Consider the following 72,089-nt stretch of genomic DNA (forward strand, 5'->3'; position numbering starts at 1 on the left):
ATATTCCAGGTAGGTGGCTTAAGGGTGGTTGTCCTCTTGCTACCTTGCAAATCTTTGAGTCCCTCCAGGACTAAGGACCCAGGCTGTGCTGCAGGCTGTGCTGAGGTCCAGGTGTGTGACAGGGGAAGCAGGAATAAGGCAGAGAAACATCACTTCCTCAGGTGGTTGCTAATAAATATATTTTTTTAAATACATAGTCTTTGTTTCCTCTAAGGCCTCATGGTTCTGCCTTCCCACTTCCTTCCAATGGCTCTTCATCATGGTCTTAGCACCCTTCATGTTGATATAAAAGGCAATGCTTTTCAAAAATGTACCAGGGGGTGAGTAACCATTTCTCTGGCACTACCACTCAGAGCTAAGCTCCTGGTCTGCAGAACTTGCGGCCTGGTTGTCATGATTTATTATTATTCTGGTGGCATTCCTGGATAGCCTGCCTGCTTTCCTGCTTTAGTTTTTCATCAACATTTTGGGGCCCGTTTGCTCAGCCTTCACTGTTGCGATTGCATTTGGGTTTTGAAGCTGACCTCCTGGCGAGCTGTAGGGCTTGGCTGAAGAAGCTGCCAGAAGCTGAGCCAGCTGGGGGCGGAGTGGAGGGGGCAGGGAGGATGCCCAGAGCTCATGAGGAAGGGGAGGAGGCTGGGCAGGGATTCTGAGATATGCTGTACTTTCTAAGCTGGAAATGGAATTCATGAAACACTCAGCTTAGGTGCGCTCTGGAAGCATTCCCCAGGGACAGTTTTGCCATTGTGCTATGGCTCTCTCTTAGTCCCTCCTTAATTCCCACTGCCACTCAGACTTTCATGCTTTTGTCACCTCCCAACATGACTGTAATTCTCTCCACATTGTGCCTCAGTTGAAGTGAATCCCAAAGCAACCCTGAAGGCAGGGCACCACCGACTGCCTCTATTTAGGAGCCAGGACCTTAGGGGTCAGAAAGCCCACCCCACTTTCTGAGTGCTTCTTCCACCTCGACCCCTACCTCCAGTCTGAGACTGCAGAGAGATCAAGAAGAAGGAGGGGTTTGGACCTGGACACCTGGAAACCTAGGAGTCCTGGATTGTCTCTATGCTGTTGACCTTCTCCTGAGTTGCCTACTTTTTAAGAACAAAGCCACCAGCTTCCATCCTTGCCTAGGAAGAATGGATTTATCACGATGGACTGTTTTGTGTATTAAGCTACTTACATATACTGTTAATCCTCAGGACAGTCCTTTAGAAATAAGTTATAGTCTCCCTAATTTCCAGTTGCTCAATGAGAGTAAGAACCCAAGGTTTCACAGCTTGTAAGTGCTGAAGCTGGAACTGAGGTCTTCCTAACTTCAAGCCCAGGATTTCCCTCCTTTACCACACCATCTTTGAGAAAGAATAGGGTCACCATGCACTGTTCTTCTGCAGTATGGTTGGACATATATATTAGAAGGATGTTGTCGACATCAAAAGTTTTATTTATTGAGTCCCTTGTAAGGCAAGAAAATACTTCTAGCTTCTTAGAGGGAAAATGCCCTAGAAAACTCAAATTGGGCACATAATGGTTCCTACCCACTTCTCTTCAGGGCCATGATGACCATTCTTTGAGGTCACTGTTGGGATCAGGCTTCAGGAGATTCAGAGGGGCCAAGATAGGTCAGCACTGCTCAGTGGAAAGGCAGTCTTGAATGCAGAGAGCCTACCTTCTGATCTGGCTGTCTCACTGTGTGTGTGGGGGGGAACTTGTCATGTAGTCTGTCTGACATTCAGTTCCTCCACCTAAAGAGAAACTGGAACCACATGTCCTACTGAGCTATGCTCTGAAGACAGGTGCCAGCATTTCAGCTTTACACAAAAGTCCAAATAAAAAGCTATACTCGGGGTATAGTTGGGTGTCACTTAACAACAGGGATACATTCTGAGAAATGCATTAGGATGTTTTTGTCATTGTGTGAACATCATAGAGTGTTTTTCCACAAACTAAGATGGCTATGATGTTCTTAGGTGGTAAAATATTATGAGACCACCATCGTGTATGCTGTCATTGACTGGAAAGTTGTTATGTGGTGCATGACCATAACTTTCTATCGTCTGCTCCTGGGAAGACAGAAGGGAAATGTCCTCCTGTAAACCAACTTTCCTGAAACTCAGCAGGGCCCTTCACCCCTGAAACAAGGCTTCCTGCCTTCCCAACACAGGGGCAGGTATAGTTTGTACTATCGAAATGTATTACACCAGTATTTTCTGTATGGGTAGAGGATCTTGGGGTCCAAGCAACTTACAGCTGAGACAAGTCTCCTGGGCAGACCCATTTACTCAGCAACTGGGTGAGGAATTAATGCTACTTTCTTCCTCTTCCAGTTAACTGGCTACTCCTCCAGACTCAGGCTTTGGATAACCGGCTTTATTAGGTCATCTGACTTCTAGGCTCTGGCTACCTAAGTTCCTTTGGGCTCTTGAAAAATGGGACCTTTTCTTGACTGGGCCCCAGATCCAGACCTAGGATCATTTCTTGAGTTAGCTGCTCTGCCCATAACCCTCAACACGCAGATCTCAGCCAGTCCAGTGTGCTCCTCCGAGATCCCCTTCTCATTTTTTTTAATATTTATTTTTCAGTTATAGGTGGACACAATATATTTTTATTTTGTTTTTATGTGGTGCTGAGGATGGAACCCAATCTCACGCATGCTGGGCAAGCGCTCTACCTCTGAGCCACAACCCCAGCCCCCCTTCTCATCTTTCTTAGATGATTTTAGACTCTTTCACAGACCTGTCATTCTTATACTCTAACTCATTGGTGGCTAATAAGTTAAATTCTATGTATCAACACCCACCACACAGTGACAACCATAAGGAACATAAGGTTGACAAGGAGTCTAAAGTTATGCCTGGGTTTAGCGGGAAAGAGTAGCCTACCTTAATTAGCAGTGTCCTCCAGGGGCCCGGAAGGGAGAGTCAACATGCATGTCCAGCGTTTGCCATCTCTGCACCTGCATTAAAAGCTTGCTTCTGTGGCCTTACATTAAGTCTTCTGTGGTTTTTAAAAATCTTTATTCAGCTCACACATTTTCCCCTGATAAGAGTAGCATATTTTAAAATACACAATACATTTCATTAGAATTGCCCTCCTTAATACAGTGAGTTGGAGAAGGGGTACTCTTTTTGCCACTGAGTTCTGTGGAAAATCTTAGAATTAGGCACTAGAAATTTATTCACTTAGGAAATAAGGCTTTATTGAATGGCTATTTGTGCCAGACACTTCTCAGTACTAGGGATCCAAAAATGAAAACAATGTGGACTTTTCTTGTAAGAAGTTCACATTCTGGCCCAGAAAAATCATGTTAGTGATTGCTATAGACACATCAGGATGTCTTCCCTCTAAAGGAGTCCCCATGATGTTCTTGGAACTGAAGCATTTTTCTATCAACTTTTATTTTCTAAACAGGCTAATTTGTTGAAGGAAGAAGTACCTCCTCCAAGTTGTTATCTACCAATGTGTCTCAGTTCTTGGTGTCAAAGATCCCATGAAGCTTTACCTCCCAGGCTAAAGCTTCTCATCTGGACTACTATTTCTGACTGAGTGGGCAGCAGTTCTCAGAACCATACTGTTCACCTGTGCAGCTTCCATGGGTTCCCGGATGCCCACCCTGGCTTCTGAACCAGCTCATGTCTGCCCTTGAGACCTTTGGACTTTTTCTACTCCCAGTACAACTTCACTTGCTAAAGCTTCAAATTTGGGGCTTCATCCTAAAACAGCACTTAGCAAATTCCCTCAATACTGCCTTCTCAGGCCAAGCCTGACCTCCTATGACTGACCTGGCATGCCCAGATTTGGTTCTGCTAAGAGTCATTGCACCAGAAATGGTTGCCCATGCAGTTGCTAAATGGTGCTGGAGCTTGGGGTAATGCCTGAATTACTTTGGCCATGTCCAGGTATTTCACATTTGCTTTCATTGTGATTCTGGGCTGAATTTCAGTGCTCATCAACATGTTTGGCAATTCAGAGACATAGCCTTGGCCTGGAGAAGGCTTAAGCCATCTGTTCTTTTAAGTGATAGAAAGGACGAGACTGGATTAGCTAGAACCAGGAAAACATAGGAATGCTTTCTGAAGAGCATGACCCTGGTAGAAATTTTGCTTTGTGTGCTTGTATAGAAATCTATAAAACTGTGAATGCAGTGGTCAGAAAGCAGGTTAGCAGTAGCTAGGGACAAGAGAGAAAGGAGAATGATTACAGAGTATTTATTAAGGGGGTGATGAAAATGTTCTAAAATTAGCAGTGTAAATTGCACAACTCTGTGACTATTGAAAACCACTGAATTGTATACTTTACTCTTTTTTTTTTCAGTGCTAGAGATCAATACCAGGGCCTTGAGCATGCTAGGCAAATGCTCTACCACTGAGCTACATCCTGAATTGTATAGTTCAAAAGGGTGAGCTGGGTACATGTCTATAATCCCAGCAACTTGGGAACATGAGATGAGAGGATTGCAGATTCCAGGACAGCCTGGGCAACCTTGGGAGACCCTAGCTCAAAATTTAAAAATTTAAAATAAAAGAGGGGGCTGGGGTTGTGGCTTAGCAGTAGAGCGCTCGCCTAGCATGTGCGAGGCCCTGGGTTCGATCCTCAGCACCATATAAAAATACATAAGTAAAATAAAGGTATTATGTCTAACTACAACTAAAAAATACATTTTTTTATAAAAAAAAGAGGACTTGGGGGGTGTAGCTCAGTAGTAGAGCACCCCTGGGTTCAATCCACAGTACTACAAAAAGAAAAAATAAAAGTAAATTTTATGGCAACACCTATATCTCAATAAATCTTTTTAAAAAGTTTTTTTAAAAAAAGAAATTCTATGATCTGTAGCAAGAAAAAAAAACCTATTCACAATTAATAAACACTTGTTTAGCATTACTATGTGCTGGCTTTTTCTGAGGCACAAGAGGCATTTAGAAATAAGACATACGAGGAGTTTGTAGCTCCAAATAACTCTGAAATGCATTAAAACACTTCCTTTCCATATCTAGGGCTTACTTGGAATTTTGTAAGCCTAAAGCCAGATGTAGACACTGGGCTACAGTGGTCACCTTTGGACTGCCTGGCCAGGAGACACTGCCTATCTTGGCAACCAGGAAACCCTTTCATCTCCAGGGAGTCTCCCTGATGAGCTGGCTTATCTCAGTTGTTGGTTAGTAACTGCAGGAACAGAACAGGCTGCGCAGCGGTGGATCTCTGGCTACCCCATGCTTGTGTGCGTCATCAGGCTGCGGAGGTTGGGCCTCAGGAGCTCTAAAACAAGTGCTACCCCAGGTGGGAGCACACCTGAGATGTGCAATCGCCTGGCAGCTTCAAGCTTCTTGGTAGGTTATCCGACCTAATTTTCATCTTCACCTTGAGGGGTTAAGCTCCCTGGAGTAGCATTTGTGAACTGCACACAGTGAGGCCCTACCTCAACTTCCTCTCTGGGAGACTGAATGTGCCTTTGCAGAAGCTGCATGTTGTCTATGTGAAATTGTTCTCAGCCCTTGACCACATCTCCATCTATGACAAATTTTTTTTTAAAAACTTGGAAGTAATCCTCCTACTCCCTACAGGTTACATTTTGTAGCTTCCAAAAACGTCTAACATCTGGTCTTCAAAATACCCTTCAACCCAGAATAAGGCCAGGCCTGACTGACCTCACTAAATACAACCCCACTGTCCAACACCCACCTCCCTCCTGTAGAACAAAATCAATTACAACCAGATGAGAATTTCCATATGCACCAAATATGCACCAAGTAGAACAAAGGGACAGTGTTGGAAAAATGTCGCCCAGTAGGGAGACCGACAGGAGTCCACATTCTGGGACCCACTGGCTATAAACTGCTCTGAAATTCATGCATATGTCCCCCAGGGAAGGGAAAGCTGTCCAGGCAAGCACAGCCCTCATGGTGTATTTAGAAACTCTGGGAGGAGGGGACTGATGGGAAGACAGGAGGATTCAGGATATCTAGAAACCAGACACTTCCAATTTGAAAGCTGTCTGGGGAGTTGGGTGGGAGCTCGTGATGCCTTCTTTAAAGACTTGGGCTGGGTGGGAAGCTTGTTTGGCAGAGGCAATAGAAACAAGACAGTTCATTTTTATTTTTGATGAAGTGAAACTTCAACTTAAAAAAAAATAAAAGAGAGAGAAAAGAAAAGAACTGTTGCAACCAGAGCCTATCTCACAGATACACACAGATGAGCACTGTTGGCTATAGTCATCTACCCGCAGGAATTGTGCCTTGAAAATCACAGTAAGTGGCAGTTTGAAGGTCATGAACAGGTTCTGTCCAGCTGTCTAACAGGAGGGGAAAACAGGCAAGCAGAAGGGGAAGAGTTTAAAATAACAAGGGGGCTCTTTAAATAGAGCTATAAAGCTGGGTAGCAAACCTAGTCCAAGGGTTAAAAACAAGCTTTCCTCCAAAGTTTCTATGGTAACTAGATAAAATCTACAGCAAGAGTGTAGTTAATGAAACATTTCTTCTAGACCAACATGTAGCAGTAAGTAATGCGGGCTGACTTTGTGCAGGCTCCAATAAGGGGAACATTTTTAGCTGCTTCTTCATTTATTTTTTTCTTCCTGGCAAGAATTGGGCATAGAGTTTGGTGAGACTCCATTTACTATAAGCTCTGATTTCTCTTTTGCATAGCACGGAGTTTTGAAAGCTGGGGCATCAATGCTGGTGTTGATCCAAATCATTTGGAATGGAGAGGAACTTTCTCCTTCCCTGCCCCCCAGCAACAGTTTGGATTCATTTGACACACACTTACAGTGTTAATTTGGACATTAAGAATAAATGCTCTTGACTAACTAATTTTATCTGTACACAAAGAATAAACACAGTCTGGTAAGGTTAGTTAGGAGCTATTCATATTGCACATGACTAAGAAGCAGTGGAAATGGTTGCACTTGGAGGCCTGGAAATGATATTTTAACTCAACCAATTATTACCGATGGGACTTAAAGCAAATTATTTAACCTTTCTGTATCTCAGTTTCCAATAAAAATGAGCCCAAGGAGAGAGCTCACAACACAAGTTGATTTAAGGATTAAAGGAGATTAAAACATATAAATGTGTCTAGCTGTGACTGGTGTTCAGCAGTATCAAATAAATGTTATTGAATCAAATTAACTTTTTAAAAATTTACCCAAATTACTTTAAGGTTCTGGAGAAAATCTACTATATCCTGCAGAAGATTGAACCCAATTCCTTTCTAATAGAGTAGCTTATCAGAGAACAATTTAAAAATATGAGAACATATAATTAGATTATAAAATTAACTAACACTTATTGACACATATTTTATGTCAGGCAATGATCTAAGCACTGTATATGCTTTTGCTTATAATTCTCATAAAGTCCTATAAGGTAAGAAATATTATCACTGTTTAACAGATGAGGAAATAGAGGCATCGAGAGGTTGCCAACACTAAGATTTCATGAGCTGATGCAGAGTTAAACACATATGTGTGCTATTTCATTCCAAGCACATAATTTGCTATCACCATTTATAGTTAAGGGCAGTAAGCTTGTTATATGAGATATTAGCTCCAAACCATAAAGTTATTAAATAGAATTATGATTCAACATAAGCAATCTTACCATATATAAATACAGTTTTACTCTAGCTTTTTTTTTTTTTTTTTTGGTACTTGGGATTGAACCTAGGGGTGCTTGACCACAAAGATATATCCCCAGCCCTTTTTATTTTTTTATTTTCAGATAGAGTCTTGCTAAATTGCCAGAGCTAGCCTTGAATTTGTGATCCTCCTGCCTCAACTTTCCTAGTTGCTGGGATTACACCACCACACCTAGCATTTCTTTCAGATTTTTATGCTATTTATTTATTTTGCTTTATTGCACTGGATATAACCTCTGTGCTCAAGGAAATAATAAGGGTGAGCATCCTTGCCTTGTTCCCATCCTTACAAGCAAAGCAGCCAATATTTTGGTACTAGGTATGATGTTTACTATGGGGTTTTTGTTTGGGTACTGGAGATTGAATTCAGGTTGCTTTCCCACTGAGCTAAGCTACATTCCCAGTCCTTTAAAAAAAAAAAAATTTATCTTGAGATAGGATCTCACTAAGTCTCTTAGGGCCTTGCTAAATTGCCCAGGCTGCCACTAAACTTGTGATCCTCCCGCCTCGGCCTCCCAAGTTGCTGGGATTACAGTGTGTGCCTTTGGCTACCATAGGTTTTTATAGATGTTCTTTATCATACCCAGTAAAGTCTCCTTTCAGTTCTTATTTACTGAGAATTCTTACCACATACGGATGTAGAATTTGTCAAATACTCTGCTTTTCCATTGAGATGATATGAATTTTTCTCTTTTATTTTGTTAACATGATGAATTTCAGTGATCAGTTTTCAAATATTTCACCAAATTTCATTGTGGAATAAAACCCACTGGGTCATGATATATTATTCTTTTTACATTGCTATATTTGATTTGCTAAAATTTTATTATAAATTTTTGTGTTTATAGACATGAAGGATGTGGGTCTGTAAATTTCATTCCTTCTGTGTTTTATCAAGTGTTGGTTTAGGGGTTTCTGATCTTATAAAAGAGTTAAGGGGTGTGTGTGTGTGTTTAGATAGATAAATAGGTAGATTGCAAAGAACTGGCTTATACAATCATGGGGACTGGCTAGACAAACCCAAATTTTGTAGGGAAGGCCACCAGGAAGGGCAGGCAGAAACTATTGGACAGAAGCTGAAGCTTTAGACCACAGGTAGAATTTTTTCTTCCTCAGATAAGTCTGTTTACTCTTTCTTTTTAATTATTTTTTAGTTGTTGATGGATCTTTATTTTATTTATTCATATGTGGAGCTGAGAATCAAACCCAGTGCCCCACACATGTCAGGCAAGCACACTTCCACTGAGCCACAACCTAGCCCTGTTTGCTCTTAATATCTTTCATCTCGTTGGGTCAGGCCCATCCACATTATGGAGGATAATCTGTTTAGAGTCAACTGATTGTACATGTTGCTAATATCTATAAAATACCTTTAGAATAACACATAGGTAAGTGTTTGATGGGATAGAGTTGACCCATAAAACTGACCATTCCAGTCTACTCCTTGTCAACTTGTACCCATATCTATCTCCTTAAACTATACTTAATCTCCAAAATAAAAACAATAACAAAACTACACTTCTGTCCAACATGATACAAGTATCCTGTTTATTACCAAAAATATGTAGATTTTTTTCTCCAGAAGAGGATGCAAGACCTTGGGTGACATTCACTCTTCTCCTTGGTATCTTATAACAAATATTTTGATATAAAGTTAACTATTATTAATACATCCTGTATTAGATGATTTGGAGATAAGATAGGGAAGAAAACAAAAATATTTTATTTTTATCAAGTTACATTATGTGTGTATATGTAATATTTAACATTTATTATATATATAACATGTTTATAACAAAATAAGAAAGAACTACATATAACACTTGACAGATCTTATTTCTACAACTTGTCATGTAGTTACCAATGGTATTTATAACTACCTCCTTCCACTAAAATTTCCATATTCCCTTTGCCTGCAGAAAGCATGTCAGCTGGTCATGGCCTTTGCCTGTGAGCTGACCCAGACTTATTCCTGAAGGAATGAGGATATTAGCAGCACTGCTTGGATTGAATTGTAGTTTTCCACTGACTTCAATCTCGGTAGTTATCTTAGATGGTAGTTATCTTAGCTCAGGCTGCTAAAACAAAATACCATAAACTGGGTGGCCTAAACAATAGAAATTTATTTTTCACAGTCTGGAGTCTAGGAAGTCCAGGATCAAGGTGCCAGACAATCTGGTTACTATGGAGGGACTTTCTTCCTCAGTGGGATGCTTTCTGCCTGTATCTTCACATGGTTCAGCATGAGCTTGTCTCTCTTGTGTCTTTCTTAATAAGGGCACCAATAGCATAAGGGCTCCACTCTGATAAACTAATTACCTTCAAAAGGCCCCATCTCCAAATGCCATCACATTAAAGAGTAAGGCCTCATTATATGAACGTTAGAGGGATACAAACACTTTTTTTTTTTTAAATCAGGGATTGAACCCAGGGGTGTTTTACCACCAAGCTATATCCCTATCCCTTTTTGAGTTTTTTATTCTGAGACAGGGTCTCATTGAGTTTCGGAGACTGACCTTAAATTTTCAATCCTTGTACTACAGCCTTCTGAATCGCTGGGACTACCACACTCAGCACCAATCATTTGATTTTTAGTGATAGTTCTAAGAGACACCCTGTATTTCATATATACTCTACCTTACCTACATGGTGGTACCAGTCCAATTTTCCCTTGATAATCAGATCCAACAACCCCAACCAGCATCCTCATTTTCTTCTTTGCCTATTGACTCAGATCAATGAGGAACACAAATTGACAAGATGCCAGTCATATTTCGAGTTAAATGGAATCATTTTTTTCATCTCTTGTTAGAAGTATTTCGGCCTTCAGAACCAAGATCTCTAGACCATCAGAGTGTAAAGTCACAGGAATGGGTAGTAAATGTTTTACTCATGGCTCTCTAGAGGTAATAGTGAGTTGGGCTATTCTCATTTCCACCCATTGATTTTTGAGCCCATGAGTCCTTACTGTGGGAGAAGGTGAACATGCCAGGTAAAAGCATATATAGTCTCATGGAGGACCCTGCCCCAATCTGTAAGATAATGCCACCTAGCTTGTGCTGTAACAGAATTTTCATAAGATCATTCCACCATTCTTCAGGATGATAGGAAACATATTTAGACCAATGAATTACATGACCACAGCCTAACTGTGACACTTCACCTGCTGTGAAGTGAGTTTCTTGGTCAGAAGCAATACTATTGGAAATATCATGAGAGTGAATAAGGCATTTGGTAAGTCTCCTTGGATGGTAGTTTTGGCAGAACACAATGTAAGCAAACCTATAACTAGACTAAGGATTTATTCAAGTAAGAACAAAACATTGCTCCTTCTGTGGTATAAGTGGTTTGGTTTAAGTAATCAACTAGCCACCAAGAAGCTGGCTGATCACCCCAAATAATTGTGTTATTAAATGGAAGGAGGTACACACGAGACTGGGATTTAGCAGGTTCTGAATGCACAATGAAGTTACATGAAGAATTGGCCCAAATACCTGTAACCTTGATTCCTGTGACTCTGCTTTCTCTCTGCTAACCCACTTTATGACCTCATGGGGAGTTCCCTACAATTAGTTGTCTGAAGAAGAAAAAAAATGCACGTTTACAGATTGTCCTGCACCATATGCAGGTACCACCTGAGTGTGGGCAGCTGCATCAAAATAGCCCCTCTCTGAGACAACCCTGAAGAACAGTGGTGAAGGGAATTCCTCTCCGTGTTTATTTTGCTTGGAAGGAGAAATAATAAGAGGTATGAGTTCATACTGATTCAGGGCTATGCCAGTGGTTTGGCCTGATGGGCGGGAATGGGAAATAGCATGAATGGAAAATTGGTGACAAGGAAGTCTGGGAAAGAGGAATATGGATAGTCTTTTCTGAACAGGCAAAGAAAGTGTTATTTGTGTCCCATATGAATGCTCCCCAAAGGGTGATTTCAGCAGAGGATCTTAACAAATGAACAGGATGACCCTTTCTGTGGATACAGGTCAATCTTTTTCCCCAGCCACTCCTACCACTGCCCCAAAAGCCCATGGACAAAGTGGCCATGGCAGCAGGGAAGGAGGTTATGCATGGAATCAGCAGCATGGACTTCCACTCACCAGGGCCAATCTGGATGCAGTTACTGCTGAGTGTAAAAACTTACTTATCCTTCATCTCAGAAACAATATTTCAAAACTCCCCACCCCTAGAAATTTCACTGAGGTGCCTAAATTTTTGCCAGATCTATTTCCCACCTTCTGGCACAAAAATTTCTTACCATTAAGTCTAGAGTAGTTGCTACTTACTGCTCACTAGGCCCACTCAGCACAGTGACATCAATCAATGAAATGGACAGGTGTGACGTTTTCTAGAAGGGAAAAGCAATCAAATTATCTGTGGACTAAATTATGATATAGGGCTAGAAAATGGATATACCTTTGAGGTAAGATGGTGAAGGTGTATTGCAGGCCTTACCAACTAGAAGCAAACTGCTTTGGTGGTTCTCATTGACAGGGAGGGAGAAAAAGAAACGCACCTGCCAGCTCAGTAGTTGCTATTGGATTTGCTAATTTGCTCAAGCAATGAAACTACATCTGGAATAGTTGCTGCAAGTGGAGTTACATCTGGTTAAGTTTATAATAATCGAGTGTCCATCCGATTTCTGCACAAGCAAGTAGAAAAGCTGAGTAGTGATGTGGTGGGAATCACCACCTCTGCATCTTCAAAGTCCATGATGGTGGTAATATTTCTTCCATAAGTGTTTAAAAAATTTACTGTAAAAATGAAAAAACAAAATAAAACTGGGCATAGAGTTTCTGTTGTAGAAAGGATTTTTTAAAAAAATTATAAATGAAATTTCCTTAAAAGACATAAAGTCAGTCAGATTTTCTTTCTCCTTTTTGTTTTGGTACTTTGAATTTTTCCAAGGAACTTTTCCAAGACTTCTAAATTGCCAAATTTATTAGTGAAAATTTCAGAATACTGCCTTTCATTTTTAATGTGATTACTTAAATTTTCTCTTTTTTATGGTCTTTATTGTTGCTTTGTTTTCAGTTTTTTGATTTTTGTTCCTTTCTTTTTTCTTTGTTTCAACTTATATGGGATTTAATTTTTCATTTTTTTACCTATATAAGATGAAAACAGATCTTTGAATTTACATCATTTTTATTTTCTAAGAATAAGCTAACTTTAAGGTTATAAATTTCCTTCTAAGCATTGCTTTAGCTTCATCACATAAATTCTGCTGTATTATATATTCATCATTCAGTTTAGAATATTTTCTAATTTTCCTTGTAATGTCTTTGACCTATGAATTGTTTAAAAGTATATAGTTTCAGGCTGGGGTTGTGGCTCAGTGGTAGAGTGCTCACCTAACATGCATGAGGCACTGAGTTTGACCCTCAGCACCACATAAAAATAAAAAAATAAATAAATATATTACGTACACCTAAAAGTAAAAAATAAATATAAAAAAGTATGTAGTTTCACTTAAAAATATTTGAGTATATTATATATAAGTTTTATAAGTTTCCAATTTCATTTCATTGTAGTTCCAGAATATGCTCTGTAAGATTTCAATCTTTTGAATTTATTGGTACTTATTTTATGGTATCTCTTGGTGAACATCTCTTGTGCTCCTTAAGGAAAATATTTATCTTCAGTTCTTGGTGTACTGTTTTATCAATGGCAGTTGGGTCAAGTTAATTAATACTCCTCTTATTTTCTTTATCCTTTTTTGATTTCTTTGTCTAACTGTTGTATCAATTACTGAGAGAAAGGTGTTGAAACCTCCCACTGATTATTTCTCCCTGTAGTTCTTTTTGCTTGTTGTTGTTGTTGCATTTTTCATTTGTTCTTCTTAGATATACATGACAGTGTGTTTTAACACATTATACATAGACAGAGTACAACTTATTCTAATTAGAAATCCATTTTGTGGTTGTACATGATGTGGAGTAACACTGGTTGTGAATTCATATACGAACATAAGAAAGTTATGTCCAATTCATTCTATTCCCATTCCTTCTTCCTTTCCTTCATTCCCCTTTGTCTAATCCAATGAACTTCTATTCGTCCCCCCCCCCATTAATGAGTATTAACATCCGAATCAGAGAGAGCATTTGGCCTTTGATTTTTTGGGATTGGCTTATTTCACTTTGCATGATATTCTCCAGTCCTGCAAATGCCATAATTTCATTCTTCTTTATGGCTGAGTAATATTCTGTTGTGCATATCTACTACATTTTCTTAATCCATTCACCTGTTGAAGGGCACCTAGGCTGGTTCCATAACTTAGCTATGCGAATTGAGCTGCTATAAACATTGATGTGGTTGTATCACTATAGTATGCTGATTTTAAGTCCTTTGGAGTGGAATAACTGGGTCAAATGGTGTTTCCATTCCAGGTTTTCTGAGGAATCTCCATACTGCTTTCCAAAGTGGTTATTGTCACACCAGCAATATATGAGTGTACTTTTTCTACCACATCCTCCCCAATATTCATTGTTACTTGTATTCTTGATAATTGCCATTCTGATTGGAGTGAGATGGAATCTCAGTGTAGTTTTAATTTGTATTACTCTAATTGCTAGTGATGTTGAACATTTTTTCATATATTTGTTGACTAATTATATTTCTTTTGTGAAGTGTCTGTTCAGGTCCTTTGGGTTATTTGTGGTTTTGGCATTAAGTTTTTTTGTGTTCTTTATGTATCCTGGAGGTTAATGCTCCAACTGAGATGCAGGTGGTAGATTTTCTCCCATTCTGCAGGCTTCGTGTTATTGTTTTCTTTGCTGTGAAGAAGCTTTTTAGTTTGATACAATCCCATTTATTGATGCTTGATTTTACTTCTTGTGCTTTTAGGAGTCTTGTTAAGGAATTAGTTTCCTAAGCCAATATGATGGAGAGTTGGGCCTACATTTTTAGGCACAGGGTCTCTGGTCTAATGCCTAGGTCCTTGATCCACTTTGAGTTGAGTTTTGTCCAGGGTGAGAAAAAGGGATTCAATTTATTGTGCTATATATGGATTTCCAGTTTTCCCAGCACCATTTGTTGGAGAGACTATCTTTCCTCTATTGTATGTTTATGGAGCCTTCATCTAGTGTGAGATATCTGTATTAATTTGGGTTTGTCTCTATGTCTTCCATTCTGTTCCATTTTGGTCTCCATGTCTCTTTTGGTGCCAATACCATGCCATGTCCATTACTATTGCTTTATAGTGTAATCTAAGTTCTGATATTGTGATGCCTCCTACTTCACTTTTCTTGCTAAGGATTGCTCTGGCTATTCTGGGCCTCTTATTTTTCCAGTGAATTTCATGACTACTTTTTCTATTTTTTTGAAGAATGTCACTGTAATTTTAATATGAATTGCATCAACTCTGTATAATGCTTTTGGTAGTATAGCCATTTTGACAACATTAATTCTGTCTATCCAAGAATATGGTAGATCCTTCCATCTTCTAAGGTCTTCTTCAATTTCTTTCTTTAGTGTTCTGTAGTTTTCATTGTAGAGGTCTTTCACCTCATTTTTTAGATTGATTTCTAGTGAATGAGATAGTTTTTTTCTAATTTCTCTTTCAGTGGATTCATCACTGATGCATAGGAACACATGTGATTTATGGGTATTAATTTTATATCCTGCTACTTTGCTGAATTCAGGTACTAGTTCTAGAACATTCTGGTGGAATTTTCTTCTAAATATACACTCACATGGTTGGCAAATAGGGATTGTTTGAGTTCTTCTTTTCCTATTCATATCCCTTTAATTTCTTTATTCTAATTGCTCTGGCTAGAACTTCAAGGACAATGTTGAATAAAAGTGGTAAAAGAGGGCATCCTTGTTTTGTTCCAGTTCTCAGAGGGAATGCTTTCAATTTTCTCCATTTAGAATGATGTTGGCCTTGGGCTTAGCATAGATAGCTTTTAAAATGTTGAGGTAGGTTCCTATTAACCCTGGTTTTTCTAGTGTTTTGAACAGGAAGGGGTGATGTATTTTGTCAAGTGCTTTTTCTGTATCTATGGAGATAATTATATGATTCTTGTCTTTAAATTTATTGCTGTGATGGATGACATTTATTGATTTCTGTATGTTGAATCAACCTTGCATCCCTGAAATGAAACCCACTTGATCACTGTGCATTATCTTTTTAATATGATTTTGTATGCGATTTGCCAATATTTTATTAAGAATTTTTGCATCCAAGTTCATCAGGGATATTGGTCTGAAGTTTTTTTCTTTGATGTGTCTTTGTCTGAATCCAGGTGATACTAATTTCATAGAATGAGTTTGGAAGGACGCCCTCCTTTTCTATTTCATGGAATAATGTGAGGAGGATTGATGTTAGTTCTTTTTTTTTTTAATGTGTTCTTTTTAGATAAAAATGCCAGAATGTATTTTGACATATTATACATTAAATATAATTTATTCTAATTATGATCCTATTCTTGTGGTTGAACATGATATGGAGTTATACTGGTTGTTTATTCATAGAAGAGATATGTCCATTTCATTCTGGTGTTAGTTCTTGTTTGAAGGTCTGATAGAACACAGCTGAAAATCTGTTTGGTGCTGGGCTTTTCTGTGTTGGTAGGCTTTTGATGGAATCTTCAATTTCATTGCTTGAAGTTGAACAATTTAAATTTTCTGTGTCCTCCTGATTCAAGTTGTGTAGCTCATATGTCTCTAGAAATGTATTAATGTCTTCAAGATTTTCTATTTTGAGTATAAATTTTCAAAGTAGTTTCTGATTATCTTCTGTATTTCAGTAGTGTCTGTGGCAATGTTTCATTTTTCATCATGAATTTTAGTAATTTGAGTTTTCTCTCTTTCTCTTCATTCACTTCAAAAAAGGTTTATCAATTTTATTTATTTTTTCAAAGAACCAACTTTTTGTTTTGTTTATTTTTTTGGATTTTGTTTTGTTTCAATTTCATTGATTTTGGCTCTGATTTTAATTATTTCCTGTCTTCTACTACTTTTGGTATTGATTTATTCTGCTAGGCTTTGAGATGTAAAGTTAGGTTAGTTATTTGGTGACTCTCTATCCTTTTAATGAATAAGCTCAATGCAATGAACTTAGAACTGCCTTCATAGTGTCCCAGGATTTTGATATGTTGTGTCACTATTCTCATTTACCTCTGAGTATTTTTTATTTCATCTGATTTTTTTCTGATATCCATTGGTCATTCAATAATGTATTATGTAGTCTCTAGGTGTTAGAATAGCTTCTGTTTTTTATTTTTTCATTGATTCCTAATTTCATTCCATTATGATCTGATAGAATGCAATGTATTATCTCTATTTTTTATTGTATTTGCTAAGTTGCTTATGGGCTAAGAAATGATCTATTTTAGAGAAGGATCCATGTGCTGCTGAGAAGAAAGTGTGTTTGGTCATTGATGGATGAAATATTCTACATATGCCTTTGAAGTCTAAATTGTTAGTTGTAATTTTTTTTAGTTCTATTACTTCTTTATTTAGTTTTTGTTTGGAAGATCTACCCAGTAATGAGAAAGACATGTTAAAGTTACCTAGTATTATTGTGTTATGGTCTATTTGATTCTTGAAATTGAGAAGGGTACGTAGATGGTCCATTGTTTGGGTATAAATATTTACAATTGTTATGTCTTATTGATGTGTAATTCCCTTAAGCAGTATGAAATGACCTTCTTTGTTCTTTCTGATTAACTTTGAGTTGAAGTCTACTTTGTCTGATATGAAGATAGAAACTCCTGTTTGTTTACAAGATCCATGTGAATGATAATGTTTCCTATCTTTTTACCTTCTGTCTTGGATGTCTTTGTGTAGGAGGTGAGTGCCTTGTCTTCATTGGGTCTTATTTTTTTAATACAATCTGTCCGTCTATGTTTTTTGATTGTTGAGTTTTGGTCATTTACTTTAATGTTATTATTGAGAAATGATTTTTATTCTCTGTTATTTTAATTCATTTCTGGTTTTTAATTTGATTTAGTTTTTCCTTTGATTGACTATTCTTTTAGTGTAGTTCTTCCCTTTGCTGGATTTCATTTTTTTTTTTTTGGTTTTCATTTTGTAGTGCAGGTTTTCTAGTTGTAAGTTCTTCTAATTTTTGTTTATCATGGAAGGTTTTATTTCATCATCAATTCTGAAGCTTAATTTTGCAGGGTATAGTATTCTTGGCTTGCATCCATTTTTTTTCAGAGCTTCATATATATATTATTCCAAGACCACCTAGGTTTGAGTGTCTGGGTTGAGAAATTAGCTAAGGTCTGGATTGGTTTGACTTATTGTTTTCTCCAGTAGCCTTTAAAATTCTATCCTTATTCTGTAGGTTAGATATTTGTGTAATAATGTGCCTTGGTGTGAGTCTGTTGTAATTTTGTATATTTTGTAATTTTGTATATCCTGTAAGCCTCCTGTATTTGATTTTCCATTTCATTATTTAGGTTTGGGGAATTTTCTGATATTATTTCATTAAAAAGATTATACATTCCTTTTGTTTGTAGCTCTGGGCTTTCATTTATCCCAATAAATCTTATATTTCATATTTTCATGTTATCCCATATTTCTTGAAAGTTCTTTTAACATGTTTTCTATATGGTCAACTTTATTTTCAAGATTACGTATTTTGTCTTCATTGCCTGAAACTCTGTCTTTCAAGTGGTCCAGTTTGTTGGTGATGCTTTCCATTGAATTCTTAATTTGGTTTATTGATTCCTTCATTTCAAGGATTTCTGCTTGATTTTTTTTTCAGAATCTCTCTCTTTATTGATGTAATCTTTAACTTCCTGAATTTTCTCTCTGATTTTATGCCTTACCTCATCCTTTGTCTCTCAGATCAGTTTAACTGTGTACATTCTAAGCTACTTCTCTGATATTTCTGAAGTACCTTGGTTTGTTTGGGACAATTTTTCTCTTGCTTTTTCATGTTGTTTGTGTGTGTACCCATCTAACAGTATGGATATGAGGCAGTAGAATTTCTATCCTGTGGACTTTTGGTGTCTCTGAAGGTTTCCAGTAACTAATTATTTAGGGGGGCAAAAATAACCACAACAACCAATGCAGACAATATAGAGCATTAACCCAATAGTTCCTGCTATGACATCTACAATGTTAATTGACACAATAAGCAGAAATGATGTGATCAGTTATAGCCCACAGTAGAAATAGTAACTTTGAAAAAGGGTTTACAATTTCAAATGGTGGACAGGGAGAGAACAGAAGTGATGTAAGATGTGATGATTATGAGGGAGGAAGAGAGAAAATAGAACTAAAAAATTAAAGGAATAATGAAAGAAATAACAATAGAGATTTGCTGATAACAGAAGAAAAGATTGAAAGAGAATCAAGGGAAACAGATAAGTGAGAGAGAAAATATAAAAACCAAAATTTTTAAAATTAAAATAAGAGAGTATAAACAAAATGGAAATATACTAATCAAACATCCTAGTCCTCAAAATACTGGTCCATGTAAAACAACTGGCTTTAAAAATACTAGGGAAAAATATGAATGTGTATAAGTGTCCACGAACAATTTAGGACACAATTAAATAGAGAAAAGAAAAAAATTTTAAAAAGATCTTAAGGAAAAGTTAAAGAAGTGTTTCCATTGGTGTTTAAAAGTTTCTCAGCTTCCCTCCTCCAGCAGTGTTATGTGGGGTGCTCTCGAGTAGATGCCTACTCTACCTTCAGATTGGGGTTATTGAAGGGTGAGGGGAAATCCTATAGGCAGAACTCCTGGAAGTGGGGTTTAGACTTAGGTAGGCTCCAGATCCTTTGTTGAATGGCAATTCATCTGAATATTTTAAATCAGCACACCTCCAGGGCCCATCAGTTGCCAGCACACACTGGAAAATTACACCCAGGTATCTCCCCTGGGCTCATGCAGTGAAGGATCCAATTCCATCACCTGTGGACCCCATATTTCCTTATCTCTTGGGTTCAGTCTCCAAACTCAATCTATCCTGCCCCCACCCTTTCAAATTCCTGGTCAGGTGCACCTTGCCCAGTCAGTCATGCAAGTAGCCAGATTGGTGAGTGAGGGAGCCATGTGGGTTTCCATGACCATTCCTCTGTGGAAACCCCTCTCCACATTGGATTTTCTTCTGGTAATTTAGGCATACTTTACACCATTCAGTATGGGTTACTAGATCTGTATTTTGAGCCAAACTCGAGTTTGCCAGAAAATGACTCCCTCACCTGCTGGTCCCCATGCCATGGCTGCAAAATGGTTCTTTTCCTCTATCCTCCATAAGCAGCTGGGAGAGATGTGGCTTCTTTCCCATACAAAGAAATACCTTTCAGTTTTGTCAGGCAGTGTCTTTGAACTCTGATCTCTCCATACCCAGACATGCCTCAGGCCTCCTAAAAATGTGGGTTCCTTTAATTCCTTTATTCCTCCACTTTTCTCACAGAGGGACCACCATGGTTGATTACTCTGGCAGTGGCAGCAATGTTGATACTGGGGATTTCTTCCTTATTTTATTATATCCAACCTCCTGAGTCCCACATCTGCTTTGAATGTCCAGCATTAAATTCTAGTTAAGTCCTCAACCCCCCCCACACACTTTTTTCACCTACCTTACTGAGAAGCTTCCTACCTGACTTCCACAGAGAAGCCATGAAAACGACTTTCTCTTTTCCACCATCTTGAAACTCCTCCTCCCTTTAGTTCTGCTAGTTAGGGCTTCATGTATCTGGAAGCTCTGTAATTAGATAAATACAAATTTATGACTCTTATGTCTTCCTGATCAAATTGGCACTTTTCTCTTTAAGAAATGTCCTTCTCTGATTTCCTTACCTTCTCTGATTTTAGTGTACCACAGTGGCTTCCTTATGCTTTCTGTTTACATGGTATATCTTTCTCCATCCTTTCACTTTGTGCCTATCTCTGTCATTATATTTCAAGTGGATCTCTTATGAATAGTATTTATTTGAATCTCACTTTTTAATCTCTCCCCTTTTATTGGAATATTTAGTCTAATCATATGTAACATAATTATTAGTCTTAAGTCAACCATCTCATTGGTTTTATTTCCTAATTGTTACATTTGTTTTTGTTCCTCTGTTTCTCTTTTCCTAAAGTGTGAGGGGGAAATCCTATAGGCAGATTTAAGTTAATCCTATTAACTTAAACTTCTTTTAAGTTAATAGGATACCTTTTAATTCTGTTGACAGTTTAGCTATATATATATATGTGTTGTTTATGTTTGATTAGCAGTTATTCCAGGAAGAACAATAGGAATCCTTAATTCATCACAATCTCTTTGGAAAAATTTGTGTCACTTCATATGAAATATGAAAATCTTACCACAATAAAGTTCCACTTTTCATCCCTCATCCTTCATGCCATACTTTCCATATCATTTTGTATCTACCTATGATATAAACTTTTTGACAAAATTACATATTTTTTGCTTTAAACATTCTTTAGCCTTTCAAATAAACTAAGGGGAGAAGCCAAAGATGGTATTTCAAAATTTACCCACATATTTATAATTACCAGTATTCTTCATCCCCTTCCTGCATAGAGTTGAATTTCCATCCAGTATCATTTCTCTCTATCCTAATGTACTTGGTTTAGTCTTTCTTATTAGTGCAAGTCTGCCGGTATCTGGTTCTCTCAATTTTTACTTATAAAATACATTAAAGATATTCTTGCTTAAAATATATGATTCCTTTGGCGGGTAGAGGATTGGGCATTAAACACACAGTCTCATATATGCTGGGCAACCTTTCTACCACTGAGTTATATCCCTGGTCATTGATATAGAATTCTGAGTTGATGGTGTTTTCTTTATCCAGTTTTTTTTTTAAATGTCATTCCATTGTCTACCAGCATCTGATATCTCTGATAAGAAGTTAGCAATCATATGTATAATTATTTCCCTACACGTAATTATCTTATCCAGTATGGGCTGTTATAACCAATTACCATAGACAGGTGGCTTACACAATAGTTTTGGAGACTGGGAAATCCATGATCAAAAGACCTGACAGACCTGGTATCTGGTGAGGGCCTGCTTCTGAGTTGCAAGTGGTGCTTCTCATATCCTCACCTGGTGAGAAGAAAGAGAGCTAGCTCTGTTGCTTCTTATACAGGCGTTAATCTCATTCATTAAGGTTCCATCTTCATGACCCAATTACTTCCTAAAGACCCCACCTACAAACACCATCCTATAGGGGATCAGATTTAAACACATAAATTTTGCAGGGGACACAAACATTCAGTCCATAACAATGATGTATCTTTGAGTGTATTCTTTCATTGTCTCCTTATCTTTGATTTTTAGAGTTTGACTTTGATGTTCTAAGATTTAGTTCTCTTTGTATTCATCCTACCTGGACTTTACTGAGTTTCTTGGATCTATAGTTTGATGCTATTCACCAAATTTGGGGGAATTAGGGCTGCTATTTCTTCAAATATTTTCTTCTGTTTCGATATTTCTCTCCATTCCATGTAGAACACCAAATACATGTATCTTAGAACTCATGATTGTCCCATAGATCCCTGAGGTTTGTTCATTTTTTCAAAAATCTATTTTACTTTTAGATTGTATAATTTATTTATTTTTCTTCAAGTGTATTTATCATGTAATCTGAAGTCTCTAACTTATTGCAAAACTCATCCAGTAAAATTTTCATTTTAAATATTGTACTTATACTTCTAGAGTTTCCATTTAATTCTTTTTTCTATATTTCCTATTTTTCTGTTGAGATTCCACATTTCAAAGACATTCTGACTGTCTTTTAATTAAGTCTTTGAATATATTTGTAGTAGCTACTCAAAAATCCTTGCCTAATAATTCCAACATCTAGGTCATCTTGGGTTCTGTTTCTATTTTTTTTCTCTATTTCCTTATTGTACATCAGAATTTTCTGTTTCTTTGCATGTCTAGTAAAATTTTGTTGTAACCTAGATATTATGCATGATTTATGACAAGAATTCTGGGTTATGAGCATAGAATTTAAAGAGTGCTGAGTTTTGTTGTCAGCGGTTAAATCCTTTCTGATTCTGTCAGGTTCAGTTTTGTTTTGTTTTGTTAAGGAAGGTCTATTTTGGTTTTGGTTTTGAATTTAGATAAGCTTTACCTTATGGTGTGGTCCTTACTCTTAAGGTTCTTATTTCTAAACTAGGAACCTATTCCTGAGGCACAGTTTTTCTGGATTCTAGACCACAACATCAATACCTTCCAGCACTGTATAACCTCTGGTATCAGTGCTATACTTCACAGCCCAGCAGCAATGAATTTTTTGCTAAGCTTCAAAGAGACTTGCCCTGGGAAAGTACATCTCAGCCCTTGCCAAGGACCCATAGTAAATCCTCACTGAGTGACTTCCCCTCTACATAGATACTCCTCTATCTCCTGTCACAAATTCCAGCTGTTTCAGCAGCATGGAACTGTAATCTCTGCCTCATCCGTTCACTCTGCTTTGGCTCCATCTCCCCATGCTATGGCAGGAGCACGTCTACAGCAGAAAGCTGGGGCAATTGTGGGCTTACCTCATCCTTCCTTTTTCTCCACAATGATAGTCCCATGCTGCCTGTTCCTTTCCTAAAAACAGTTGCCTCATATATTTTGCTCATTGTTTCAGATTATTTCAGTGCCAAGGTAAGTCAGGTTTCAGTTATGGTGGGAAGCAAAGTCTCTAAACATATCATCTGAAAACTATTTTGAAAAATAACAAAGAACAAAGGCTTGTTTGTGATGCTTGGCAATAAGAAAACCAAACTTCTTTAATAAAAACCATGGTTATTTCTTTAATGAATGTTTTTTAAAATATCACAACTGGAAATGTGACACCATTAGTTCATTCATCAATAGCTAACAAGTAGATACATTTTGCACTTGGTGTGTACAAAAGGATAAAATCGATTCAAAAAATATTCTCAATAACCCATGTACTAGGCTCTAAAAGAGGCATAAAGAAAATAAGAGCCCTAATGTCAAGGTACTTTTTTAAAAATGCTTTTATTTGTGCATTATACTTATGCATGATAATTGGGTTCATTTTGACATAGACGTACATTCACAGAGTTTAATTTGCTCCATTTGATTTGCCTCCTCTTTCCCTCCCCTTCTCCCTCCCCCACCCCCGTTCCCTTTCTTCTACTCTACTGGTCTGCCTTCTATTTATTTACTTTAAATTAGTCGTTTATAGATATATGTAAAGGTGGAAGTCACTGTGATGTATTTATACGTGTACATAGTGTAATTTTGTTAAATTCATTCCACATTTCTCCCCTTTCCAGTCTTTCCTCCTTCCGCCTTGATCCCCTTCTTCTTTTCTACTGATTTTCCTCTCTCCTCATGAGACCCGACCCTTCCCCCTTTCATTCCCTTACTTTGCTCTAGCTTCCACATATGAAAGAAAACACTTGACCCTTGTCAAGGTACTTTTGCTATACTAGGAAGGATAGATCACATATACAAAACAAATTAAAAATGAAGGCAAAGCAGAATGTGATTATATGCTAAAACTGAGTGGAACAAGTAGCTGAGACAAACCTAGCTTAAGTTCCCCTTCTATTTGCATCATATAGGATCCCTTCCCCACACCCAAGTCACAGGAGCTGGACCAAGATTGGACACCTAACCCAAAACCAATCCGTGCATAGGGCTTAGCCAGTGAAATTCCCCTCCAAGAATCTGAATTCGGAAGCTCAGAGATTATAGTCAGATGGTAATAGATGTTTAACTAGTAAAATCAAGTAGAGTGAGGAATAGAATGGGCATGGGAACAAGCCAAAGTCATGACCAAGTTGTGGGCTACGAAGGAGCAGCAATTATGGGTGAATATTCTATAGAGAGTTCAAAGTAGATACATACAGAAAAATAGAGATATTGCAGAGGCATTGGGAAAAAATATAGAATCCTACCTGACAATTTTCCCATTGAATCTTCTTTGTGCTTTTAATATTAATCCCTATAATAATCTATAACATCATTTCAATAATTCCCTTTTTAACTGATATGGTTTTAGGAGCTGTTCCTCACCTCAGCCCCCACCATGCCCTGTATAGCAAAATTCGCTCTAACTAGAGCCATGGTTTAGCTGCAGGTGCTGTCAGAGTCCAACCAAGATAAAACTTACTCCAGGGTAAAGCAAGCAAAGAAGGCTTCAGGGAAGAAATAAACCTTAAGGTTCATATCAAAGGAAAAAGTGTTTGAATGAGTGTGTGGGTGGCTTTCACATACCTCAAAAGCTCACTAAACTGTTAATATTATACAATTTTTAAACCACTAGCTTAAACTTTGCATTATGATTCCATTAGTCATTGACAGTTTTTCCTCTATTTACTTTCTTTGCAAACAGGTCAACTATTTTGTTCTTTGAGCAGTCTCAAAGTTCCAGTCTGCTGTGTCTAACTCTCTTTTGACTGTCTATGTCTTACTTCAGGCAGTGAACAACAGTGAAAACTTAAAGAGACGGTATTAAAACTCCATGGAATTATTTTTGTTTTCATGTCATCCTGGCTGGTCCTCAGAGGTTCCTTTTGTGCCATTGAGATGTAGACTCATTTAGGGTCACAACAGCACTCAATGAGAAAACACTAGGTTTTAGTTCCAGCTTGGCTAAATCCTCTGTGGTTTCCCAGTACCTTGTCTCACTTCCCCCATCCGTAAAGAGTCAGTATTAAAGATCTCAGTCCTTACTTAATCTCAGAGTATTATTATGGGAACTAATGAGCTCATATTCATAAGAGGATTTGATTTCTTCATTGTGGTAAAAATATCAGAGAATAAAAAATCCATCCAGCCATAGTTGCTATAATAAGAAATCTAAAGAGAGAAGTGATTTTAAACCGCTTTTTCTCTAACTGTAAAGAAGATTGAGAAGCGAGAGGGAGGGGTGAAGAAATGAAAGCCAGCCTTGCTATGATTTAGATGGCATCCGACTTTCCTTTGGAGGTAGATGGAGATAAGATGGATCTCAGAAGGAATAATTCTCTAATCTTTTATTCTGTATCACCACAACCTTCTCACTGTCCCCTTTGAGAGAGCACCAGTGAAAACAGCTCTGTCCTTAACGAATGCTTTCCAATTTGGGGGGATAAATGGTGACATTTGGTGTAATGGTAGTCCAGGTCAGTTTGAACAATTGCTTTGCTGTGAAGGAATCCTGGAGTAGAAGGCAGAGGCCGTAAGCAACACCAGACAGGAAGAGTATTAAGTTTGCAATGCCCAATGAAATAAGGGCCTCATTTTGCAGGTTTTGGATGGTTTGTGTTGATATGCAGAAAGCCTTCTGACATGGGTTGTCCAAAATATCAGGGGAGACTGCATGAATGATATCATGTTCCCCACAAAAAGAAAAACTAGGGGCCAGAAGGCAACCAACTATCATAAAAAACATAATTAATTGTTTTACTCCTTAATGGTCTGGCAAGACTGCCTTTTAAAAAAATGAATCACATAAATGGGACCATGATGTCAGACAGACTGTCCATTGAGACGTAAGGGACTAGTTCCTGCCATAAATTATGATAATGAGTTTAGTTTTAAAAATGTTTTATGAGGTTGAGAAGTACGGTGTCAATTATTTTTCTTAAATCTCTCATTGCTTTGAATGCCTTTCAGAATTCAGAGGGTAACATTTCCTTTCAAAAATTCCTTCCAAGTTTAGTGGCTGTTGTTTTACCAATCAGGTCTCTCTCCAAGGATGGTTTTAGTGCACGATTTTCATGACTCAGCTCAAAATGAACAAGACCCCATTGTTGGCTTTCTTGTTTTCGTACCAGCATTATTGACAAGATCTGCATAACTCTTGGAAAAAGGTCTGTTGTCTAACCAAGCTACTATGGAAACCTGATCCAGGCCTTTTAGAAGCCCTAATGCCTTTCCTCTTGAATTTGTGAAGAATTTCAGAGCTGGTCAAACTTCACTCAGAAAATATTCATCAGGGCAGAGGGGTACAGCTCGTTCAGTCTATTTCACTTTCATCATGTTAAATCAGCTTTGTAAATAGACTCCTTGGCCCAGGGTGAAGGCGGCACTCCCTGTGGGGTCATGGTAAACCACGAAGATTTCATTTCTTTAATTTTGTACATTCTGACTGTAGGCACAAGGAGGAACTAGAGTTTGGCTTCCTTTTTTTTTTTAAAGGACCTTCAGAAAATCGATAGGTGGGAAAAAAATACTAGTGCCTGCTGGACATGAGTGTATAGTTCCATATTCATGAGAAGAGTTGAAGCTTTACCTCAAAACTGCAGGCTCTAGAAAAGAGCTCACAGTGGAGAGTGGAGGCTGGACCTAGCTCTCCCTTGAGAATTTTCTTGCCCTCCATTCCTTTCCTTTAGATCCCAACACGAGAAGTAATAAAGGAGCCCACACATCACTTAGGAAAGAAGCACAAGGGATACTCTGAGCTGTGTCTGATCAAGGACTTTCCTCAATAAATTCTTCACACCATTTCCTTTCCTTGTTTATTGCTAAGTATTCTGAGGCCTTAAAGGGTAGAGGGAGGCTTTATTGCCTGTATCTTGAGGTGTAAATCTCATCTCAGTAAAACAAGCCTTGTAAAATTTATAATGTGGTTATTCACCATTATTTATGACTCATGTACTTATACTTTATGATGACTCTGACCACAGCCATCTGTCAGGGAACATAGGCCAGAGGGGTAGAGCCTCAGGGACATTTTCTGTTAACATTGATAAGATTCCTCACTCCCTGACAACTGGAACTGGATACTAGTGAGTAAGTGACAGCCTCCTTCTTGGGATGAATGCACAGCTATGCCCTGGAGTGCTTAGAGAACAGAACCTGAGGACATTGCCTTAGCCTTCTCTCATTTCCCTTTGTTCCTCCCTAGAGGTGATAATACAACCTCACCTTATCAAGGGAACTGAGATAACTCAAGACAGACTCTGCCCCTGACTCATGTCAACAATTCCTACTCCCTTTCCTGCTAGATTCTTATGTCTGTCCCCACTCCTTTGCTCAAGTTATCCAGATGGTGTCAACGATACTAGGGTAAAAGAAAAAGAGTTGGAACAGTCCAGCGCTGGTCATCCACCCTAAGTGGGCAGGAACTGCAGCCACTCCTGGATCAGAAGGTACAGTGGGAGTTAGATGCAGTTTGGGCTTTCTCAGATTTTTCTGAGATTAAGTACAGTTTTTCCCAGAGAGTTCTTTATAGCACCTAAGATACTAGCACAGAGGCTTCCAGGAGGTGGTCAGTTTCCTGGAAGACTCAATAAAGAGGCAAAATCTAGAACTGGAGGATACTATTGGATTATAAAATATTAGATTATTAACTGAGTCAGTCAACAAACTTTTATTGGGTATCAACCAGGCACCGTTCTAGATGCCTGGGATTTATCACTGAATAAAAAAATGACAAAAATTTCTGCAGTTGTTATTTTAAACAGTATTAATTAACCAGGTGACCAAGCTAGATGTCATTGAGCAGTAAATTTAAGGAGAGTTGAAAGAGGTGAGGGAGTTAGCCACAGGGATATGTGGAGGAAGAAAATCCAGATGGGAAGGACAGACTGGACAAAGGCCCTTAGACAGGAGCCTCCTGGTGCGTTTAAGGACAGCAGAGGGTCTGTAGCCAGAGCAGAGTGAGTAAAGAGGAGAGTAACAGGAGAGGGAGTCAAAAGTGATGGGCAGGCCACTGTAAGGACTTAGGCTTTGACTTTGCATGCGATGGGCAGCCACTAGACAGCTGGAGCAGAGTTGTGACATGGTCTGATCCTTTAAAAGGTTAATTCTAGTTGCTATACTAAGAATAGACTATGGTAGCAGAGCAGAAGCAAGAGAGCTCAGTTAGGATGCTGTTATAGTTAAAAAAAAAAAAAGGGTAAGAGAAGACACAGTACCTCAGAGAAGTAAGAATGACAGAGGGTAAGAAGAGAGAAGGGGTGGGGTCTTTTTTTTTTTTTTTTGGTACTGAGGATCGAACCCAGGGTGCTCTACCACTGAGCTATAGCCCCAGCCCTTTTTATTTTTAATTTTGAGAGATGGCCTTGCTATGTTGCTTAGGGCCTCACTAAATTGCTGAGGCTGCCCTCAAACCTACAATCCTCCTGCCTCAACCTCTCAAGTCACTAGGATTACAGTCTGCCATCCTACACAGCTCCCTGAATATATTTTAAAGGTAAAACCAAAATGGTTTTTTTTTTTTTTTTGATGAGTGGATGAGTGAGTGAATGAATGACTTCATAAGGAAGTGATAAACCTAAGCAGGAAAAAATATCTCAGTGTCCAGTGACAGCTGCCTTGTGTCTTCATTGGCCCTGTAGAGCTGGGACAGCTAAGTAGGAACAGAATCACTCTATGGCTGGTTGACTTTGCCTGGTCCTGCCTCACCCTGGTGCTCAGGCTTGTCCTTCCCATTTCTCTTGCTGACCTCTCAGTCTCAGGCATCTTCAGGGTGATATATCAAATGAAAGTACATTTGTACTTCACAGTTTAGTCATTTATCCTGCCAACATATATGGAGCACTTATTTTTCACCATCATGGAGCCAGATGCTGAGGATGAGAGTCTTGGAATCATGCTTTGATTGATGCACTGTGCCAGGATCTCTGCGTGGTGCTTCTTGACGATCTGGTTCAGTTCCTCCCAACAGTCTGAGATAAAGACTGTTTTTAACTCCATTTTACAGATGATGAAACTGGGGCTTAGAAAAATTCAGTAGCTTTCCCAGATGACACACTTAGTAAGAGGTGGACTATGATTTGAACCAAGGTTTGTCTGACTCACTCTCTATGCTCTAAAACAGGAATTGACAACAGTTGTCTGTAAAGGGCAAGAAAAAAAATTGTTTTTGGCTCTGTGGACCGTATAGTGTCTGTCACAATTACTCGGTAGTGCTAAAGCAGTCACAGACAATACACAAATAAATGAGCATGGCTGTGTTCCAATAAAACTTTATTACAGGCACAAATTTGAATTTCATATAATTTTCAAAAGTACAAACACTATAGAACATTTAAAACAGTCAGAGATCTAGGTTTAGCCCATGGACCATAGGTGAAGACCCCTTTTCTAAAAAATAAAATCTCTTTCCTGATGAGCTTAAAAACCCAGGAATTTTCTATACATGGTGTGTCAATTAGATTTTGATTCTATAACTCTGAGATTTAGAGAAGAGGAAACTGAGGCCCACAGGAACTATCACTTGCCACTTGCTGGGAGCCACAGCGACTGGCCTGGGTCTGCAGAATGTATTCGTGGGCCTCCAGGTGGGTCATTCCCCCCTCTCTCCTTTCTGCTTGCTGTCTTTTAGATGATTGAGGGCAACAGCTTCCTAGAACATGACCAACGTCCATGCTGGCCCTCAGTGTGCTCAGTTCAGGGTCCTCTACTGTAAAATCTCTCAAGACCAGAAAGAAAAACAAATCCTTGGCTTGAGAAGAGACTTAAAGAGGATGTAGAAAGGATTAATTACACATCTTTCAAGAGCTTTAGCTTCCAGCATCTGGGCTGGACCAAATAATTGTCTCCTGCTGGTCTCTTTGCTTTGAATGTAGCTGTCTCAGTGTATGCCCTGTGCCAAGTCCAGGCAATCCTCGAAACTGATCAGAGGAGCAAGGCCCCTGCATACAGCATTTCTGGTCAGTTGGGTTTGTGAGGACCTCTCAGCCAGGAATGTGCAGGACCTGCCATACCAGCTGAACTTGTCAGACTCCTTCCAGAATCTGCGATGATGCCCAAGACAAAAAGAGTGCTCATGTGATTTTTTGGTTCCACATTAACTATAAATCTTCAACCCACATAATTTTGAAGGCACTTTTGGGTAAAACTGATTATTAAAAACATCAAACAAGTGAAAATGTGCAATGAACCTCCTACTGCCTTTGAGCGGGTATGCAGGAGATAAAAGAGCATCCTTGGCGAAGGAAGAGGGTACTATATGGGAGGTCAATGGCCTGAGCCTTCTAGAAGTTGCCCCTTGAGTGAGTAACTTTTATTAAAGGTGAGCTGACAGCATGAAGCCTTCTCCACATCACAGGTGGGTGGACCCAGGGAGGGCATCAGCTCATCAGTGGAGCAGTCGGAGATGGACGTATTGGCTAGGCTTGTAAAGATGATCTGAGATTGCTGGATTCCTCTCTTGGTTGAGATGGAGAGAGCGGATCAGATGGTGAAGCATTAAGCTCGGAGCTGGAGCTGTTGTATGACATGATACAGCAAGGTTATGGGGAAACAATGTCATGCTTATTGTGTCTGCGAATCAGTCAGGAGACCCATGTTGCTGAGCTGGGTGAGTGAGACTTGAAGTGGTAGAAGACACATCAGAGAGGTTGTAAGAGATTTCAGATTATCATTGTAATTCATTGAATAATCTTTATTGAACTCTACTATGTGCCAAGTATCCCAAAGCTCCTAGAATCAGAAATTAGAATGTAATAGCTGTCTATCTTCAAAGGCTCCAAATTTCACTCCAGCCATACAAAATTAAAATAATCTGCAGCTTGTGCTTTCTGGGCTCAGAAAATGAAACAAGTGCATTAGAAGAGATAAAGTGATGAAGTGATTGGCTTACTGCCTGGGGCCAGTAAATCAGATGGGAAAAGATATAGAATTGCAGGCTTGAAAGGAGACTTCAAAGTTGTCATCATTACCTCCACCCCTGCCTAGATGAGGAAGTTCCCAAGTTGCCCTAGAAGTGTGGCCCTCTCCTCTGGGCTTTGAAGAGATTCAAATGAGGAATCTCTGTAGCTTTCTTTGGAAATACCTGTACAAACCCAACACATCGAACTAGTGCAACTCTTCATGAAAATATAAAGGCCTTTCCCCCTAATTTTCTGCTACTACCTAAAATGTCACCAGGTGACCCAATTCCTTCATTCAAATGTTATTTTTAGTGAATGTTGGATAAAGGAAGGGTATCATTATGAAGCTGAGAACACATTCCCTGCATATGGCTCCTCTTTTCATCTGCGCCACCCATGGAGGAAAAGAGTGACACTTGACCAGTCTCGTAGGAGATGATCTCTGACTGGAACCCAAAATAGTTATGTTTGAGCCAAAAGATGTGTCTGTCTTTTCTCTTCCAAAGAAAAATAAAAACTGTCCCCAAATTAAGTTCCTAAATGCATAATAATTCTGCTAAGTAATGGACTCAAATATAATTTATCATTTCCCCAGAGACAGAAATAACGTTAATAACTATAATTTGGATACAACTGCTCCTCTGATTTACAATCAATCTAACAGATTGTATTTGTGTCTTTGTCTTCTATGAGAAGTCTTGGCATTGACCTGTGATCCCTTAAAGTAAATGCATGAAAATGAAATTTTATTAGATCTCCCACTGTGTTTTTATGATACGCAAATCACTGGTCACTCTTGTCTCTGCTGTTCTGTTACTAGTTGCTGTGTGTGTGTGTGTGTGTGTGTGTGTGTGTGTGTGTGTATGTGTGTGTGTGTGTTTTGAAAAATATAAATTAGAAATCTGCCTTCCAGGGTGGGGATGTAGCTCAGTGGTAAGAGCACTTGCCTCATGCCCAAGGCTCTGGGTTTGACCCTCAGCACCACAAGAAAAAAGAAAAAGAAAAAAAAATCCTAGTGAACTTCTATTGTCTATCCCTTTGTTTTTGTGAGTCAAAGACAAAAAGAAAGTTTTCTTAATTAGAAATCCAGATTTTTGCCATCTATCTGCCACCGTTCAAAAAATGAAATTTCTCCAGATACTACATAGGATATCAAAAAGATGATTGCTTTCTTTGGATAAAGTACAGTGCTAAGTTGACCAGAGCACAGGTTCAATCCTAATGTCACAATGATGAAACCAGTTTCTTAATCAGTATTTCTAACACCTGAACCTTGACCAGCTGTCCTCTCCATATTTGCTGTTGGCCACATATAGGAAGCCATGTGATGTGAATTTGGCTCCATGAAAATGATTACAGAGGAAATAACTCAAAGGGGCTGGCCCCATTGACGGGAAATACTATCTATGTGACATAATGACTAAATGATGGTAAAGTGCCAACAGTTGATGCTTATATAAATATAAGGAACCCAATATCTGCACAGATGTCTATTTTTTCAGTATGATTCGTTTATTTTCGTACTCAGTGAAGCCTAGTGGTTAATATGTAGAGTTCAAGAGTCAGAAATTTTAATTCAAAATCCTCCTTTACTACTTCCTAGCTGTATGACCTTAGAAAAAGTAAGCCTCAACTTCCTGTATCTGTTAAACATAGATTTAACATTTCCCAGATCATTATTATGAGGCTTCTATAAAATGATGCATGTAAAGGGCTTGGCATAGTATCCTCCAAGATAAGTGTATATGTCCATTTTCTGTTGCTCTGACTCTCTGAGTCCAGATAATTTATAAAGAAAAGAGGTTTATCTTGACTCATGGTTGTAAAAACTTAAAAGCTCAAGATTGGGCACCACTTCTGATGAGAGCCTCATCTAGGGTTATTACACAGTGGTGAAAAAGCAGAAGAGTAAGCACATGTGCAGATGGGGGTCAGGGAGTGTTCAAGGCTCACTTTATAGCAATATACTCTCAAAGTAACCCACTCAGTCATGCAAGAGTGAGAACTCAGTCCCTGACACCATGAAGGTCCCACTTCCACACACCACTGATGATTGGCTCACAGCGGCCCCAGCAACATCTAGCTGATTGGCTCCTCTTCGGTGATGCTCATTGGAGATGCTCATTGAGCTGTTTCCCCGCCCTTTCAGACTGCCAGCTGATGATTGGCAGCTGGAAGTTTGCTGGGGCCCCTTCGGCTGTGGCTCTCAACACACCACTCTATTGGCAGCCAAATTTCAACATGAGTTTTGATGGGGACAAACCACATCCAAACTAGCAATAAGCACTTAATAAATGCAAGTTGTTGTTATCTGGTATTATTTTCTTCTATGGATATAATAGTGCCTATCAAATCTGGTTATTATAAGCATTAAATGAAATTATCTAGTACCTAAAATAGAAAGGACTCAAGAAATCCTGGCCATGATGATTCTGATGATAACAGCAGAGAGGTGAAGTAACTACCCCAAATGCATACAGCTGGCTAGTGGGTAAGTAGGAAACAGAATATGAGGATAATATCACTTTAACTATACTATGCCTCTGTATTAAAGTAAGCTAGGAACTGGGAGTAAAAATGATTCCTTCTGAATCTTCATTTTTTTTCACTCAGCACCAACAACTTCTTGATATTTGAAAAGCTTGCTTCTCCTTATTTTTGGGTATCCATTTTTCTAGAACCATGTTTCCAATAAAAGTCTATTTCTTGTGCCTTTCTGCATACCATGAATTAACCATCTTTTTTTAAAAAAAAATCAATAAATTCATTGGTCCTTCTTTATAGAGAAAGAGAGTTCATTTCTTCTGGAAAGTTATTGAATCCCAGGGCAGTAAAGAACAACAGAGCCATGTTGAGATGAAGTTCAGAATGACAAATTCCTCTCCTTCATTGAACTCCAAGGTCACTCACAAATGGCAGAAATTGCAGATTGTAAATATGCCAGTGTTAAATTCTCAAATGCCAAGGGTCTGCTCTCCCCATTTTTTACCCCAGGATATTGTACTGGGAAAAATCTTTGAAGAATTTGGAGAAAAGCCTGAAATAATTTCAAAGAACATTAACCTCAAACTGTCCCTTGGTAGCCAAGTTTCCTACAAGTTTAAATTTAATTGAATTCATTTTTTAAAGTTTAAATAAAGAGATATGATAAAGGACACCTATTATCACAGTCAGTGATGGAGAAGAAGTTATTGTTTTAATTGCAGTAATTCATCATGGTGGTTTGAGATGGTTGGAGATGGGAAAAGCAAATTTCCTTAGTGACCTGAAAGATTTTGTTCTTCAACAAAACTCATTTGGAGTTTCAGATTTTATCATGATTTCTTATCAAGTTTATTTATGCCAATTAATTATTATTTTGGATTCAAGATAACAAGCACTTTTCATAAGCCATTCTAACTACACCAACTGGGTCTTAAAGACAATAAGACCCAAATGTCTCTGAGAGGTTATGGGAATAATTAAAATATTTCTCATTTTGTGGCTTTTCTCAGCAGAACCTTTCTCTCATTTTTCATGATAGTAAAGATTATGCAAGACATCATAAAGAATGGAATAGAAGGTGAATGGTGGGATGAAAGAAAAAAAACAAGTCTTAAACAATATCAGACACCGGTGAAGTAGGTTGTCTCTCTCCATGATTAGATGTCAGAGGAGATCAGATGAAGCCCATGTGCAGGGTATAAGCCCCGCTTAACTGAACTTTCCTGGAACTGGGAGTAGGGGGAAGGGAGGGTGGCACCTCTGGTTCTTGGTTCCTGCTTCAAGTGAAGTAGTTTATGGATAATCTCACCATCCATGTGTGCAGTCCTTGCTCATTTGGTACTTTCCCACAAATGCAACTTGGCACCTACCACTGCTTCCCACTAAGCAAGTAAAGCAACAAAAAGCCCTCACTTGAGACCTTTGTGTGAATAGCAGACTCTACATAAATCTGGGGAGATGGAGGGATTTTACACCCTTGAAACATAAACAACTTAAGACTGAATTTAGTACACCCCTGAAGCTTAAATATCTCTGCTCCTGCCTCCTGAATTTTGGTTAGCCTTCTCTTCCCTTTTTTACTCGTTTAAGGGCCAATTTCTCCCATTTTCTTATGCATTAGCTGCCTGCTTGTCTTTGTTTCTGCCTTGTCTTTCCAGATATTATATTTGGTCTATCTAAGTGGCCCATCAATGTGGTTTTTTTTTTTGTGTGTGTGTGTGTGTGTGTGTGCATTCATTTTCTTTCACAAATATTTATGGAACACCTACTATGTGTTTGGTGCTAAGCTAGGTATTGGGTTTTCAAAGTAGAGTAAAAGAGGTGTAGTCCTCAGGGAACATAGCAGATGTTGTCACAAAAGGAATTCTAGTAGCAACAGTTATCTCAGTAATTCTTTTTAATCTTCACTATATTATAAATTGGCATCTGAGCTTCCTAATTCCTCAGGGCATTTACTATTCTGTCATCATCATCATTTTCAAATGTGTTAAGCCCTCATGGGAATATATTAGTCATCTACTCATGTCCCAAGTAAGGTTCTGTACTTTAAAATCAACGTAGAGAAAACCAGATCTACAAAAGATATTTAAGATGCTAAGTCCAGAGGAGACCATTCTGAACTTTCTCCAAAGGCCTGGACATAGGCATAGCTGATCTTAGTTGTCATGAAGAACAAGGAAGAGAAAGAGCCCTGTCAGCACTGCCTCGCCTCCTCCCTTTGGGGGATGGGGAAGGCACAAGGAAGTTCCCACCATGTTCCTAGGAGTATGGGTCAAAATAAACAGAGCATTGTGGAGCCATGAGAACAGCATTCTTTAAACATGTTTATGTCTTAGAGATCCCCAAGACACACAAGAGGGCAACAAGTGTGAGGACCAGGAGTTTGAATGAGCTCAAAAGAAGCCCTTTCTCTTCTCTTACAAGTGCCATGCAGGTGCGACTGAAAAGCATTCAATTGGGGACAGCTAGAGACATGCAAAATGAGCCTAAGCCAGGAGACTCTGGTACTTGGGACTGGAAAAGAAGGCCAGCAGTCAATGGGCAGATTGTGCTGGCTTCTTATCAGCCTCACAAGCTAAATAGAGTGGGACTTGTCCAATATGCAGATGGGGAAAGAGCAGATTCTTGTTTCTACTAATGGCCTCATAACCACAGTCAAGTGAGAAGCAGTGGCCACAGGCAGACAGTGGGGATTTATTTAGAGCAGGAGGAGTGGAATAGCTCCTTTTGGCCCAGGCATGATGCATCCAGCCCGTGCAGCCCAGGTCGGACCTGTCCAACAGTGCCCAGCCGCTGAAGAGCCTGAGGACACCAAGGTGGCAGATAGTCTTTATTAGGCAGAGCAGGACGTGCTTCCCAAATGTTTCTGCATCCCACCGACAGGAGCGAGGAAATGCAGCCCTCTGGAAGTACGACACTTGGCAGAATACTCACTGCAGTTGGAAAAATTTGGTTGTACTCTTCACTCTCACTTTTCTCTTAAAAATATGTTAGAGTATTATACCCCACTCTATAATAAATTGTTTTTAAATATGAAAATATTTAAATCACCAATTATATTGCTTTATATATCCCGACTCCCAAATCTTGGAGGAAATTCTCATATTGCAGGAAAATGGACTTGTTTATCCCTTGGCTGCCAGGACCTGACACATGGCTACATATTCCCAGAGGGGCACTGTGTGTGTTCTGGTTTGAGAAACAGAACATAATGGAAATGAGTAGCGACACCGACAGAAACATCTTGCCTGTGCCAGGGTGGGGGAGCAGCTGTCTGAGGCATTGCTAGGTCGCTGCCACCACTGCTGCTCCTCCTTTCCATCCTGTGCCTGAGTGTTGGTATCGTTTGAATGTGAGTTCCTGCCAATTCTCAGGTTTTTTTTGGTATGATAAACAGCCACAAGGCCACCTCCTTAATAGATTGAAAAGCTACGCATCATTGAAACCCACTTGTCTCAGTCTTTCACGGAGCCAACAGAGCTTCGGTTCTCTCTGCATAGAACTACAAGGAAGGTTCTGAAGCGGAGATGATCAAAACCCTTCAGTCACCAGCTTCCTTGTTCATTTTGGAATGGAAATAATGGTCATAAAGAAAAGATATGTAGTTTCCATCTTTCCAAGAAAAGGGTAGAAACTGAGAAGAAAGTAAAGTAAAATAATAATAATTAAAAAATCTAACCCTTTCTCAACTTTATAATATGACCACTTTGGCTTAAGAAATCCATGTGAGAGAGACTTGTGAGACTCCACTTATGTCTAAAAAACCATGTCTTCATAGTAAAACACAATATGGAAATAAAAATCCAGGTAAAAATCTAGCCTATTTCTGAATTAACCTAGTTGATTCGGACACAAGTGAGGTCCTGCCTGAATGGCCCAGAAAGGTACCCAATTTCCCACGGCAATTGATATGGGGAGAGCGTATTCCAAGTGAAGAATGTTAATACATCTGTTTAAGACATGCTGTGGCCAGAAAAATAATCGACCAAATCCTTGAGAAACCTGTTTGCAGAGGAAAAGAATTATAAATGTGTTTCTCGTTTCATTACTCTTCTCCTCTAGTTAGAAATGTCACTTGAGCCTCCCAGTAAAACCTGGGAGGCTGTCAGTCCATCATGTGGTTGAGCATATATTTTCACTTGGGGGATATCCCATTCAAGAAAAATCTTGCCCACCCAGAAGTTTGCCTATAGGCTGAGTTCTGGATGACTTGCTCTTTTAAATGAAGCAAGAGACCTTGTAACCCAGGACGGGCCTACCTCAGTTTGAAATGCACTCCGTCATGGGTAGAGATCAGTGGAGAAAAATGCTGTCAGAGACAGCTGGCTCACCAAAATCCATAGAAAACAAGAATTCAGCAATCAAACTTGAGATCACTCTGCAATTCCAGCCTCAAAACCAAGAAAAGAGTTCACACCCTGTGTTTGGAAGTTGACAATGGGACACTGTTATTATCAGGAGTGTGGGGTATAAAGGAGATTCCTAGCCCATGTGGCCTGCTCAGGACAGAGTGGACAGGGCTACCTTAACACTTTGCACAGCAAATATTTCCTTCTCACCCAGTAGGGGCAAGTATCAGCTTTCCTTTTTAAAAATTTTTTAAGCCAACCCTTTAACCTCAGAGAGAATTGCCAAGATACCCAAACTGACGTTATATTGACCTAACTTGATATTATACACAGAGGAAGTCCATTCCGAGAATGGAGGTTTTTTAAAGATTTTGGTCAATTATTCTTCTGACCATAGTATATCTTAAAACCTAGGGCTTCAGATCAAAATCATGAAGGCTCCTGTCTGAGAGCAACACTCTTCTGAGTGTGCATATAAATGGTGTGCCCGCTCAATAGCCACTGAGCAGAAATTAGTCATGGATTCTTCAAAACCATTGATTACCTCAACCAAGGAGCAAAACTGGGATGCCTGTTCTCACTCCTTCTATAGCTCTCATTTGCATCCTCTTAGATGGGGCTTGGGGAACATTGCTAATGGAGGAGTCTGCCTGCAAACCCTCCAACTCTTCCAGCTACTAGCAGCTCCCAGGCACCTGGGGGATTCTGCTGCATCCAGCCCTCTTTCAGAGGGAGTGATCTGTTGAGCAAATTCCCACTGGCTTGTTAATGATTCACCATGTGAATTGTTGTCTTCTCCCAGGAGACACAAGGCAAGGAATCTCTTAATGATGGAATTTCCCAGATGCCATTGGGCCTGGGAGAGAATCTTCATTGGAGATAGGGCTTCTTCATGTCCCCCAGTCCCCACCACCTTTTCTACTCAGGACAAGTTCTGTCCACACTCCCACACTCCCAGCTCCACAGTTACTATTCTGACATGTGCTTCCCCGACCCAGAGGAAGCTAGTCTTGCCAGGCAAGTTTTCATCTAGTATGAGGGAAAAGAATGTAATGCCTTTTCTGTAGGCACCTGCATAGCCTGGAGATTAGGGAGTCTGTGCAAAGGTAAACAGTTACCTAAGGAAAATAGACTCACTTTAGTCCTGGATCTTGTTGTCTGGGGCCCGCCGGTACCACGTGTGGTATTAAAAAATAATGTAGGGATTACTGCCATCTCTTCCTTGTTTGTTCTTCTGAGTCATGCTCTCGTTGAAGCATCCAGAAAGATGATGACCTTTCTTTTTAGTTTAACTTAAAGAGCAGCTGATGCCTAATGGAAATTTTTGAGAAATTTGTCATTATGAAGCAATCCACTGGCACTGGTATTTCCTGCGGGGTCTTTTCTGGAGAAAGAATTTCAGGTGGTGTGAAGGGAGGGTAAATCAGGAAGTCTAGGGTCTCTTCCTTACTCACATCCTAGTGGCCCAAAGACCAGAAACAAGCTCTCCTTTCTGAATATGGCTCTTTGATTTTCCAGGACTTCTCTTGTGTTTCTCTTAAGAGAGAATTCTTTCTTCAGGATATTTTGGACTGTAAGCAGGGCAAGAAAGTTCAAGTCCAGACAGGGGAGGTTTTTCCTGACTGTGCTGATAACCTGCTAGGGAAAAGCACTTTCTACTTTCTTTCCTCCATCTGGAGGGGATCGTTCCTGCTTGTGTGTGTTTTATAAAAATGTCTGGAAGATTATGTGGTTAATGTTTTGGGTGATAATCTATGCTAAATGCTTTTAAAGAAACATGCACTTAATTCCGAATCTAAAAATGTTTGTTATTCTCTTCCCCATGGCAGATCTATAATGCTGTGTGCCGAAATATGTTAGGAAAAGGCAGTGGGAATAGGTCTCATTATCTGTTTAGTTATTTTTCAAATCCTTGCTTGCGGGGAGATGGCTAATGAATGACCTAAGAGTAAAGAGTCTGAAGGAATGTACTGTGCAGAAGATAGGCACTAATTAATCTCCTGTGTTGAGGCTGGAAAGAACAAGAATAAAGGAACTTGTGTTAAAGTTAGAGAACTCTAGGTAAGACATAATGAAGGACTTGCTGATTATGAGCATTTTAAGTTGATGAGCAGGGTAGGCAAAAATCATCATCTTGACTTTGGCTTTTGTGGAAAGCGGTGATCTGAATAAGCCAGATCTGCTTTCTGGCAGAAGCAGGCTTTGCTTACCTACAACCAGCACTCTGGCCTGTGGGCGTGGCATTTATTTGAGGGATTCTCTCTAGAAAGAACCTTCTGGAAACTAGAACCTTTCTCATCACAGCGAAAGTGCGGTCGCTGTCAGCTCTGGGAAGTCTGTTTTTTTAAGCTGAGAGGGTTTTTCCTTCTTTTCCTTTCCTACTTTCCTTCTGCTTTTAAACCACCAGGGACAGATTCTTCCCAAGAGGCTATTTCTGCTTTCCATTTATTGAGACTACCAGGTCAGATCACTTGTTTTCGATTAACCCAGAGCTATTTAAAGCTGCTATTAGACCATTAACTGCTTTACTAGACTCCAGCTCTCCCAAGTCACCGTCCTGTACCCACAGCCCGGCTTCCCTGCTACCCTGCTTTCTTCTTATGTTCTCCCCTCTCCCTCCTGAGTCTCCAAACCCCTTTTGCTTTCTCCTGTTCCTGTCTTCTTCTGATATCTTTTAAAAAATTTGTTTTAGTTGTAGATGGACACAATACACATATTTATTTTTATGTGGTGCTGAGGATTGAACCCAGCGCCTCATACATGCTAGGCAAGTGCTCTATCAATGAGCTACCACCTCAGCCCAACTCCTGAAATCTTGATAGCTCTCTTCCTCCATTGCTCACACTCCCTTCCTTCCTCTCTTTCTTTCTTTCCTCCTTCTCTTCCTTCGTTCCTTTTCTCCTCCCTCCCTTCCTCTTTCTCTCTTGCAGCTTAAGTCATGTTTCTCTGCTCCTTTCAGAGCCATGGTGAGACATATTAGAATGCTTCTTGAAATCTGCAATAGAAGTGTTGTTGAAAATCACTTCTGAGGAGGTCAGGAGACCAGAGAAGGCACTTACCTTTGTTTATTCACTCATCAAGCGTTTATTGAGCAGCTACTTATGTGCCAGAACCCCTAGATTAAAACTATTGGCAATCTATAAACTGAGAGACAGAGATAGTCTTACCCTTCTGACATACAAGCTTAATTGAAAAATCAGGGGATGGGCTAAAAGACCTTATTTTATTCCCCACCCTTATATTCAAAATCTATGATTATTGCCCCAAAAATAAAAATAAAAAGTGCAGCCAGAAAACTTTCACAAATGTTGCAGATGTCCTAACATCCATACTGGCTTGCCTGGGAATGTCACTCAGATTGTGAATGATAATTAGTTTCTTCTTTCCAGCCAAGGGCCCCTTTAGCATTGCAGTGTTTAGCCCTTTCAAATTCTGAGCACCAGTTTCTAGATAATTGTAATCAATCATTTCCTATGGGCAAACCCTTCTTGATAATGAGCTCATCGTCCCATCAGGTGAAAATTCTGCAGCACAATTAATATTTGGGGATGAAAATAAATTACTGTTTTCTGAATAATGAGCCCTGAGTCCATGTTAGAGCTGAATATGCAGCACAAGATGAAAATTTAATTCTTTTCATGAGAACCGACAGACTTGACTTCAAACCAACTACACTTCATTAAAACTGTGATAAGAGTCTGCAAAACAGCATAGAAATATTGCAGCTGTGGGCTCTCTGAGAGAAGGAAAGAATCCTTATATTGTTCAAGTATGACACAATGAGTTTGTAATGGAGTCACTCCATCCCAGATATATCCGGATTCAATGCATTGATTCTCCTCGCCTGCCATCTGGGTTCACTTAATGGTGAAAGGGAGGCAGCAACCAATTCTTTTACTTGCTTTAGATGGTAGAAATTCAGCAATCCAAGTTGGGGGTCATGGTGAAGAAGAATAAGGAAAAATTTCCTATGAATAGGAGCCTGATACCAAGACCAATGGCAATTTCAGAAGGTCATATGGAGCAAAGATGTGGAGGAAGGAGAAGTGGGTGGAGACTTGACAGAAGTCCAGGGAGATGGAGATGTGACCAGCCTTGTGACTGCATAAGAGGCCCCATCCCGATCTGAGGCATGAGTTCAGAGTCATCCCCTCCAGGAAGACTTTTCTAATTCCTCAGACTGTGGTTACTTCACTGAACTCCCCAGTTATTGTATGTACCTTCCTTAAGTTCATACCACCTCATACCACCTTCTACAGAAATTGTCTGCTTTCTCAGTGATTGGCATGGTGGTCTTTAAAGAAAGTCAGTATGGCTTTGTACTAATGAGTTATGTGACTTTTGGAAAGTCACTTAACCTCTCCCAGCCTCAGTTTCTTATGAGTAATAATAGAGTTGATATGGGGACTAAATGAGTTAGTAAGGGCCTGGAATATACTCATCGTCATTGGCATCATCAGTAAATCATCTTTCTCACTTGATCTTAAGTTCCTCAAGGGCAGAGTTCATGTATTTATCTTTAGCTACTAAGAGTTCAACCCATATGAAGCTTTCGATAAAAGTCAGTTCAATAAATTTCAAAGCAGTGACTTCTAGATCAAGCAAGAGGCTAGAAGATCCCCACTTGGGATAACTTAGCTTGGAGAAAACTAAGGATCAAGGATGATACAGTGACATACTATATACAAAGATAGTCACCTACTCTTCTACATCTTTGCAGCGATCAATTAGCAATTATAGGAATGGCCTTTACTACCAGGGATTGAGATAGGAAGGATTACTTGATAAGAAGATGGTGTGATGAATCCAGAGACTTTACCTGTTAAAAACTCCCAGCCGCACCTTGGGTGTGTTCATTCAGAAGGGTGGGACTGTTGGGGCATGACTCCCAGGAACAGCTCTAAGCAAAAGCCCAACATAATATGTGTAGAAAATGTAGCAGTGGATTACCTTTTTGCCCTTCCCCATCTGCACTGCCTTTTGGGGGGCCTCCAGGGGAAATGGGGGTTTTCTGATTCCTTTGTTGTCACAGCTAAAGGAACAAACTGGGTAACTTCTCAGGCTTCTTTTTCACTCTTTTGAATATAGATAATAAACTCTGTGTATGAGTGTGTGTGTGTGTGTGTGTGTGTGTGTGTGTGTACACACATGTGTTCATGAGCTTTTTTGTGTGAAGACAGCAGAGGAGAAGAACCCAGAGCATTTCTAACCAGTCATTTGCCCTTGTTCCGATTAGCATAGCGGGGGGGAAATGAAGAGGTGGCAGCTGGCTTGGAATTTTTTTGGACATCAGTGTTTCCACCAATTCATTACAAATGTCATTAAAGCTTGAAAATGACCAAAATCTAGTAATATAAATACTGCTTTCAGCAGTCTTTTTTAAGGAATGAGACTAGCTCACCTCTGGCACAGTGGACCTCAAAATTAAAGAGGGAGACATTCATGTGACATGGTAGCAAAAATACAGCTCAGGAGAAAGCCTCATTACTGAGCAAGAAGTCGAGGGGAGAATGACTAATGGGCATTGGACATCCAGGCTATAGTCCAGAATCTGCTATTAACTAATATGTGACCTTGGGCAAGTCATTTTATTTCTTCAGACCTCAGTTTTGTTATCTGGCAGATTTCCTCCAGCTCTAATATTCTAACTTATTAAAGTATAAAAGTATGTACAAATGAAATATCAAATAAGTCTATATCCTTATATCCTAGTCATACTTTTTCCCTATCATTGCATGTTGCATTTGTGACTCTGTGTTAGTCATATTTGTCAATGTTTAGGCAAATATTCAAATGGGTTATATATCAATTCAATTTAAATTCTCTTTCAAAAAGTGTTTTGAAAATTTTTACAGTTAAAATTGCTCTATCATTTTTTTTTAAATGGACAGATCCCCAGCTCATAGCATGTAATTCAAGTAATGATTTCTACAATTATTTCTTTCATCTAGTTATTTAATAAACATGTTTAATACCAACTACATGTACAATGCTGTCCAAAGGAAGAGAGTAACAAGACTACTGCATTAAGAAACCACCAAAAAAATGACAACCAAATAAAACAACATTAGCAGATTCTTGGAATCTGTCCCAGGGCCTGACCTGCACATGTATTTTGAAGTGAGCATTTACATGAGTATTTCAGCTGAAGGCAGCTAGTCCAGGTTGTGCCTACCTGCAACATCATATAAAATGTTTTCTCTACTACTGGGCCAGACAGGTTTGTATTGACTAACTTGAACCATAGCTGACATAAAATTTTATTTTCTTGGAGATGATGGAAATGCAAAGGGGAAGTTTCTATCCAAAGTGTGAAGAGACAGGGTCTGAGATCCATTATAACTTTTCAGGGGCAACAGCATCCCCTTTGTGTTGGGACTATCCATTGAGGTCCAGTACTGCAAGGTGGTGATACTGGGTGATGACTGGAGCCCTGGGAATGAAGGGTATCTATTGTATATTTTCCTGTTAGCATTTTTCTACTTCAGGTTTCCTGGTCTCCATGTGTTACCCAACCCCAATGTTTTAATCTTAGGGGCATTAAAAGCGAATGAGGATGTGATCACCAAAGTTGGCACAATGGGAAAACAGGATGTGTAGGTATAAGCTTTGTAAACATTTAGCAGGAGTTTTTTTGTTTGTTTGTTTTGTTTTGTTATGCCTTCCAACTTAAACCTTAAAGTCACCAACCTGAGAGAGAGAGAGAGTGTGTGTGTGTGTGTGTGTGTGTGTGTGTGTGTGTGTGTGTGAGATGTTTTCTCAGTTCTAAGGATTCAGGAGCCCTAAGGTCTGGGCTAGAGCTGATGGTCAGATATGACTAGTTGGAAGAATTAATGCAGCAGCACCTTCAGCCCTCACAAGTTTGGGTTTATCAGAGTCTTCAGGAACCTCCCAGACAAAGAGTTTGTACTGAGTCCTCTAGCAAACTGGAGGAAAGAGATTTGAGGGAGAAAGACATATCTAATACAAAACTGCAAGAGCCGTACAGTCCCTGGAAGAAAATCTATCCTTAGGGGAAGACAGATTCTGGCACAGCAAGCTGGGCTTAGCAATAGGACTTAAGGATCAAAAGGAGTAATGAGCCTTGGTTCAGCACAGAGGCTATTATTTGAACCCATCCTGGCCCAATTACCTTGGTGTCGTACGCTGGCCCTAGAGAGAAGAATAAATAAAGCTGGAAAAACAGTGCCACCAAACTCTGTAACACCAGTTATAGAGTCTAAGCAACTCTACTGCCAGACAAGGCCTTTCCCCCAACAGAACATGGCACAAGAGAGACACTATTTCCTTTCTCTGTAGCAGTTTGCTAAGTGACCAAGGATTGGCAAGGCTCTATCTCTAGAGCAGACCATCAGCAGTGTCAGGTTATCAGCCAGGAGGGGCAGAGGCTGGCCTTGTTGGGAATAGGACACACACAGAGGTGTTGTCACAGTGAGCAAAGGCCTCAGAGAAATCACTTGGCATTCCCAAGAACACCTACAGGGAGAGAGGTGTGGAGAGGGAGTAATGCAGATAGAGTCCTACAAGCCAGTAAAAATCCATAGTAAGGGAGGAAATGCTTACTGATTGCTATACCCTGGAGACCTGGAGAGAGGCATGACCACTTAAAAGAAGTATATCCAATATTTGGTTCCCTTCAGATATTCTCAGCCTCGCTTGTCTTATTCCAGCTGCTGCAGCAGTGACCTGCTCTGCATGAGCGCCCTAGCCTTTGATTTTTGGGGTATTCTGGTATTTCTCTGCTTCATACCAAGACAGAAATTCACATCAATGCTCATACATGTACAACCTGCTTGTGAGGGAGAATAAAGGCAATAGAGAGAACCTTTAACCAATGCAACATGGAAGGAAGGGATAAATTCTTCCCTTTTTCTATCCTAGAGGAATATTCCTGACACATTGTTTTCATGGCTTTAAGACGGAAGACGGTCCTGTGATATCAAACATCATATCAAACATCAGTTATACTTTGTGGTAGCCAGCTCAGTGCCCTTCCTTGTATTGATTTTATCTTTTTTCCTGTCTCACATCCCTTGTCCTCCCTCCTGGTCCTTACTGCATATTCCCTAATAAAAGAGTGATACATAAACCTTGCCTCAGGCCCTGCTTTCTAAAGAAACTGGGCTGAGAAAAGGAATGTCTTTGAAGAGAGAAAAAATAGCAAAATGTACAAAAATGAAAAAAATTCACCTCCATACAGGGAACATAAGTCAAATTTTAAACCTAAACATGGATGCACAACCCCTGGTACCCAGGATTCCCTGTGAGGAGGAGATCTGGGCTTAAGTCATTCTATCAAGAGAGGGATAGGACAGTTTAAAAGGCTTTTTAAAGTGCCACAGGACACCCCCATTGCATTTTCAAAAATTCTTTGTATAGAATTCATGCATGGCAAACATGAATTTCAGGATTGGTGTTGTCCCAGGATAACCTTGTGAAGAAGAGAGTTGATCTTCAGTGCCACTCCAGATAGTCTTCCATACTTCCCAGGCCTCCCTAAGATGGTCAGTGTTTAGGGTCTCTAAGGTCTCTTCCCTTTCCTGTATTCTAACCCTTTTAACTGCATATTATTTGGAAGTGGTCACTTAAATTGATTTGCAGTTGAATATTAATGACTAATGGAATTTAATCTGGTAGTCATCCAAGAATCTCAAGAGGTTTTTATACAATAACCCCTTAACTCTAAAGACCATGTTTTTAATAGTGGAATTTCTGGCATCAATAGTTGCCTAGTAGAGAAATTATTTGAGGGTTTCTTTTAAAAAGTCACACACACACACACACAATTATCACTTTTCATTTATATCTAGGACTTAGTCCAAGCTATTTTCCTTGTGCTCTTTCAGATAATGATCTCTTAACTATTAAAAGAAATAGTACGACAAAGAAATCTCTGATTTGATTTTTTTCCCACCATATTATTGTGAACATTTTTTAATAATTATACTGAAAGTTAAAATAATTTTGCATGAACAGTCTTATACCTGCCATCTAGATTTTTTCATTAATATTTTATTATACTTGCTTTGTCACATAGCTACATATCCAACCATCTCTCCATCTGCCCAATAATCTATCTTTTTTTTAAATCCATTTCAAAATGAATTTTAGACATCAGCACTCTTCCTCATAAATACTTCCCTGATTTTATTTTCCTCTTAAATAGTCTGCATGTCAGGACAAAGCAAAGAAGAATTCAACAACTGTTGCCTAAAAGCTCATTCATTATTTTGGGAATCAAGACAAAGCAAAGTACATGGATGGAATGAATTCAGTCCCTCCTCTTATTACTTCTCTAGCAAGGAAGTGACCAAAGCTATGGCTTCTCATCTCTCTAGTGAGAATGAGCCATCAAACATTAGTTCTTACATAGCCACATGCTATGTTAAAACCAGTTCTCTACTGTTTTGTTTTGTTATTTTTGCAGTACTAGGAAGTGTACCTAGGAAGGTTCAATCATTGAGCTGCATCTTTGGTTTTTTATAGTTTTTATTTTGAGGCAGGGTCTCCCTAAGTTGCTCAACCTGGACTTAAACTTGGGATCCTTCTGCCTCCGTCTCCAGTCACTAGGATAGGCATAGGCCACCAGGCCCAGCTGCTACTTTCTATTTTAAATACTGAAATCATTTTGCTATGTCATAGTCTTTGTAGGCCAAAGTGTTTGAAGCCATAAATCATACTTTGAACTAAGTACAAAGTTTGAGTCAGACCAACACAAGCTGTCTGATTGCATTCCTGACCCTCACTGATACCCTTTGTGAATAAAGAAAGCCGCTCCATCTCAACATTTTCTAGTACATGATGTCCCTGACAGGGCACCATTGGGGTTGTAGCTTTACCACCAAGTGTCCCTTGACTCCCTTAGTCCCAGTGCTATCTCATGCCGACTGAGCATAGCTCTTCTTACTGTCACTCAGTCCAGAAATTGTTTGGTTATTTTACATGGAATGACCCTGTCTTCCTCCTGGAGTCTTTCTTGGAGCATAGGATGCCTGTCTTCTGAATCTTCTGCACTCGGTGCTGGGGGCTTGATACACTAAGACTTGACACAATAAGACTTTACAGACCTTAAAGCCTTCTTACCTATATCCTCTCATTTCAACTTAAATGCATGGTCAACTACTCGGCCTATTTTCTCCCCACAAACTGGCTCTGGGTACTTTTGAAATGTTTCTCCCAGAGTATGTGATCATGGCAGTTAATATCAGCCAGAAGACTTTCCCAGCTAGTCCCCAGGCAATTGTCATGAGCAGGGACTTAGAGACAGGGCTTTTCTGTGTCAGAGCCAAAATTCAAAAATGTTCTGCTTTTCTGGGTTACCAGAGACCCAGGGTTTTTCTTTTCAATATTGTTGTACTGACCTCTTTTTCTGGCTTCCTTAAAAGGATTAAGGACTCAGGAAGCATTGGGAAAAAATGGCTCATTTAGCTGAAGAGGGGGGCTTAGGCGTATCTGCTACCCTGAGTGTGTGTGCCGGGGTATGAGGGGAGCCATGAAAGAGCTTCCTCTATTGCTCTGGTTCTGGCAGTTTTACAAATCCAGGTCCCTGTCCAACCCTGGGACATCTCAGAGTGATGTGTGTGGAAGTATATCTATTATTCATGTTGAGTCAAACTGTTCCCTCAAGGAAGCATTTCCTTGGATTAGCAAGATATAGGGTGCTAAGCAATGGGGACAATTCATTAACCAGCACCCTAATGACCTAAAGCTTTTCTGTCTGCTTCCAGAAGGGTCTAGTCTCTTCTGAAAATGTAGCCCATGGCATTGTGTTGATCCTTACATGTGTGGGTGTTTAGCTAAATAATAAGTATACTCATATCCTTAAAAAAATAAAACAAATTCAGACAACAGATGAATGTGCTTTTCTTTCTTCCAAATTTCCCTAGAGAAATTTTCATCTCATTCTAAATTTTATGTGATAGAAAAATCATCTACAAGTGTCCTGGAACTACTGAAAACAGTTTCATTGAAATCCCATAATAGGTGACAGCACCTGGGTCTCATGGTTCCTTCCTGACCTGAGTTGGATTTAATTCCCAAACCCAGGTCTGCGATGCAGTGACTACTCTTTTCACTAGCCTTGTTTTTACTATAATTATACAGTGGTTTCAGTAAAGAACAGACTGAAAGAAATCCTCAGGGCTTTATCAGCAAAGTTGAATACAGAAACAGAAATGTAAGACACCTTGCAAGAAGCCAATTGTCTGGAGAAGATCGAGTTCCAGAGTTTCTAATTTTGTGACTCTTCCTTCTTCTGTCATTCTATAAAACTATGTCTTCAACATTTTCCTGAACAGTCTGCCTAGGACTGATGTGGAAAACAAAGAAACATAGAGAACAAAGTTCACCCCAAGAAACATAAACGTACTGGGGAAGAGGTGGGCAGTTTTGCCGTAATCTTATCAGAGGAGCACATGTGATCTTTGGGAGCCACTCATTCTCTCCCTCCACACACCCAAACACATGGCAGCCATGGATTCCCAGAAGAACCAATGTGTTATGGCACCTGGAGGTTGAGACCCCCTGACAACCACCTTAAACATAGCCTCTGGGTTGCTAGATCAGGACCCTGTAGCCCATCCAGATGTTTGCATGCTGTTGCCAGCCCTACAGGAGTGGAGGAAAGCCTGCTGTAGTTCTATCCTGTTCAGATAAAGTGGAAGGTTTAAGGACACTCCTCCTCTAGTAAACCCTGATTCCTACACACAAGGCTGTTACCAGACCCACAGTCTATTTAATAGTTTTCCCAGAGAAGATTAAAGAAAATCAGTCCCAGACTGTTAGGAGGGGGCATGTCATCTCTTCCAGAGGAGGAAGCAATACATGGTGAGCAAAGCCAACAAAGCAGCTGGAGGCAGAGATTGCAAGGCTTAAGTCTTAGTTTAATAGTGATGATATTAGATGGAATTGTTCAGCAGGTAGTAACAGAAAATCTACTGTAAGAATATCTATTGTTTGCTTAAGAAAATCCTGAGCTAGGCAATACCAGGGTTGGGCCAGTATCTCTACAACCCAAAGACAGTGAATCAAAGTCTTTGCAATTCCCTTAACCTTCCCCTCATGGCAACAAAATTGTTGCCATAACTCCAGGCATTTTGACCTCACAGAATCATCCCCAAAGGCAGGAAGAAAGAATGTTCATCATATGCTTTCCTTCTTAATTAATTATAATGGTAACTAATTTTTTTTTTAGAACTTACCATATGTCAGTTACTATCCTAAGCACTCTTTCTGTATATCAATTCATTTAATTCTATAGCAGATAAGGAAAACCAAAGCACAAAGAAGCATAATTAACTTCTCAGCAATACCTAAACAAATGGTAGAACTGGAACTTAAAGTCTCTGTAGCCCTTGAGGTGTCAAAGTACCTGTCAATAGGGAAGCAGAGGTTTCCCAGCAACCCCTCAGCAGACTTCACCTTATGTTTTATTGGTTAGACTGGGGTCACATGACCATCCTGGCTACAGGGGAGAATAGAGCGACCTGCCTATTTCTACCTTAAGGTGGGTGGGGGCTGGGAAGGGCAGTTTAACCAGCCAACAGTGTCTGCCACCATTACAAAAGAAGCAATGGTCTTTGTTACAGGAGAAAGGTCCTGACACAGTAAAGGCTTAGGTGAAAGTCAAAGGTCACTGGGCTACTTGGCTTACTGCCATTGAGGGGAAAAACCTTTTGAGCTTCTGCTCAAAACTAGTCAGAAATAGTGAAGATGCCAAGAGCCCGACAGCCTTACCTTCCAACCAGTCATTGGAGTGTCTGTGGATAAAGCAGTTCTTATTAAATTATTCATCCTGATTTAATGGGGAGGAAATCAGATGCAACAGGTGTGGCTCTTCCTGCTCATTGAATGGCTTTAAAACAAGCTTTCAGATTCTTGTCGCCTGGGGAAAAGCAGTAGGAGAACAAATCAACTGCATTTTAAGCTAATTACCGAAATGCTACAATACCTGTCAGATGGGGACATTTTGTTCCAGTGTCATTGGTCATAGAATAGAACACTGGAAAGGAAGCAAGAGTATTACAGAGGCAATTTGCTTTACGTACACTCCCGAAAAGCCTCTCAGGTACGAGACATGGTCACATTCCAAGTGTTATTGCACCTGCTTATAATCTCAGGTAGAATCTCATTTTTCCAAGGTTGAAGAGACTTCCCAATTGCTACATTAGATCTAAAGCTCATTAAACTTGAAGCCTATTGCTATAATATACCAAAATATACAGTGCTGTTTCCTGCTTTAAAATTCACTTGCACAAAGCAAATGTTAGGTGTACAATTCATTTGCAAATGACATGCTGGGGAGAAGGAGGAAGAGGTAAGCCTGAAAGGATGTGCTTGGCTTGTTCTGGGGAAGTAAAAGTGCTACATACATCCTTCTGGGATGACTATTTGAATACGATACAAAACCTTAACGAAATATGACATGTTTCTGAAATGTTAGATGGTTATGTTTTTCCATTTTATAAATTGTGTGAATTTTGCTCTGGTTTTGCTTTTTCTTTTTTGATCAGGAGCTCATTGTATTAGCACAGTCAGAGACTGCTACAAAATGAGCAGAGTTTGAATTGCCATTATCTATTAGGAAATAATTAAAGGTACACTGAAGACAGTCTATAAGTAGACAGTCCTCAGAGCTCATCACCTCCACTGTCCCTGATCTCTCTGAGCCTCAGTTTTTCATCTGAAAAATAGAGAACGGGATGCCCTGATCTCTAAAGCCTGTGTTCTCTAGGGCCTTTGAAGTTCTGAGGTTCTAAAGTTCTATCATTTGTTAAACTCTGAGTCAGGATTTAAAGAAATCTCCAAACTGTATAAATATCACTAAGTCACAAACTGACATGCTTTTCCACATGCTTGCTGCTAAGAATATTTAACAATGCAGATAAAACACTCTTAAGAAAAGGAAAATATCTTCATTCAAAAGATGGTCCATTAAAAGGATAAATGCTTTATGTGGCTGGGATTTTTTTTTCCTCCACAGTTTCCTGTATCCATGCTGACAGATAATGTTAATAAGGGAAACTCTCTCAAGGCATGGAAATAGCCTTGTTCATTTGGATGTCGAAATGGCATTCTCCCTACATTATGCTTTATGAATGGAAAGTTAATGAAATTGTGCATGTCTCAGTTTTCACTCTGCAGGTTATTTGGTAATAGGGATGAGACTGTCCTACCTTTAATTTGGTATTTTATTAAATTAAATGCATTTCAAAGGAAGGGACAGTTTGTTCTGCTATTTTCTTATATTTAGGAGCAGGATGGCATACTAACCGTTTCTTCTGTTGATTTTTTTAAAAGAGTCTCATGTTTCCATGAAATTTGTCATAAGTCTATATTTTGCACACAAGAAAAAGCATAAATTTATTTGAATCAAAGTTGCTTAAAAACGAGGAAAGAGCTTCCTTTTGGATTCCTATGGTTTGTGCTCATCTCATCTAAAGGAAGAAAAAATGAAAAACAAATATTTTAAGTATATAATTTAACCCAATGATTTTCAACTGGGGAGCTTAATTTAATCAATTGTTCTCGACTGGGAGTCTATGTGTTAGATAGGATAATATTCAGTTTGCATGACTGTCCCATATATTGAAAGGTATTTAATACCCCATTAAACCTGAGAAGGCCTCCTTACTCATTGCAACAACAATACCAACCCCACACATATACATTGCCAAATGCCAACTGCTCTGAAAGAGTCCACAGTGTATGTATCTCTTTGAAGAAAAGAGGCCTGGCAATAAGAGGTTAGTTTTCTCTTCATCTTGAAAAGAGACACTTTCTACATATGGAAAAAATGTGGACTCCATCATTCCAGCCCACATCTCCAGTTAATGTACCTTAGCAGCATCCTTGTTCCTGGAAGATGACACTGATATTAAGAGAAAAGGCAGAAGAAGACATTTGAGAGTCACGTGACTTATAAAATGTATACTTTTCCTGAAACTTGGATAAGAATAGAACAATGTCATATACTTTATAGACAATGTAGACTTCTCTTCCACACTTCTATGGAATAGATTACGTTCTACTGTGAAATGACCCTTCAGAAGTAAAGATCACACAAAGGAGATGCACACAGAAGAAAGAGTGAGAGTTCTGTCCCATATCCCAGATTCCTTCGTGGTGTCAGAGGTTTGAATCCCAATAATTTGGTTATTGGGTGCTAAATGAGACAGATGCTCTCTTGGGCCCTGGGAATATAAAAGATGAATACGATGGTCTCCGCCTTTGAGGCTCATAGCTGGAGAAGCCTTTACTCTGGAATGGCTTCCATGTAAAATAATAAACACCACAAAGAATGTATGCTTGCATTCTCTGGGAATTTGGCAAAGAGGCAGGTGATTTCCATCTGGCATAGGGGAATACTGCTGGGACATAGAGACAGATCTGGGGAAATCGTCTCAGAGAAGATGACAATTGAGTTAGGGATTTGCCAGGTGGTGATGTAGGCAATGGCATTCCAACCAGAAAACCGCATACGTGTGGTCACAAAAGTGTGAAAGAGAGTAGAGAAAATCCAGTGTAGTGAGGCATTGGTGAAAGAGTGATGAAGAAAAGGATGGAAAATGAATCAGGGGCAGCAGGCTAAGAAGTTGGGGCTTTATAGGTAGAAGGAAACCAATTTAGATTTTGAAGCAAAAAAGTAAAATTATCAGATTTACATGAGGATAAGAACTCTAATGGCAGTATAGAAGAGGCTACATGTGAACAAACTTTAGCCAGGAATACCAGTAAGAAACAGTGATTTTTCACATTTTACTTTAAGCATCCATTCATAACAAAATTTAGAAAGCCATGTGAATAAATTGAAGGCAGTTAATAACTTTGAAGATTTCCACCAGTGATATTTTAATGACTGGCCCTATGCCTCATACTCTGATTGCTGTCTCCCACCACTATTCCTTTCTGAATGAGGAAGTGTGAAGACTTTTCTCATACCAGGTCACCATGTTTGTATGATATACCTCCACTATCATGGTCAGAGTTGAGTGACTCAAGGATTCATGCTAGGCAGAAAATATCCACCACTATACATGGTGGATAGACTCTGGATTCTGGCCAATAATGTGTGATCTTTACTGGGTAAGATCTATTTATCAGCCAGATCCTCTTAGGGTATCTGAGTACAAGACAGAGACTCACAGAAAACACGGTGGCCAAGCAACCAAGAAACTAGGTGATACTGAGAAAAGCAAAGATGCCATCCAGAAGCAGCCAGAAAGAAATATGCTGAGCATTAGATGCTGCTCCAATTTTTTTCCTGCTTTTTTTTTGTTTCCTTGTATTTTTAAGAAGTAAATTAGTTAATTTAATTAACTGAGATAATCTGTGTGCCATTTCTTGCAAACTGAAGAAAACTAACACCTCTCACCAATTGAGAGGATGGCATTGTTTATAATTTAATCATAAAAAGGTTCACCATTTATCGAGTGTTCTTTGTGTGCTAGGCACTGTGACAAGAGCAGTTATGTATGTGATCTCATTTAAACCCTGTGACCACCCTATGAGATAGATTATCCCTATTTCAAAATAAGGAAAAGGGCTCAGAAAGGTGAAGACACATGTCCAAGTTCACACAGATGTTGAGTGGCAAACCAGAGTCTGAATCCAGGTGCACTGGGCCCTAGAGTAGCATTCTTAACACTAGTACCTTTGTGGCAGAGATGAATGGCTGCTCCCTCCATTGTGCCCCACCTTCCATAGGAGATGGTTGTATCTGGAAAGTTGCTGCCCAGATGGTCATACATTTCCCAGCCCTCCTTGCTTCCAGGGGGAGCCAGGTGACTAGCTTTTGTCAGTGGGGTATGGGCTTTGGTTTTCACGTCACCTATGAGCTTTCTCCATGCTCTCTTCAGCTAGCTGAATGCCAGTGACCTCAAAGCCACAGGGAACCACAGAACAGCAGCGTGGGAACACCCATGTTCCTTGAATTCAGCATGGAAGAAAACTGCTGCCCAGAAGCACCTGTATTATATTGTTACATGAGCAAGAAATGAGCTGAGATTTGGAGATCTATTTGTCTCCAGAGTCTCATATGACTGATGTAATGCTCTCAGCCTCCCTTTTGTGCCTCAGGGGCTGAGAGCATTACAGCAGGTGTACAGCTAGGACCTCTAACTCTCCAGTAGGTTACCCAATGAGTTGCTAAAGGATTTCGGGAACTGTCTCAGATGGCACTGTTTTCCCACATCAAGAGTAGCTTTCCTCTTTCCTCTTTTCTGTTATTCAGCATAACAGAAAAACCAGAAGGTGTCATAAACACTGAGTGTGTTTGTAAACACATTGTTCTCATGCCTTCCCCAAATCTTTGAGGAGGAAAAAAAAAACCAAACCAATGGAGCATTGAGTTTAGTAGCACCTCTCTCATCTGTTAGAGGCTCATTCTTGCCTAACTTATATTTAGAAGTCATTTCCTATTTCACACCTCTTGCCTGTGGAATCGCAGCCACCTTTGGTGTGAAACACAGCACCTGTTTAATGGGCTCACAAGAGATGACACAGATGTTTTCAATAGTAAGCAAAAGAGTAACACACCTGGGAAAAGGCAGACTGACTGGAAAGGAGAAAAACTGGGAATGTGGAGAGTCTGCTTTTGCTGTCACCCAGTTGTAGACTGTTATGGACGTAGACAGCTAGGACTGATCCCACCAGGACCCTCAAAGGAGCCAGAAAGCACCTCAGAGTTGGGGAAGTATTTGTTGTCATCTCCCGTTGGCCAAGGAGTTGCCTTGTGAGGTGTTCTGACCCTTGCACTTCCAGGTTGCACATTCACAAGGGCCTGTTCCAGTTGTATCCTGTGCTCAGGCATTGTACTTCCTTATTCCATTCAGGAAGAAGAGGATATGAGGTGGGCCACCAGTTGAGTCTGATATAGACCTCCGTGCTAGAAAATACAGGTGTGATTTAAATCCAATACCTTCTAATGCCAAAGTACAACATCACTGTCCACACACCACTGCTTACCTGTCCTGGGGAAATGATGCACGCTTGAGAGGTGGGGCATTTGCCTCTAGTTCTGGAATTGCTGATGTAGGTCATGTGACAGGCAAAACATTTAATATCCAGGCCTCAGTTTTCTTGCCTATAAAATGGGGACATGAGACTAATTGATTATCTCCCAAAGTGTATTTGGTGATACACTTATGTAGCAAGATATTAATTAACAAGTATAGCTGGAAAAGGGGGGTTTGTGGCCAAATAAGATTTGTAAACAGAGATTTTTAAAAAGTTATACACATTTCTTCCTTGAAGGATATCTAAGAGTCTATAATACATACTGCACAGATCCTTTATTTGAGAAATATCTCACAGAATTAGGCTGGTTTTTTTTTTTTTTTTTGCTCATTTTCATTGAGAATTTACTATTTCACATCATGGTAAGGCATCATGCTGTATTTAATACATACATTATTATGTATTTTGTGTATTTTTTATCTATTCATTTATTAAAATAATTGTTGAGTTCTGTTATATGTGCCACATTATTCCTAGCAATGGGGATATCTCGATGAAAAAGGAAAAGTCCATGATTTTTACCTTGAGGTGGGATAGAGGGAAGATAGACAATAAACAAGTAAACAGATACATGAACATAAAAATTGGTTGGCACACATCATCTCATCTTATTTTCACAACTAGTGAGACAGGGACTATTTTTATCATGCCTATTTTATAAACAATGAGCCTGAGGATTAGAGAAGATAACTTACTTAAATCATAGAAGTGGAAATGCCAGAGCTGGACTATATCTGCCTTAAAATCTACTTTAAAAATTTTTTGGAGATCATGTGCATACAGAATTGGACTAGCCAGGATCCTAGGTCCATTACGTACTATATCACTGATCCATGTAAAACTTGCACACATAACCAATATGGTCTTAACCATTCTGCTCTATTTCTCTTCCACCACCCTGAAGGTTAATAGTCTTCAGAACACCACTTTGAGAAGCAATACACTAGATATTCTGGAGAAAGAACCTTCTGACTCTAATGAGACAAGCAGCAGCAAAAGATTTCATTCACATACATAGCAGAGACTCTGAACTGGAATGATTGAGAGGTGATGGTTTTACAAGACATAATGTCTTGTAAAATTATGCCTCTCAACAATTCGGTGTAGACTTACATTATTATTCTCTTCTTACCATAGTAATTAAATTTTCCCTATAAAAAGTAAATTATGTTTGTAAAAGTTCCTATAGCTTTCATAATCTAAAGAGTTACCAGCCAGGAATCCTGGTGAAGGATTGTACTCCTAGCAACTCAGGAGGCTAAGGCAAATGGATCGCAAATTCCATCCCAGCCTGGACAACTTAGTGAGAACTAGTCTTAAAATAAAAAATAAAAAGGGCTAGATTGTAGATCAGTGGTAGAGCATCTCTGAGTTCCATCCCTAGTACTGTAAAAAAAAAAAAAAAGACTGACTTGTCAATGATAAGCTGATTTTAAAAGCATGACCTTTATCTTGAAGTCCTTTGAAGAAAAATCCAGGGCCCAATTTTGATGGTCCTTTGGTCTGTGATATCATAATCAGAAATAATAAAGTGAGGAAAGGAGAATTATACTTTCTGCATATGGCCTATTGAAATGGCCATGATTGCTAAATGTCAAAAAGAATAAAATATCCTTTGAAGGTCTGAACTATGTGTATGTAGATAAAGTTTTCTTAAATGCTTTGCTATTTTTTTAACTATTGAAAGACTCCTCTTAAACTCAATCTAGATCTAATCTGACTTTAAAAAAGCTTCCCAACCAAAAAGAACTTGAGTTACAATGTATGTAATCTCCACAGAAAATTGACAACATCTCACATACACACAATTATTTTTCCTTTCACTCCACTAATCAACATTAAGCTGATTCATATTCTTTAGGGATGCATTAGGGAAAGGAATGGGATTTGAAAAAGGAGTAAAAGAGTCAAAATATTGACTATTCACCATAGCTTGTGTAGGTTTTTTTAATTTTAAATTTTTTCTTCAATAGTCATTACATCCCTTTTCATTTTTTGCAAACTTTAAATTGCATTAATGATTTTGGTAGTCAATTTTCCTATTTCTTTCACAGACATATTTAATTGATACATAATATTTATGCAGTATAATGTTGTGGCACAATACATATATACAATGTTTAATGATAAAGTCAGGATAATTAGCTTTTCCATCTCTTCACTCATTTATCATTTCTGTAAATGTAAACTTCATTGTAAACTTCTGACTCATTTTTTCTAATTATTTTGAAATATATCATAAGTTGCTGTAGACTGTAATTACCCTTCTATGCTTTAGAATACCAGAACTAATTCCTACTATCTAACAAATTTTGGTACCCATTATCTAACTATCTCAAAATTCCCTTCCCCCTATTCTTCCCAGTCTCTATGGCCACTATTACACTCTCTTCTTTATGAAATCATATTTTTAGCTTCCACAAATGAGTGAGAAAATTTAGTATTTGTCTTTCTATGCCTGGCTTAGTTCACCTAACATGATGGCTTCAAGTTCCATCCATGTTCCCACAAATGACAGAATTTCATTCTTTTTTATGGCTGAATAATAATCCATTATGTATATGTGCATCACCTTTTCTTTATTCAGTCATCCATCAATGGAATTATTTTATTTCAAAACTTGGTTATTAGGAATAGTGCTATATTTAGATGGGAGCAAAGATATCTCTTTGATATAATGATATCATTTCCTCCAGTATACACTCAGTAGTGAGATAGCTGGAACATACAGTAGTTTTATTTTTTATTTTTTTAAGGAATTTTTTTCTATATTTTTCCCTTAGTGGCTATATTTACATTGCCACCAACAATATGCAAGAGTTCCACATCGTTATCAACACTTGTTATATTTTTTATAACATCCATTCTTACCAGAGTGAGTGATAACTCATTGTGGTTTTGATTTGCACTTCCCTAATGATTAGTGATGTTGAACATTTCCCCATACATTAGTATGGCATGGTTTGTTTTTAATATATCATCTTCTTTAATAGGGCTAAGGTAAGAATCACATTTCTTTGACTTCTGACCGAGACAGAGAAGGCAACATGCATTGGAGATGTCACTAGGAGAATGTTGAGAGATCCACATTTTTGGCACTTGCTAATTTTTGAAACTTCCTAATGCATGTCTCAAAAAATTAGTTTCTTGACTCCCTATAAGAAAATATGGTGATCTGTGCCCAAACACTTTTCAGTAACCTAGGTTTCATCAAATACAAAGTAATCATGCAATATTCATGTAGATGATCAAGAAAATGCATCTTCCATTTTAAGTAGGAAAACTAATTGCAGGTGATTGCAAAAAGAAAATGGCAGGGTATGTGTGCAATGGGATTAAAAAACACAGTATGAAGCACAGGCCATTTTATTTGGTTTTTGAAATTATTGATTCACGATTCCTAGGCCCTGGTTAAGAGGAGATAAATGTTAAAGTTGTGATTCTTATGTGGAACAGGGAGACCATTTGCTATCTCTACAGGAATTCTTTGGATACTCACACAGAGTCAGGAAGAAGGGGGGAAACCCTAGCAAAAGAAACATTTGCCTATCCTAGTGTAATGCAACGAGATTTAGAACTGCTTCTATCAATGACTGGGAGAGTAAAGATCTGGTGTTCTGTGGTTTAAAGGGGATTTTGTATAACCAGGCCTCCAGTGCTTTGATCCTTTCCGCCTAATTGCTGCGAAGCTGTAAACTTCTCTAGGGTCAAAAACCTGCTTCTAGTCAGACACAGCCTGCTTTTTTGTTAGGATGACACAAACAGAACACTTTCCATTATAAAAGTCGTCTTTGATCATTAGAAGAAATTTGCTTGTGATAGGTACAGATGGCTAATTTTCTCCTTCATTAATTCATCAAACATATATTGAGTCTCTACTAGGCCTTGAAAATACCAAAGTGAAACATACTCTATCAGGGGAGAATTTTCAAGTTAGCATACAATCACAGGAAACCACAGTGTGATGGTTAATGGATGGAGGTCTAGGAGCACAAAGGAGAGGTGCTTAAGAAGACCTTAGGAAGTCACTGAAAACTGCCACAAGTTGCCAAGCAACAATGCTTTGTAAAAGGAGGATTCAGATTTAAATTCTCCTTCCTGCATTTGTTGTTCTCTTGGTGTTTGAGGGCACAGAAAACCCTTCTAGAAGCCTACCATATATTTTCCCTCTGAATGCCACCACCCTATGCTATGGTGAGTTGGATGACTCTGGGGGACCTGTTGGTGGCCCTTGTTTATCTTCACTTAATTGTACAGGTCACATTGGTTACATGCTCTCTGATTCCTTTTCCAGGCTTAGTAGAAAGGCAGTGCTGGGCACAGGTCCAGGTGAAGAGCTTGGCCTTCATCATTGTGTCGTAAAAGTACAATGTCAGCTTTGTCTCTTTTATTATGCCAGTAGCCTGCACTAATCAAATTTAACATTTTTGTCCTTCCATTCATTTTCTATAGCTACTATTCCTTTGTGACTTTGTTAGTTATTCAGAAGAAACATTTTATCCAAGGTAGCAGGGCCAGAGGGTAGAATAGAAGCTGGTTTCAAAAGATTTATCTAACGAAGATTCATTGAAAAGAAGTTAATATCAATTTTTTTTTAATGGAGTCTCTTCCATGCTGAATATAGGCAACTTCAATTTGGAATACATAACTTGACATATATGCAAATAGATGAGTGGATCATTGAATGGATGGATATGGATGGAAGGACAGTCAGATAAAGTAGGTTCCTCTGTCCTCAAGAATCTCACCAAAAGGAAACAACTGATACCCCTCTTAAGGTATATACCAAAATACAATTGCCATCTTGTCTCAGTCAAGGCTGCCAAGCATTTGGCATGCTTATGCTGATAAACTGACACAATATTTGAAACTAAAGTTTCCTGAGAACTTAAGTTCACTCTACCAATAACTCAAATTAAAACAATATCTTTTAAAAAATTAATTCTGAACAGGAAAAAGGTGTTGTCCTCACAAAGGAGTTGATATATGGGTTGGCTGGATTAACCCATCAAGTAACCCAGAGGGACAAGAGCATTGGGACAGAAAGAACATGGGGAGTAAGGACACGGAATAATGGGGTGAGGCCAGAGAGTCGGGAGTTGGCCTCAAGAGCTGGGTGAGGGAGCTGGAGAGAGGAATTACAGCTGATCTTAAAGGAGTTTTTGTTCTTTGGGAAATGAGGTGCCATAGATAAAACGGCAGTTTAAACCTAAAATGAGAAGGAGGGCAAGAAAGTGTAACAGGTGCAGTTGAGTTTCAGAAGGCCAAAACCCTTGTCCTCCAGTTCAATTCCATTCTACAGGAACACTTCAAAGCTGGAAGGAATCTGAGATATAATCTAGTGTCTAGCCCAACACCCCTCATCTTCAAGCAAGAAAACTTAGTGACTTAAATGACTCAAACTACTTAAATGACTTACCTACTACTCAGTGATAAAATCACATTCCTGCTTTGCCACAATCTCTATGGCTTTAGGCAAATTACTTAACTTCTTCCCCTTAGCTTCCTTATCCAGAGGATGGATGGTATTGTGATAATATATGAAAAGTGCTTAGTGAACTGTCTGACATGTAAGAAGAATTCAAGTAATGTTAATAAACACAATTACTAACAACAAAAATAATGACAATATTATTGAAATTTCCTGATTCTGTCCAAAGCTCTTTTATGTATGCCAGTAGTGTTCAGATCATCTGAATCACCTGAAGTGTTTTAGAAAGTTGTAAGTTTCTTGGCCTCTCCAGACCCACTGAATCTGAACCTTGAGGTGGTTGGGGAATCTGAACTTTTGTAAAGCTCCCCTGGATGGCTCTGATAATATGAACAAGGATTAGAAACAACTGGTCATATTCACTGCTGATCAAACTTTATTTTCATAATTTTTTTTGTCCTGGGTATTAAACCCAGTAGTGCTTAAGTACTGAGCCATATCCCTACCCTTATTACTTTTTATTTTGAGACAGGGTCTCACTAAGTTGCTTAAGGCCTTTTGCTAAGATGCTGAGACTGGCTTTGAATTGAGATCCTCCTCCTCAACCTCCAAACTGCTGGGATTACAGGCATGTGCCACCACTCCTGGGTATTTTCATAGTCATTGAATGAGAGTTTGGAATCATTTTCACTGTTTCAGTCCTGGGCACAGGAGCACACGCCTGTAATCTCCGTGGCTTGGGATGCTGAGGCAGGAGAATCGCAAGTTCAAAGCCAGCCTCGGCAACTTAGGGAGGCCCTAAGCAACTTAGTGAGGCCCTGTCTCTAAATAAAATATTAAAAAGGGCTGGAGATGTTGCTCAGGCCAAAAAAAAAAAAAAAAAAAAAAGGAGAAGAAGAAGAAAGAAAAGAAAAAGAAATATACACAAGAAATAGGGTGAAGACATAATGCTGGAATCCCAGGAGGTTAGAAATACACATCTGTGCTCAAAAGGAAGGTAAGGGTGATTGGATGGTAAGACTAAGAAATGGGGTATTCATCATTGGTAGAAATGATTAATTATGCCTAGTTTTGCATGTACATTTGCATGCCTCCTAATATAACATATGCAAATACATCTTTAATGGCATGACTTGTTTGCCAATGTTGAGTGCTAATTGTAAATAATTTCTATTTTCTGTAGTGTTTAGGAAACTTCAATATGGCACTTGCTGGCAGACAGTTTCTGTCTTCTAGATTTAGCAACATATTAAGTAATCATCACAAAACCATTTTTCACTTACTGCTAACAAAAGAAGTCTAGACAACAATTTGCAATTGTCTATAGGAATGGAATAGGTAAGACAGAGATAATTTAAGTTTATGGAAAAAAAATATGGCCTATATTTTCCACTTCTTTCCCTGAGTTTTTGCTAATATAGAACAAAATAGATCATTACAAGTTTCACTTCCTCTTATAGGATCCTCTTTACCTTTTCAGATGATGTCATCAACAGTTGACAAAAGATGGATAGTAGAATGAAGAAGAGAAAGAAAATAGCTAGGAACCCACATAGTCAGTGTCTAGAAATACTGATCCCTAAACATCCACTTGTAATCCCTAGTCCATTGTTGTCAATCTGGATAAGAATGTCAGAAACTCTTACTTGTGAGAGAGATCCCTGGGTCCCACCTCCAGAGTTTCTGATACAGTGTATCTAGGAGTGGACCTAGGAATTTGCCCTAATGACAATCCCTCTCACTTGCACAAACAACTTTAGGATTTTAATATAGATGGTTCTCAGAGTATACTTTGAGAAACATTGCCCTGATTAACATAGAGACTTGAAACTGTGATTCCCGGGTTAGCAGCATCAACAACACTATAACCTGAGAGACTGTTAGAACCGTACAATCTTAGGGCCCATCCCAAGCCTGTCAATCAGAATCTGCATTCATAGGCACATTCAAGTTTCAAAAACCCTGGTCTAGAGGAGGCATCTTCTTCCTTCTTTGCATGTATTAACCTATCAGTTTTCCCCTATAGCCTTCCCTTCTTAATCTACCTGAGATTGCTAAAATCAGTGTTTCTCATGGGGGGTCCCCAAACTGACTGAGTTGAAAACTCTCCAAGCAGGACCCAACTTGTGTATTCTAACAAGCCCTTCTGTCCAGATGATTCTGGTGCATGTTAAAGCTTGTGAACCACTGACATAGTTCATGTTATTGGTGTGCATTTGAAAATGAAGTTCACCAGTATATTTTGTGTATAACAAATAGACCAATCTGGGGTTGTGGCTCAGTGGTAGAGTGCTTGCCTAGCACATGTGAGGCTTAGCACCACATAAAAAAATAAATGAATAAAATAAAGCTATAAAAAAGTTACTTCATTTAAAAAAAAAAATAGGCCAATGTCACCAGATGTAGAGCAAATCACAGACTTGCTTCCCATTGTCAGTCCCCAGAATCAATCTTACAACATCTCTACCTCTTACTTCACCAGTGAAGAGGATGCTTTGCAAGTGTCAGAGGCAATGATCTCCTGTAGTAATTTATGCAATGCCAGGATCTGAGCAATGTGGGCAGCTGTGCTATATAATGGTTTCAGGGGACAAGTAGCTCAAACAGTTGGGTTTCAAATGAAAAATAACTTCCGGATCCAAATAACTTAGATAATATGAATTTAGGATTCTACATTTTCTGGAGACTGACATAACTGGAACAGTATGAGTGAAAATTCCAAGATTGGCTGGAGCTCAGAAGAGAGACCGGAGCATGAACTGAGTGCAACATGGTTGAAAGGTCAGGGAAAATGTGACTGGGCCATTGAGTAGTTAATTTCAGCTGAGTCTGTTCACTTTTGTTTTACTCTTGCTTGGACTTTCCAAGATTATTATACTCAACTCCTAACATAACACCAACTAGCTCTAAATTAGAGGTTTTTGTTTCTTTCTCTGCCTCCCTAACCAAGTTATCTGTCTTGCTCCCCACCCCCGTGTGTGTGTGTGTGTGTGTGTGTGTGTGTATGTATGTGTGTGTGTGTGTGTGTGTGTGTGTTTCCTCTCTTGGTATCTTTTCTTCACACTCTATGTCCCTCTGAATCTATTTATTCTCCCTCCCCATCCAGAACTCTTTAATGAAAAGATTCAGCACACTTTCCAGACGATGGATGCAGGGAGGATTAGATTTCCATGTGGACCAAAGCAGAGAGACTGCTAATAAGTTTCTGTTGGTACTGTTGATTTTAAGATGCTGGAGAGTTCTATGATATCCGGTTATTCCCACTCCTTTTATTTTTTTTAATTTGTAAGTATTTGCTATAGATTATTATCATGCTATTTCTCAATGGAACTGAAGTACTAGTTTATCAAAATGTCAGCATAAAGACCAAAAGTCAAGCAAATTTGCTGCAATAAAGAAATGCTGTAAGTTTGCTGTCAGTTAAGAAATCCTCTTGAATTCAAAGTGCAAGCCTAGCTGAAAGCATTTTTAATAATTGTTAATGAATGAGAAGTGAGGTTAACCCAGTGTGCATGCACTTTAATCTTGTGCCGTGTTAAATTTCTCAGTTTTAATAATTGGGGCCAATTATTTATGCTATGATTCCAAGAGTGATCAGGGAATACTGAAAATATAAAATCAGGTTCATTTTGCTAATTTCATGTGTTGAAACTCACAACTACTCCCCTTTTATTCTTTTTGAATGTTAATGATATGTACCCTGGAATAACTTTCTTCTTGAAGTCTTAATTATAGATTGGTTGAAAAACTGAAACATTTTAATATTGAAAATATTTGGCAAATAAGCCTATAAAATTTTTTTTATAAGAGTTCTTATTGTAGCCAGGCCAGTGGCACACAGATATATAATCCCAGTGACTTTGGAGACTAAGGCAAGAGGTTCACAAATTCTAGTCCAGCCTACACAACTTAGTGAGACCCTCTCTCAAAATAAAATAAAATTAAAAAGAGTTGCAGGTTTAGCTCAGTGGTAGAGCACCCTTGGGTTCAATCCCCAGCACCATTAAAAAAAATTCACTATGGTATCTTGGATATAAGCCCAAAGAGAAGTAGCACATGGAGAAAGTTCTTTAACAATATACAAAGATACAAAACAATGGAGTCACAGAAGGAAAAAAAAAAAAAGACTTCCCCAAATCTAATTATCAAAAAGCAATTCATCTTGCTTGAGTATCTCAATCAACGCATCCCTGAAGCCACTTTCTCAATTCACTCTCCTGTCTGATATATGGAGTGTGTGTGCATATGTGTGTGTGTCTTTTGGTGAAACCTCTTAGCATATAGTGGGGGAAAATGCAGTTTTGCTAATTTTATGTCTTATTTCTTAACGACCTACTTTTCTGCAGCAGCTTTAGTGGAATGGTGAAAGCTTGGTCTGATTTTTTTGAATCTTTTACTTTGTGACTGTGACTCAGCTGGGTAGAGCAAAGATATTTACACAGTGGGGGCGGGGCAGTGTGCATCAGCCTCAGCTTTTGCTGCTTTTTCAGGGAGCTTACAAATTGTAGGCACTCAGAATAAGTGGCATCATTAGTGAACATAAAATGTCCTTAGGGTATGGGAATGATTTAGAATTCTGGTATTCGGTAAGGGGAAAATAGGGGCTCAGGTGTCTGAGAAAACTGGATCCAGTACCACTGAAATGTGACCTTGGGTAAATCACTTGACCTTAGTTTTTCACCTTTAAAATAAGATGAATATATGCATTTCACTTTTATTGAAATGCTGCAGGTTATCAAGGCAGTATTTGTCAAGCTCTTCATTTAGAGAATTATTTTAGGTAAGATTTGGCAAAAGAGTTTTTAACATAGGCAGCCTCATATCTAAGTTTCTGTATAAATTGCACATGAAGGAGTCACTGGCAGAATAATTCTTTTGTTTCCCTAAAAAAAAAAAATACATAAACAAATAAAAGGAAGATTGGCTGGATCTTTAGAAATTCGGTCTTTTGAAAGAAACTCAAGTTAAATCAATTTAATCAATGAATACTTTGTAACTTAGGTTGAAAGATCAGGCCCACTTTAGTATTCCCATCAAATGTGAATCAATAAAACACAACCCAAGTACTGCACAGAGCTCCTGCTAGGTAATCCCTGTATTATGCACTTTTGGGTTCATCAATAGTCCTTGCCCTGCAGGGGTTTACATTTTAGACTAGCACTCTTTAAGAGAACCTTCTATGGTGAAGGACATTCTCTACATTAATGCTGACTGATTCAGTTGACATCAGTCACTTGAGCACTTCAAATGTGGCGAATGTAAAATTAATCAGTTTAAGTTTATATAACCACACAAGGCTATTGTCTACCTTGTTGCATTTCCATTTTAATTGAAGACAACATTAATGAAGATAGAATTAGTAGTGACCATCCATAAGGAGACATATAAAGCAATGTCATTTTGGATACAGGGAGCTTGAGCTGACCCATGTTGGCTAGGGTAAGAGAGAAGGTGGGAAAGAGAGGAGAGAATGTTCAGGCTGAGAGAATAATAAACCAATGACCAAAAGACAAGTGATGTTATTACTAAACAGTTAGGTGACCATTCAAATGAGCACTGAAGGTTCTTACTAGAGCCAAAGAAAAAAGAAGACTGGACATGGGGTGGGCTTTGGGGGGGGACACATTATTATGTAGTAGACACTTTCTTTCTGCCTTTCTAATATAATTTAATTCTCACAACTAACTGATGAAGTAGTTAAAACTATATCCTTATTTTATTCTTAGGGAACAAACTTAGAAAAGTGTATAATTTCTCCAAGGTCACACAGCAAGGAAGTAGTGAGCTGAGCTTTAGAACCCAGATAGCTTTTTTCCAGGTACCACATTCCTTAGCCATCTCATTCTACTGCACTGGTTAAGAATTTGTACTCTGGAATTTTCCAACTTCTGTGTCTATTTTCTGGTGACCAGGGACATCTATAAAGCAAGAATGAAAAAAAACATATAATTTAAGGTTGCTGTGCTAGGATTACCTAAGGTATTGCATGTAGAACACCTAGCAGTGCTTGGTGCGTAAAAAGGACTCAATAAATCTTTGCCTAATTGTATTATCAGAAGTAGATTCAAAATGCAACAAAGAAATTAGGGCCAGCTTGAATAGACATTAATCAACCAATGGTGCTTCTTGAACTGAAGATTGGTGTGCTGAAACTATTATGAAGGATAAAGGACAGAAGGGAAGAAGAAGGAGACTGGAATTGAGGAGGCTTCCAAAAGGCTGTTGTAGTCTTAATTGGGTCAAAAGGGTCACATTCAAAGATGGAAGGAATGTAATTGATTTTCTCCCTAGAAACAAAGTAAAACATGTTGATTGGGCATCAGTTTAAAATTTCAGAAAAGGACAAGGAAGACCCTCAAAATCATCTGTAATACCGCATCCAAGAGATAAACACCATCAATATTTTGTATATATCCTTCAAGGTTTTTATGTGTGTGTCTGTGGGTCCTAATTAGCTTCTTAAATTTACTGTTATTTGCCTACAGTAATTCACACTTTTGGGATGCTGTTCTATGACTTTTAAAACACACACACACACACACACACACACTGTCATGTAACCAAGAACAGTCAAGATACAAAATAATTCCATTGACCTCAAAAAATTCCTTTTACTGCCCTTGGGGTCATTCCTCCTCTTATTCCTATCCTCAGCTCCTGGTGTCCATGATCTATTTTCTGTTCTGATTATTTTGCCTTTTCTGGAAAGTCGTTTCAGTAGAATCACATAGCCTTCTGAGTCTGGCTTCCTTCACTTTGCGTAAGGTTTGTGAGATGTATCCATATCTTCACAGGTATGAGTAGTTCATCTTTTTACTGATGAGTGATATTTCATTGCATAGATGTATCATAATTTGTTTCCATTCATCAGCTGAAGAAAATTTGAGTTGTTTCTGGTTTTTAGCAATGATGAATAAAGTCCTAAAACAATCAAAGAAAGGTTTTGTGTGGAAATAAGGTTTCATTTCTCTTAAGTAACTACATAAGAATGGGAATACTGAATCATATGTTAAGCACAAGTTTAACTATAAAAAAATGCCCAGCTGTTTTCCAGAGTAGCTGTACCACTTCATATTCCCATCATCAAGTATAGGGTTCCATTGCTCTACACCTTGAGCAGCCATTGGCAGGATCAGTGGGTTTTTTTTAAGCCACTCTAATAGGAATATAGTTGTTTATCATGATAGTTTTAATTTGCATTTTTCTAATAACTAATCTTGTTGGGCATCTTTAGTCGTGTCCATTTATCTTCAAATAGAGAAAATGCAATTTATTTCCAGTTTATATGCATTTATTTCTGTTTTCCATCTGTTTGTGTTCTCTTGAGCCTTCAGTATTATGTTGAATAGGAGTGATATGGTTTAGATATGAGGTGTCCCCCAAAAGCTCATATGAGGAATAATGCAAGAAAGTTTAGAGGTGAAATGACTGGCTCCTGAGAGCCTTAACTTAATCAATGCCTTAATACACTTGAATGGATTAACTGGGTGATAACTGTAGGTAGATAAACTGTGGCTGGAGGAGGTGGGTTTCTGGGGGCATGCTTTTGGGGTATGTGTTTTGTCCCTGATGAACTGAATTTTGTCTCTCTATCTCTGGTTCCTGATTGTCATGTTCTGAGCTGTTTTTCTTCTCCATACCTTTCTACCATGATTGCCCAGAGCAATGGGGTCAGCCATGTATGGACTGAGACCTCTGAAACCATGAGCCCCAAATCAACTTTTCCTTCTCTAAAATTGTTCTTGTCAGGTCTTTTGGACACAGAAAAAAAAAAGAAAAGAAAAGACAAAAAAAGAAACAAGGAGTGGTTCTAGCATTCATTCACCCTTACCTTATTCCTGTTCTTAGGAAAAAAGCATTAATTCTTTCACCATTTAATGTGATACTAGCTGTTGGGTTTTTTGTAGATGCCCCTTATTAGGCAAAGAAATTTCCCTTTATCTTCTTGTTGACTCAAAGTGTCACAAATGGCTTATAGAATTTTTTTTAATGCTTTGATATGAATATTGAGATGATCACATAATTTTCCTTCTTTAGTCTGGTGATATGAGGAATCACATTGATTCTCCAGCATTAAACCAGCCTTGCATTCCTAGCAGAAATCCCACTCAGCCATGATATATTATTCTTTCTATGTTACAATATTTGAGTTGCATGTATGTGTATTTTTTTAAATGAAAAAAGCAGGATAATGGTACTATATACAGGTGTGTGATCATTTTTAAATATAAAAGAAATACATATTTATAAGAACATTTCTTCCTGATTACTTCAATAGACTTTTCCCCCTAGTTTTCTTTTAGTAAGGGAATAGGTAGCTTTGCATATTTTGTTTCAGGTTCCTTAAATTCAAAAACTGGGATAAGCAAGTTCCAGCTCACACAAACCAACTCTTCTAATTAGCTAATAAACTCTGAAATGAATTATTTACATCTTTGACAAAATGGGAAAAGAAAACTGCTCTAAGTTTTGAATGTCATTATAAATGCTAAGAGCAAAGAAAAGAGAGTAGATCTCTGAAATGCAGGCCCTCTCCAGCTGTCTGGGAAGTCTGAAATCTCTGCTTTGAGTATAACCTTAAATAAACATCAGAAAACTCTGATATTTGTAAAGAAATCTCTTTCATCCATTAAAAAGTACTGTGTAGATATAGATATACCCATATATAGGTATGTAGATGGAGCATCAACAATCTTTTGAAAAATTATACTTTGAAATATTTTTCTTTTTATTTTGAGATATTTCTTCCCTGGACAAACAAGCCTTTTTATTTTCTTAAAAATTAGGAATATAAGTGTCCCCTATCCCAGAAACATGCTTTCAAGATTGATACTTTCTAGGTACCACTTCAGACTTATTTTTAGAATTCCAAGAATATGATTTTCCCCCAGGTTTTATTTTAGAAAATGCAGTCCAGTTGCTCTTCACATCCTCATAAAGGAAAGTGGCACAGCTTTCTTTTACATGTGAGGCAGCTCTCAAGATAATGGTCAATTTTGCTAAAGGCCTCCAGGATACTAAGCATGAATTTTTGGAGGAGTTTTGTTGTTGTTGTTCTTGTTTTTTAGGGGTATCCCTCATTCCCAGTCCTGAATTAAGACTATTCTGGGTCTCTCAAAACGTTTGTACAAGAGGATGAACTTCAATGTTTGCATCATTTCCCCTGTTTTATACTCTCCTCGCATAGACTACAGCTGAGAGTTTTAGAGAAAAGGCGCTTTCGGCAAGTGCAAAGTGGTATTGTCATGTTGCTACTGGAGCTGACTCTGAGAGCCAAGAAAATAGGACAGAATAAAAAGGAAGTAAAATAAGTCATAGTGAAACCTTCTCCCTCAGAGGAAGGAAAGCAAACATTGAAATATTGCTTTTTCCTGGCTGCTTATTAAAGGGGAAATTTGCCTACTGTGCTGGAAGAGTCTTTTATTCATCGTTCTGTTGATGTGAAGCATCCAACTGGAGGTTTGTTTTTATATGCATAACTCATTCTGTTTCTTAAGGTGAATTCAACTGACAAGTGGGTATTGAACAGAGTCAGCATTTCTCTGATTAAAAAAGATGTTGGTTCGTTTTCATCTTCAATAATTTAAATTAGACCCCCTGAAACTGTTCAATTTAAATGTTTGCAGCAAAGTTCATTCACATTTATGAAATATCTGAAGTCATTACTTATAGGAGAGTCTTATTTTATATTAGTAATGGATCAACTTTTTAAAGACAAAATGCTACTTGGATATTTTGTGCAACTTAACATAGTTTTTGTCAATTTTGGAAATGTTTAGGTCCAGGGCATTGTAAATTAATCAACTAATATAAAAACCCTGAGTTTATAGGTATAGAATTGTAGTGCCACATTGTGCAATTAAATATCCCATATTCTATTTTCATAAGTCCAGGGTCATTGGTCTAAATTACAATTATATAATTTCTGTTATGATTGCTAGTGATTGGTATAATTTGACTAATTATTGCCTAAACAATGAAAGTTGGCTGGGACTCAAACTGCAACAAATGCTTTTTTTTATGTGAGAGGAACAAGGAAACTGAATGCTTTTTTTTTCTTTTGTCATTCATTGAGGGGCTGCAATTAATCATAAATATTGAACTGGGAAGAGGGGGATAGAAAGCTTTCTTTATTTTCCAGGATCATCTTTCTTGGGTAGGATAGAAGGCAACCCTCCAGAGAAAAATAAATGACCATGTTTAGAGAAACATCACTTTGACTGACTAATTGGAAGGATGGTGGGAAAATCCCACAGGAAATGGTCCGGAGGAGCCTGTGACTTTTATAGTCAATACTCTTCTTAGGCAGAGCAAACATTCCTTTTAATGGCATAAAATCCATTTAAATTGAAAATACCATCTGCCTAACCTTCTAGTCTGATCACAGGTTCAAGAATAACCACTGCCAGATAAGAAAAGAATAAAATGTTTCATGAAATACAGGGTGAACTTGTGTCTAGACAATAAGAATGTGATTACAAATGAGAATGCTGCCTTTTGAAAAGGTACTTGTACTTCTAGGTAGTTTTATATATTGCATAACTTACTAAAACCTTCTTGGCCTTTCCAGTATTTTCCAGTAATTTCTTTGTCTGTTTTGACCATAAGCTTTGAATAAGTTGATTAAAAGAGAAGTTGGTCGTTGTCACTTTCCAAAGGCTTGAGATCCATGTGCATGCACAGAACCCCACAGAACACCACAACTCAGAAT

Source organism: Urocitellus parryii, chromosome 6, assembly GCF_045843805.1.
Source record: "Urocitellus parryii isolate mUroPar1 chromosome 6, mUroPar1.hap1, whole genome shotgun sequence".
In the NCBI taxonomy this organism is placed as follows: Eukaryota; Metazoa; Chordata; class Mammalia; order Rodentia; family Sciuridae; genus Urocitellus; species Urocitellus parryii.